The sequence below is a fragment of the Ochotona princeps genome, chromosome 8, assembly GCF_030435755.1.
Source record: "Ochotona princeps isolate mOchPri1 chromosome 8, mOchPri1.hap1, whole genome shotgun sequence".
NCBI lineage: Eukaryota > Metazoa > Chordata > Mammalia > Lagomorpha > Ochotonidae > Ochotona > Ochotona princeps.
This window is the reverse complement of record NC_080839.1, coordinates 41663867-41735955: the sequence shown is the minus strand read 5'-3', so window position 1 is coordinate 41735955 and position 72089 is coordinate 41663867.

The following is a 72089-nucleotide window of genomic DNA, read 5'->3' as shown; positions in this document are numbered from 1 at the left end:
TGGCAAAGTGTGTTAACCAAGTGCCTAGAACACTAGCATTTCACATGAGACCTAGCTGCTCCACTTCCAATCCAGCTCCAGCTGATGCACCTCAGGAAGCAGTAGAAGGCTATCCAAAGGCATGGGCTGCTATACCCATAACAAAGACCTGATGACGCCCTGGGTTCCTGGTTTTGGCCTGGCCCATCTCTGGCTATTGCTGTTATTTGGGGAGTGAAGCAGAAAACGGAAGCTCTTTCCCTTTCTGTCTCTTCCTCTCCTTCTCTGTAACTCTGCATCTGAAGTAAATAAGTAACAAATCATACATAAAAAAAAAAAAAAGAAAAAAAGCAGAAGAATCAGGTCCAGCTGTGGGTGGGAAGTCCAGTGAAAAACCAGGAGGGAGCAAGCTGAGAGAAGCCGGAAGTGCATGTTGGGTCTCCCTGAAGAGAAAGAGAGGAAGGAGCATTTGGCACAAGAGCACCCATTGCCTTTGTCTGCCTCAGCATGTTTCTTTTGCCTGATCCTGCTGCACATTTGAATGTTTTATTTCTTCGGCCCTCGGCGTATTACCAAACAGTTATTATCTGAGCTTCTAACAAACAATTATTACAGCTCCTAATTTATATTTCAATCATTTTAAGTACTGATCTTATGATCACATCCAGGCTCTGATCACATTAGTGTCTATTAACTATGCAGCAACCAATAAAATCTGCATGAGAGACTTGTTCCATATATACTCCCTCAGTGCAATTTATTAAAATAATGTAGACTATTAACGTTTAAACTAAATGTAATATATATATTTAATATAAAATTTCTCATTACTGTGATTAATAAAATTTTTAGTGTAAGCTGATATTCAGTTAAAGAAAATGAACACGTTAAGCCAGCTGTAGTATTTTGGTTACATCAATTTAATTAAATACGACTTTTACATTATGTAGGATTACAGACATACCGCTGATAATTCTAACATATTTAGTGATTCAGGAAGGAGAACCCTACTATCAAAGTTACAATTAAATAGTCAAAGGTCTTCCGGATCAAACATACCAGCTTCTCTCACCAAAGCTTAGTTTTCTAGTTGGTCTCTCAGGAGTTACACAAGTTAAAAAGTCATACACTAACATTGTCCTGTTTTTCTTCTTAAGGAAATTTCACTATTTAAGCTTTTTTTTCTCTTGAATTGCACAAGGGGATGGCTTTGCATAATTTGATGGCAGTGTATCTGTTAGTGTGTGTGTGTGTGTGTGTGTGTGTGTGTGTGTGTGTGTGTATACCAGTTAGGTAAGGTGGAGTCAGGGACAGAGGAAGAGAAAGTGAGAGAAAAAAATTCAACGCTGATTCTTTGTGTTATCTCCATTCATAGAGAAAAGATTCCCAAAATGAGATCTGGATAAATGCGCTGCTCAAAGTCTGCGTTCTTCCTACCAGCTTTTCCATGTGGATCTGGACTAACATAAATGTCCCGATACTTCCTAAAGTAGAGATGTCTAGTAAATAACTAGTCCAGCCCAGTTTTCCCAGCAGTCAAATGGGCATGGTGGGAGTAGGGGACTTGTGAGGCTTAAGCAAGATAGGCAGAAACAGCCCAGCCTTCCGTCGGAAGCCTCAGAGCTGAGAGCATTTACTGCGGCCTTTGAAGGTATCATGATTTACTACTTCTGCTCTCAGGCGGTTGCACATGGCCTGTGTGGCTACACTATTTCCTACATCTCAGAAGTCCTCCCTTAGCTCACCTTGTTGCACTTTTCTGCTTGCTTTGTCTTCCATGTGCTATTTTATTGATGCCTAAGCTGTCCCCAAACCCTTCAAGACTGAAGGGCAGAAGAGGAGAGTGAGTAGAACACGTCCAGCATGTGTCCCGCATGTCTGTGTTTAGAGCCCACTGCTCACTGGTTGCACAGTGACAAGCACTTGATCTTTCAGTTAAGTCTTTATCTGTGGCCAAACATTAAGTTAACTTAAGGAGTTATTGTAAATGTTAAATGATTATTGTAGGTAAAGTGCTAAGAACAGTGTCTGGTCCATATGAAAATCTTGATAATAACATTATTAATAACCAAAGAGAGAGGGAGCAAAAGCACTTCTCTTTTAGGGGTCGCATCACTCATTAGTAGAGTTCAGGACCTGGGAGACCCAGAAACATGTATAAAGCTGCAAGAGCACCAAATACTGAGAGGATTCAATTCCGAGAAGGAGAGAGGACTTTTTCCTACTACTGTCCTTCCACAATGAGGCAGAAAAGTGACACAATGAAAGATATGAAATCTCTGTCCAAAAAAAGTTGCTTTATTTTACATTTCTATTTGCAAGGCACTGCTTTACTTCCTTAATGCCTGCTGTAGTCAGAGCTGGCGAAGGCCAGAGACAGAAGCCTGGAGTTTAATCCAGATCTCCCACAAGGGAAATAAAACCCAAATCCTTGGAGCACCACCTGCTGCTTCCTGGAATACACATTAGTGGGAAGCTAGATTGGAACTGAGCTACTTCCATCCAGGCAATCCAACAAGGGACGTGGTGTTCCAAGCAGCAGCCTAAGTGCGGCACTAAAGGCTCACCCCTCTGTCCATTTTTTGACACAAACTTATTAAACATGTTCTCCTAAGTCAACAAGGTGTGCCAAGAAAAGTCATTGATACCCCTTCTTGGGTTCTGCGACCTTGTCTTTAACATTCTGCTTAGGAAAAACAGAGGCTATAAGTTTAGCCAACAAGACATTCATCCAGACAACAAGATCAAAGTGAAAACCCTCTAAATCTCCAGTCTCTGATAGGTGCCATGATCCCTGGCATTTGACACTAAGGTTTCACACTCCAGAACAAGCAGCTTTGCCTCTGTTCCTTAGAAAAGTCCAGGATGCACTGAAAACGGAACATCGACTTTGGGGCCTAGGATCAGTACACTGTAATTCTTAAACTGAGAGTGCCAGAACCATGTCTAAATTATCACCCAATCTTCTTAATAAATGTAGACAGAGAAATCTCAGGAAAGGTGCTGGCTAATGGGGTGGAACAGATATTCCCAGACCAAATTCATCCCAATCAGGGGGACATATTTGGAAAGGACAGTCAGGTAATAATGGGAAGCAATTATTAAATGCAGTGCAGCGAACTTCTGGGGACAGGAAAGAGCCTGTGGCTGCCATCCCATGTCTTTCTCTGAGAGTCTTTGATCACAGCACCCCTCCCCTTCATTCAGCAATGATTTGGATTGAAGGCATCATTGTTCAGGTAGAGCTCTCCCGACTACAGACTCTTCTTTTCTCTCTTTCTATAACAAACCAGTTAATGGGGCTTGTATCATCACCTTCATCTATTCCCTCCCCCCCATCCTGCGACCCCTATTCTATTTCAAAGTCATGCTAGGAACTTCTAGAGAAGCTTACTTCTTTTGTGAATGAACTCACCGATTTTAGTATCAGTCCTCTCTTGGCAATTCCTTTGTAAGACCCTGTTTGGGGCCCAAGAGCACAGACACTGGGTCCAGACTAAATAGTTTGAATTCTAGACCCAACACTCAACAGCTCAGCAAGATGACTGAAGCTTTCTGTCAGCTTCCTCAGTAGGAAAGGGAGAACAGTGTAAAGTGAAGGGGGAAGAAGTATGTTAATCATATGAACTCACAAAAGGGGAGTTGGATTAATTGAATGCCTTGAATATAGTAAGTATGGTATAAAATTTAGCAATCATTTCATCATCCTCATCAACACCATTTTATTATTGTTCTAGGAGATCAAATTTGCATGTTTAACTCCTTAACTCCATTCTCACAAGTTGTTTTAAGACATCACTCTCTTCTACTTTATTTCCTGAGTGCTATGCTTTTGAATACATCTTATACAAAACATGGCTATTTGTGAGGTTTTTACGTGATTTTCACTTATGCAATTTTGTCTTTCAAAATATGCTCATTTTCTTTTGCCCTCTTTCCCAACATATTTTTTGGATTATCCCTTTGCAAAGCTTTGCTGCAAAATCTATTTCATGTCCAGTAAATTTTTCTTACCACAATGCATTAGCACTTAAAAAATATTCTATCTATCTATCTATCTATCTATCCATCTATCTATCATCTATCTTTGGCAGAGAGAAAGGGAGTGATAGAAAGACACAGAGAGACTTGATCTCACATGGTTGAGGTGGATCTGCATAGCTGAAGCAGACTGTGAAAGTCTTGAGAGACATGCCAAAGAATTTTGACATAGTCCCAAGATCTAGATCGGCAGAGTCATAAAGAGGGCAGTGGCTCAGAGAGATTAACCTAAATTAATAAGGAAAAATACAGGAAGGAAAGTGGATTAGGAATGGAGAGCAGTAATAAAGGCTAGTGCCACTGGAAAGAAAAGGGCGTCTTTCGGGGTGAACACAGAAGTCATCTGGGTACTGATGACAGTGAGCCTTTTGCAATTGGAATGTCTCCCACTCCACCTTACCTATTCGTTTGGGAAATGATGAAGACGGGACTTTGCAAACAGCCACCTCTTCATCGGCTGTGTTCTGGCCATATTATCCTGGTGGTGATTGAAAGAGATGAAGGACCTGAAGAGGAAGAAGGGGGAGGATTCCACCTGTTTGCTGGCTTATCCCACACTCCCAGAAACAGCCCTTAACTTTGCAAGTAGCAGATATTTCCAGTTTCTCTTTATTATCCACAGTGCTAAAACTGATCTCAGAGAGCACTCCCATTAAGACGCCAGAAGAATGCTTTCTGAAGCTCAGCATCCCCGCCCTAGAAGGGCTTGTCTATGTTTCCAGGTTCTGATAATCACAACCTCTTCCTCTTGAGTCCCAGCCCCAAGGCAGAGGCTTCCTGCAGCTACTATCTTTGTCACCTCAGTGCCCCTCCATCCCATTTTCAATATCCCTAATACTGTTTCCCCTAAGCCTTACGTTGTCTCTGTTAACAAAATTAATGTGGTTTCTTTTCTGCTAACTGGACCCTGGAGGCAAAATGGAGAGGAAACGGATAAGTTCAAACTTATATTTTTAAATCACGCTAGGATCCTGGGAATATCTAAGAAGAAGTTAATAACTCAGGACTGGATCTTTATGGGAGTACCTCAGTGTAGAAGTCAGGCACAGAGAGATGAGTAAAGCTGATGTTCACGCATGTAAAGGAAGAATCCAAGGCCAACCTAGAGAGCACATCATACATGGTAGGGACGGAACGTCATGGTGATGAATAATAATGACAAATTCTAAATACCAGGAAAGCGTCAGCTATGGAAATTGACAAAAAGAATAGAATTGGGGGCCACTGAAAACAAAATTTTAATTCAGTAGGGGGTAGGAAATTAGGATTTTAAGAGATGAAAGTGCTGCATAGAAAACCAGATGGGGAGTTTAGTAAATCAGAAGCCAGTACAGTAAGGGATCTGTGCTTGTAAGACTTAAGACAAAGGCCGATGAATCTGTAGCTCTAGGAAGACAGAGAACCTCCAGGGTCACAAGATTTTCAGAAATTACTCTAGGGTGTCAAAGAGCAGTTTTGTCGGCAGAACCCCAGTCCAAACCTCAGCACATATATGGTCCAAACAGTTACCTGGTACCAGCCAAGAAGAAAATCTTCCCCCTGATGGAGTGCAACTTGCCAAATGGTATATGAGCTAGGACGCTTCCCTTGCTTCTTTCTCCTTCTCAAGCTGTTTCTAACCATCTCTCCTTTCACAGAACTGTTTACAATAATCTTCACATCTCTTAAACCAAAGCAAGTGACTTGAGAAACCCATAGAACATTACCTAAAGACTTCACCCGACGCTGGACCTTCCTAGTTATATATCACATCGGTAACAAATCTAACTTAACTTCCTAGCAAATTCTCTAAATCCAACACTTGTGAGAGAAATCATGCTAGAGAAAGAAAATTAGGTCTGGCCTTTCTATTTTGACAGTTAGCACCATTTCTGTTCCATAATCTTTTTACCTTCATCCAAAGTATATTTCTGAGTTTGTATTTTTTAAAGCTTATTTCTTAATTTTGGAACTGAGCAGTGGAGCAGTGGAGCTGGAATCTGAACCCAGGCACTGCAACATGGGAGGCATGTATCTCTAGAGGCTTCCAATGGCATAAAATTGTTTTTGTTTTTTTTTTTTTTGCAATTTTTAAGGATTTATTTTTGGTATTTGAAAGGTCGAGTTTCTGACAGACCCGAGTGAGAGAAAAAGACAGAGAAGCACACACACGCACACACATACTGCAAACATAGGGGGTGAGATGGAAGAGAGCTCTTCCATCTGCTAGTTCATTCCCCAAATGGTTGCCAGAGCCAGGGATGGGCCAGGCAGAAGCGAGGAGCTTCATCCAGCTCTCCCACATGGGGGCTAAGGTTCTTGAGTCAATTTTCCTTTACTTTCCTAAGCACATCATTGGAGTACAACAACCTGGAATCTACTCAAACCAGTGCTCATATGGCATGCCAATTTCATGGGTGGTAGCTCGACTAGCCGTGCCACAAGGCTCACCCGGACATCCATTTTTTGAGTATATAATAAATTTTTCAGGTTGACAGACTTTGTTGCATGTGTCTGGTTGTTCTGTCAAACTGAATGCCATGAAAAGCTCTGAACATAACCCAACAAGACTTAAAAGATGCTACTACACACCTCTGAGGAGCATCATCTTGAAATTTCCAGAAACCAATCCAATCTAAGCCTTCACCAAATTACAGAAAAATCATGCAAATAATCTAATATCATTACCTTAGCTCCCAGGAACTTCCTCTTTGCAAAATCCATTCAGGCCCAAACAGGATTTTGGGTCTACAAGACGGACCTGGTATCTACTGCCTAGTAGATACTACACAATTGTGTTTCACTAATCAAAGAGCCCGGTGTTGTCCATATTGTAGATGAAAAAACTAACTTTGTCTGAGTCACTCTGTGAGGCTGAATTTTGAAAAGCTGTTCCTCATAGTTCTGTCCTGAGTTTAAAATATGGCACACCTGGACAATCTGGTTCTCTCCGGGGAACATACTAACTTTGGATTTTTTTATATGCATCTGAAGTCCACCATATGGAACAACTGTGTCACTACAATAGGCATTAAAAAGATTTGTTCACTTAGCAAGATGTAGACAGTTAAAAATACTTGGCACTTATATAGTGCCTTTCACCTGTCCATCTCAAAGTAAGCAATTTGTAAACATGTGTGGTTACAGACTCTTCATCAGCCAAAGGCATGTGAACTTTTCCCTCCCTCAGAAAACAGTTCCTGCAGGCCAAGCCATTAAGTTCCTATCAAGATAAGAGATAGCACAAAATCAAAAAGTAAGAACAAATCACAGCAAGCCAAGAATGTTAAAATACACATTATCTCTTAAAGACACTACATATTATTTCAAATAGTGGCTCCAACTCAGGGAAAGGAAATGGAGAGGTACTTTTTCTATGGCAAGTGTTCACTTCTCTTTATCCAGCCTTAGTTCCACAGGAATAGAATTTTTAAAATCATTATAATACCATTACTTCAATGTGAATAAAATTGATCCAAACCCCACATCAACTTCCACTTTAATAATTCAATCTTCTGGCAGTCAGAATTAATACGACTCCTATGTGATTTGGTTAAGTTTCACAATTACTTTCTCATTTACATGCCAGCTCTTTACACCTATTCTTTAATAGATTGGAACTCAGATGTGTAGAGGAGTAACTCATGGTGCCTGCGAAACTACTAGCATTCTTTATAACTTAATATATGTATATAATTTATTTATAGTTACTTTTCCCCTCCAGCCCAGTCTGTCTGATGACACACCTATCATCCTGTTTGGTGCCACCTTTTCCTCATGATTTCTTTACTTGTGTAACAAAAGAAAAGACTTCTAGGGAATAAATATTATATGTATACCAAAGAAAAATGCTGAGCTTCAGATCATTTTCTATCAAACAGCAAGTTTATATAGATAATAAAACATAAATATAGATTAAAATATACCCCACATAAAGGACATTATTTCGCAAGTTTGTGAGACTGGGTAGGACAAAGCTCATAGTATAAAATTCAGCTACTGGGAGACATAAACTGGGACAATAATGTAAGTAGAGGCATATCTCCAGGCAAACATTACGTATTATATGAGTGAACAAAATAAAGCAACCAATTACAGACTATATCAGCAAATGGGGGGAGGGAGATGCCTGACACTATAGTCCACATGAAATATGAAGAGTACTGTTTATTAGCAATTCCCAACTGATCTAATGTATACATATCAATTTTTATTGAGTTTATCACTCACTTAGTTTTCAGAAGATCTAGAAAAAGTACTGAACGCTCAAATGAATACAGGGATTGCACAGCATCAATGAGTGAAGGAAGCAGACGTAAAACTGGGAGGGTTGTACAGAAACAGGGGTTTACCATGACTTACATATAGTCATTATTTTTTCTATAAGCACATCAAAATGTATGCTTACATATTTACAGTTTTAGATGTAAACACATGGCCATTTAAGGCATATCCACATACATACATGGTATATTTCCTAACATTTGAAATAAGTACAGAGGGATCATATTAAACTGAAAGATACATAGACACCCTTGGAAAGAAAGACATTGGTTTCTAGCTGCAGGTAAAATTTTCATGAAAGAATTTAAGCACAATAGATAGACTTCTGACATCTCAATAGGAACTACAAATTTGAATTTCTCCTGCTGGGAAATCTGCTTCTTTTTAAATATTGAACCCAAAGGGTGGATAGATAGATAGATAGATAGATAGATAGATAGATATCAACTAACAGCACTTTAGCTAGTCCAATCATGATCTCTAGTGTTCAATAAAGCTTATTTTTCCTGCCTGGGAATAAAATGGGGGAATACCGTAGACTACCCCCAGAAATAAATATTTAAAACATAAATTAAGTTCACAGTGCATGCGAGCTTGAAAAATCATGTTTGGAAATGGAATTTGTCCTCAACACAAAGAGAAAAGCTCGTACAAATCAATAAGAAAAATGATCACACAAAAACTTGTGTATAAAAATATAAGTAAATTATACAAGCAAGCAAATGTTAGAAGGAGGAAAAAGGCACAGAACTTAAAACAGAAAAGCATGTTTAATCTTGATGTCATGCAATTTAGACTAAACATTCCTTAAAAATTAGAAATATGATTTAATATAAAACCATGAATCATGCATGATATGTAATTAAAACCCTATCTCCATGCTTTAGTTAAAACAGACTGTGTGAACAATTTCATTTTTAGAGATGGTCCCAAACTCTGTTCTTCCTTTGGAGGGGATGGAATGTTAAAATGAAAGGGGTAAAAATTACACAAGAATCATGAGAACAAGATTCTACTCCCAGAACTGACTTCAGTGACATTTGCTATGTCAAAAATGCAGCCTGATATTGGTTTTCCTTCAGAGATGGAACAATCCCACATCGTGTGTGTTATGCTTGGGTTTTTTGTTTGTTTTGTTTTGGTCCTCCCAGTAGCATGAAAAGCACTCGACTGTTGATTGCACAGTGACGTGCTCAGGACCCTGGGAGTTTGTTTTCAGCTACCTGCTCAGAATTTCACCGTGTCTCTTTTCCTTCTGTGCCATCTGGGTACAGTAATCAGGATGAAGCTGGCTACTACTTGGGAGGTGGCAGGCATAGCTCTCCTGGCCTTGGATTCTCCAAAGGTGTATGGCATTCATTTCATGCATCCTTCTGCTCTGCATGTACCCTCTGGCATTAGCAAGTGAGTGGGTAGAAATGAAGACTAATGCTCGGAGCCCATGGTGCGTAGGAGCAGCTGGCAAAGGCAAATGAAAAGCAGCAGCCAAGTAAGTAGAAGCTATGTCAAAATAAGGTGGGGTCATAAGATCCAAGAAAAGATATGATTATCCATTGATACGGTCAAACAAGATAACTTGTAAAAAGTGTCTATTGGGTAGCTGTTATGATGACTCAGCTAATCCTTCGCCTGCAAGCACCAGCATCCCATATGGGCACCAGTTTGTGTCCCGGCTGCTCCGCTTCCCATCCATTCCCTGCTTGTGACCTGGGAAAGCAGTTGAGGATGGCCCAAGTCTTAGGACCTGCACCTGCATGGGAGATCCCCAGGGGACTCCTGGATCCTGGCTTTGGATCAACTCAGCTTTACTCACTGTGACCATTTGGGAAGGGAACTAGCCCCTGGAAGATCTTTTTCCTCTATCTCTCCTTCTTTCTGTAAAATCTGGCTTTTCAATAAAAATTACTAAATCTTTTTTTTTAAGAAGTGACCATTGCATTTAGCTCTAAGGAGTTAAAAGAGCAGCTTCTATAGTAGAAAGACAAACTAGGATGAAGTTGATTGAAGAAGAAATGAGAAGAATCAGACAAACACAGTAGATGAATCATTCATGTCTAACCCAGCTCTGGCCAGAAACTCCACTACAATATTGAAAAAGATACTATGGAAATGTTAGGATATAAACTTTGAAATAAATTCTTCTAAGTAACTTAACTTCTAGGATCTTATATTACAGATAAATCTGCACATATAAGAACTTAATATATCTCCAAACTGTTCATTTCCAACAAAGCCAATTATTAAATAAAATAAGGCATCTATTCCCAAGATATACCACACATAAACAGAGCGTCTCTATGAATCAACTAAGAAATATCTTTAGAAAAAAAGTAGGAGGCAAAATTTTTAGTGTAAGAAAAGGAGAGAGATTCAGGGACCTCTACATATTTTTCTGAGCATTTATTTAAAATTTTTTCAAGTTAAGAGAAAAAGATTAAACAAGGATAGAAAAGAGAGTAAATAAAAGTGAGTTTCTAATTTTAAATAAGCTTGGATTGTTTAGATCTGGATATACTATGGTCTATTTTAGATTCATGTAATTCTATTATTTCTTCAAAGACAAATTTAAAAGATATAAACAATTGAGGGGGGCTATAGACCTGGAAGAAGCATCAGTTTTACTGTTACAAAAATCCAAGAAATCCAGGCAAAGTGTAAAGTGACAAGTTTTCTTGCATCTGTCATAGTGCTATGGCCACAGACATGAACAACCTGAAATACATGGAGGAAACAAGTGGCTGGAGGGAGCAATAAAACAGTGAACAACTACCTCACTGTGTCAGACACAGCCAGACATGAGTAAGAAGGAGTCAGCTGCAGATGCTGACAAATTAGTGGAGAATGTGTGTAGGTTGGAAAGAGAGGATAGAGACACTTGAGGCTTAGCAGAAGCAAAAGCTGCCCATTTCAAGACATAAAAACTGTTTACTTCAGTCTCTGGTATTATATACATGATGTTCATTTTATCACAGCAATAATACCACCCTGCAAAATTAGACTTGAAAATAAAATAATGAAAAAAGAACCAACTGACAGGAGGTAGTACAAGCAACAGAATCATACTCAGATATGAAAAAGATGTTGGCAATTTCCAAGAGAGACTTTAAAACAGTGGTGGATATTTGATCCAGAGGTGAATCTACCACTTGGGATACCTGTGTTCTTATGACTGCCCTGCTTAGGTCGGGATTCTAGTTTCGTGATGATGAGCACTCTAGGACACTACTGGGGTGATATCTGAAGTAGCTAGGTCCCTCCTCCAAGGGAGAGAACCCAAGTGAGTTCCTGACTTCTTGCTCCACCTCGGTCCTGCCCCAACTACCTCAGCAATTTGGGGAATGAAGCAAGGGATGGGAGCTCTGTTTCTGTCTGTCTGATTCTATCTCCTTTGTCTCTTAATTTTTTAAAAAAGAAAAAATATTTAAATGAACCATAAGAATCAATAATTCTGAAGTTGGGTCAACAGAAGTGATCAAAAACTAAAACACAAAAATTAGAAATAAACTAAATAAATACAAAATCCAATAGCTGTGAGGCAGAATCCAGCAAGTCAACACACACGTAATTTGGACCTCAGAGTAGTGGAAGACCTTATAATCTCTATAGAGGACTGGAGAAGAAGCAAAAATATCTTCTCAACACTATGGTTCAACATGATCCTGGAAGTGTAAGCCCAAGTACTAAGGCAAGAAAATAAATTTGAAATCTAGATTAGAAGGAAATAAATAAAAATATATGTGGTAAATCCACCAGTAGCTATTAAAATCTCCTAGTAATACCTACTGAATTTTGCATATCTATAAAATGTAAACCTATACCTCTATAGGTTTACTTCTATATATACCTCTATATCTTAGCAATGAACAAGTGAAATACAGGTTCTAGAAACAGTGCCCATATTATCCTGGGCTCTCTAGAGGCAAAACCAATGGGATACAGATGTTAACATCTGAAGAGGGCTTATTAGAGTAACTGGCTCACTTAATTACAACAACCGAGAAGTCCCACAAGAAATCATCTACAGGCTGGAGACCCTGGGATGCCTGTCCAAATTCTAAGGACCTCCAGAACAGGGAAACTGGGGGGCAATTCTCACTTCAAAGCTAAGAGCCTGAGTTCCAGTGAGGGACCACTGCTCTCAGTGCTGGAATCCAGAGAACAATCAAGTCTTTCAAAAGACCAATGCACCTGTTTCTGTCCTCGCTAGACCCCCAGCCAATGTGTGATGTCCACCCACAATGGGGCAGAACCTTCCCACTCAGCACATGTGGATCCATACATTATTCCCATTTGGAAACACCTTTACAGACACACAATAATACTTTTGTTGATTACTATGTAGTCCTTAATCCAGTCAAATTGATTTCATAAAATTAACTACCACAGCAGTTACCATAACAGAACACACACACAAAAAAAATCTTAGTAAAATTCTAATAAAATGTATTCAAAATCTGCTCAAATAAAACAAAAAATGATAAAAATGATCCAAAGAAGATCTAAAAATGAAAAGACATGTGACTCAATTGGAAGATTCGGTGGTGTTGAGGCCTGAGTTCAAAAGTTGACTTAGAGGTGCAATACTGTGTAGACGTTGCTCATAAATTCTCCAGGCAATACCAAAGCGTGGAAATATTTACCTCTTCACAACAATAAAGCTCTGGAAAAGCATCTAAGTACATTCCATACTTGTTAGGTTTACTGCTGTTTAGCTTGACTACAGTTTCTGAAGTTATTATTCACTAGGCTCTTATCAGGCTCCCCAAGTTTATTAATGGGATCATCAGGCAGGAATGTCCCACCTGCCAGTTTCAATGGTTTCTAGGAGGCTTGAACTCTCTGTGTTGGTGATTGAGGAACTGTCTTCACCTATTCTGGGGAAGCTTATGTTCAAGTACTTTTATATTATTTAACTTTGAAAAAAAAAACAAATGAAGAGTAACATATAAATGCCAAATTCTAGAATTAAGCTACCAAGTAGCTCACTGGGAAGAAAAATAGAACTAAGAATAGAGCATGTTTGTAAACAGAACATTTGAGTACAATTATAGCAGAGGTTTTGTGGAAAATATTTTTGTGTGTATATTATCAAATGTTAAAAACACCACATCTTGGAGTTACACTCATTCTTCCAAAATTCTAACCACACAAATCTCCTAAGACTTGCCAAGAAATCCCACCTCTCCAAATGGCTATGGGAGAAATAACATGAACCATTGGACCTATCTAATTGTGCCCTGGCACCCTCACTTTCCTGTGAGTCTGTAGCACTATTTGCGATGGGAGGATAATGCCAAAGTACTAAATTTTGCATCCCCTCCTTCATTCTACTTTCTGTGTTTTCATGAAAAATTTAAAATTGTCTGGCATGGGAAATACCATTCTTTTAATCCTCCTGTGTATACAAAACTCTTTTTCTTTCCCTTTTCTCCCAAATCCTCATGTAAGATTAATACACTCAGGAACATCTCCATGTTTATCCTGTAGCATTACATGACACCCAGCCCTGCCCACTCAGCACACCGCCTTATCTCCAGGGGCGCTTGGGTCAACCTCAGAGGCAGAAGAGTGCTCCATACGTGGCAGCGGCTGACTGATGTCATGATCAACAATGTTGTCAAGATGCCTTAGAGAGTCATCAGTAAACTTCTTAAATCAGCAAACAAGTTTCTGTGTAGTATCTTATAAAGATATTTGGCTTTCAAAGAAAGTCAGAAATAAAAGGAACCCCAAAAAGGAAATAAAAGAACCCCCATTCACAGCTTCAGGCATACAGTACTTCTAATTTAGTTTCAATGCATTCCACAGGCAAGGAAGACTTTTTTGACAGAATACAATTTGCAAGTTATATGAATTAGATTATGTGTGTATCTTGGTTAATTTGTAAATGACCTACATATTGCATATGCATTGCCCTAAAACCAGGAGACACTGCCATGAAGAGTCAGAGAAGGATCACTAAAAATGTGCTATGCAAGACCTAAACGGGCAGGTATTCTGTGACTGAATAGTAAATGAAAAACTAACAACCATTAAGAGAGGGCACTTTTCTGTATTGATGATTTTGTTTTCTTGAACTATAATATTGGTAGCTGTCATTTTAGTATTTGTCTTTTATTTCCTTGGTGTTACCAGCTTTTTATTTTCTCACAAGCAACAACAAAATCATCTCTCCAGGTACCACCCAATTATTAAAAAATGGTCCTATTATTACGTGCAAAGATATATTTCTTTTATGCTGCTCTGTTCTGTTCTGCGTGCTCCTTCCCAATCTACACTGCTTTGCTTAAAGCTAACCTAGCTCATGTTCTATTTCTCTGCAAGCAACACTCTTGTCCAGATTCTATCTGAGTGACTGCTCTTCCCGGGTACAGTTATAGCTATTGGAGACAAGGGTAGCTCAGTGGATGGGGACACAGAGATTCTTGTCCAGCTCTCCTACATCACTTGCCCACAATGAAAGGAGAATATTTTGTTATTGTTCTTGTTCCCTTCCCTCTAGCCTTCTCATAATTTTTGGAAAACACTACTTGGCTATGCCTTAAAGAGTTCAGGCACAAGTTACAGATGCCCATGGAATTTCTGCCCTCTGCCTTCGTTTGAGCTACTTAGGCTTCTGCCTTCACACAGGCCTTGTCCCTTCATCTGACATCCCTCAGTGGTGATCTGAGCTGTGTTCTTTCAAAGCACCTTCCCATGAACAGAGATCAGAAATTCCTCTGAATTACAAATGGCCTTCTGTCTCTTTCCTTTTCATCACAGACTCCGGCCATGGAGTCTCCTATTTCCCAGCACATGGGAAGTTCTACCCAACCTACTACCTGTGGAAAGTAACACCACAAGAGACTTTACCTGACAGATCTTAAATATATGTATATTAAGCATATTCAAAACGTGAGGAGTGGCTGATGCTGTAGCCTAGCCTTTGCTTGCAGCTCTGGCATTACATACAGATACCAGTTCAAGTCCCAGCTACCCCACTTTTGATCCAGCTCCCTGCTGATGTGCCTGGAAAAGCAGTGGAAGATCTTGGTCCCTTGCCAGCCCTGTAAGAGACCTAGAAGAAGCTCCTGGCTTCTGACTGGCCCAGCTGTGGTCATTTGGAAAGTGAACCAGTGAACAGCCTTTCAAATAAGTAAAATAATTCCTTTCTAAAAAATAAACAAAAACAAAAATACAAATGTAATTTCAAAAAAAGATAACAAAAGGCACATTTCTCCCACTAAGCACAACTAAAATCCTTAGATGTTAGATATAAAACAGGTGTAAGAAAATTATGAAGATGGAGAAGCCAGTGCAAGCTAGCTGGGTTGCTCAGAACTCAAGAACAGAAGATAATGTTTCACTGGCTTGGTATTTTGAACCAAATGCTGAAGAAGTTAAGAATATGGAATGGTGACTTTGAAAAAAAAGACATTACATGTATTTACCCACCCTGTGACACATCAGGTTCACTCTGTATTTAGGCAACAGAAATTATGCCCCTTGTTCACAAAGACTTATAAAAGAATGTTCATAATATTCTATTCATAACAAACCAAAACTTGAAACTACTCATCTGTTCATCAATAAAAGGAGTAGCAAATAAACTGGTGGTCACAAAATGGAATAATATTCAATAAAAATGTGTGGCTTTTCAACATAGAAAAATCTTTAACATTTGCTACTTATGAGATACTGTATACAAGTGTAGAACAAATCAATGATACTGTGTATATGAAATCATAGAAAACATAGAAAATCCCATATTGGAAAAAAGAACTATTATTGTCTCAATGAAACGGGAAAGAAATTGACTGAATATGAAAACAATAAATTTTTCTGATATGATCGAAATTGTCTAAAATTTAGTAGTGAATTATGTCATGAAAATGTGAATATTTCCTAAATTTCAGAAACTACAGCCTTAATTATTCATTCCATTGCATGTACATTTCATACTGGAAGTAAAGAAATATTTAATTATACTTTAGAGTAATCATTCTGAAATACTGAGTGGAAAGCACTATAATTTCTGTAATTTATTTTGAAATGCAGCAAAATGTGGTAAACAAATGAATAAGTAAAAATACAATAAACAAGCCCTATGGAAATTATAATGATAGAACCTAGGTGATGAATATATAGGTAGGCCCCCAAATCAACTAAGTTTCTTTACAGTTAAAGTGTTTCATATTCAAATGTTAAATAAACCCCCACATTGTCTTAAAATTTCTTATTCTGCTAGGATATTTCTTTATTCCATTATTTATCTATGTTTAGCCAATACTAACTTCCTTAGGTGTTCTGGCTTTATATTGAGTTTTTGTCCTTCTAGCTTATATGGACTATTTTGGCCCTTTGCTTTCTATAAATAAAATATATATAAATAAAAATCTATATATAAATTTTATTTTTCAGAATGATTGCATGATAGATCAGGGTGGGATTGATCGGGATTTACCGAAAATTGAGTATACTCATGGCTTCCAAATTTGCTATTTCTTCTTACTGTTTCTGGGGTAAGGAGAGAGACAAAGCGGGAAGTCATTCATGACTCTCCACATGTTCCAGTCCCCAGGGATGAGAAACCACCACCTCATATCAACCCAGAGTCCCCATGTGTACATATTCCGAGAGTTCTGTCCAAGTGCTTTGGCTAGTTCTGAAATGCTGCCGATTTCACTGATCCAAGGATGATGTCACCCTCCCAATGTCCATTGGCTCCATTCACCGAGATTTTTTGCTGTCCTTGTTTGGGGTAGTTGTCCAGTTAATTCTCTTCTTCCTCTGCTGCAACACCAAATGAGCTGCCATATTCTCCTTTTACAACAGGGCCTGTGTCCGCTACTCTGCCTTTTTCATTAAGTAGGACATGTTCTTGCAGGTAAGTCCTTTGCATTCTATAAATCTTAAGATCAGCTTGTGAGTTTTCATATTTACTCTCAGGTTATGGCTAGAATTGAACTGCATCTGTAGGTCGGTTTGTGGGAAATTAACATCATTATTAAATTTTTCTTTTATGACTATTAAGTTTCTTTATTTCCTCTCAGTCATGTTATCAAGTTTTGAGTATACAAATCTTGAACCTTGGGCCTGACTCAATGATTCAGTGACTGAATCCTCCCCTTGCAAGTGCCAGGATCCCATATAGTTCATGTCCCAGCTGCTCCACTTTCCTTCCAGCTCCCTACCTGGGAGAGCAGTAGAGGATAGCCCAAAAGGTCTCCCTACACCTGTGTGGGAGATGTGGAAGAAGCTCCTGGCTCCTGGCTTCGGATCAGCTCAGCTTGAACTATCATGGCCACTTGGGGAATGAACTAGTGGATAGAAGATCTTTCTATCTCTCCTTCTTTCTGTAAGTCTGCCTTTTCAATACAAATCTTTTTTAAAAACTTGAAAATCTTTTTGACATGTTTTTCCTAAACATTTGGAACTTTTTTACTCAATTGAGATGTTACTTTTTAATGGATGGAAGCATGTAAAAGTACAATGAAAGGAGCCAGCAAATCTGGCTTGCTCTCTCTAGGACAAGAGCAAGAAATCAGTCTCCAAAAATCAGAAATGTACACAAAGAAAAAACAATCCATACACTTCAATTTTTGCCCTAAAATAATCTTCTCTTTTAATTTCATTTTTTTGGCATACTTTTTAAAGTATCCTTGCACAATAAGAGCCCAGAACATCTTTGAACATAAGAAAGAAAGACGTGATTAAAAAATGTGATAAGTATATCAAAGGGACACAAGAGCCAACTAACAGTTTCCAAAAACTCTTTCTGGATTATAATCTAAAATATAGAATGATAACTAAATTACAGAACATCCATAAGTCTATACTTATGTCAATGATTGGATTAATGAATTGATGGGAGACAAGTCTCTCATACAAAAAAGTTCAAAATAATTTATTTAAGCAACAGTATAAAAAAATTGCTACTCAGCAAAAGTGAGTGTCAGTCATTCAGTGCAGACTAAGAACTCAATAAGAAGCGACAGTGAGTGAATGAAAAGACCTGGCAAATGCTGCTTCCTGGTATATGTGTGTTTTATTGTGTAAGTCCTCATCTGCCCTAGCTATTCCCTAATAAAACTACCCATCAATTTCATTGGTAGACAAATTCAGTCCATCTGTAAGTACAGCATGTTCCACATCACAATTCTAACACAGACAACTTTAAATGAGACAAAACAAACATAAAATTAGCACTAGTGGGAACCCTCGGCACTCAATTTGTTGGATTTAACACCTTTTTATTTTATACATCCTTCCACATAAACAGTTTTATATTAGCCCCTGATATGGTGCCTTCCAATAATTCAACACTGAGCTGTTGAAAAGCACTAATTAGCAGCTTCAGTATAGAAAGGAACATACGTAGGAGAAAAAAACTAGTAAACTCAGAATACCCTTTGGGCCCTACCATTTGTGTGTAAAATAACTCAATAAAAAATTGTACTATATTGTTAATCACAAGACCTTCCAGGAATATAATCAATCACAGAAGAAACATAAACTGTACCTCCATAAACAAAGGAAGAAAAATGATAACTCTCATTTAAGCTGAACATGGGAATCATCACAACGAGCAGATGCATTTATAAAACTAAGCACATTTCATAATAACGATAAAAATATTACAACTGTATATACATCCGATTGACATATATGCCTGGCATTCAACTTTAACACAACAGGCAACACATTTGTTAAATTAACACTTCATTTATTTTGATCATTTCCAACAATACCAAGATCATATATACATATATATTAATTTTAACAAGAAGTAAAGTAAATGATTAGCAAGTACTTTGGGATTCTGAAACTATAGAAGTATATTTAATGTCCAAAGGGTTCCAGGCACACATTCCTCTATAAGCTGGAATGTCTACATAGCCTAATTATTTCTTTTTAGAAAACATTTAACATAGTTTGCTATTTATAACTTAAGGGAATGTTTTCCTTTTTTCCATCTTTCCACATACCTTTATCAAATAGTTCTAGTTGATATTTCTACTGCATGTAAATAATTATATCCTCGAGTGCTTTAAAATTACACTAATTTCTACACCATTAAGGATGGAAAATGTTTCTAATTTTTGATGCATTAGAAGTGGGAGATATTAATTTCTAGATGAAATTATGCATAAGCAGGGGGAAATGTCTGAAGGGAGATAATATTTAACCATAAAATGTTAAGTATCTCAGGATTTATAAATGATTAAAAGCAAATAGGAAAACACAGTTGTATTGTTCTTGAATTGTGGGACTCTCCCATCCATGAAACTTTCCAGTGCTTGCGCCAAAAAGCATCTTTTTATTTTAAAATTGTTTAGTGGGCTGATAAATGCCATGAACAGTAGCAAAGCCTCAAAACCAAAGAAATTAAACACTTCAGTAAATATGTTTACACTATGTCATATAAATGGATTATAAGTAGTAGAGCAATCCTTTTTGCTTTTAATGTTAATGCTTTGTCATTTGCACAACCTGCTACTAAGCAATAAAATTTCCAAAGCAAGTTTTGAAAACTTGAAGGGAATTAACTCATGGCGAGTTGTTGATGTGATTTTCTGCTGTAGTTATACTCATACACTACTTTATTATTTAGGGTCATATCTTTTAAAAATTACACCGGAAAGGTGAAATTGTCCCCTTTAAGCAGGGATTTTTACACAATGGGTAATTTCAATTTGTTCCAGCCTTGTTTCACTATTCGAAACAGATTCAGTGATAGAACTCACATGTGCGCTATGAATATATTTTAATGAATTTTCTGCAAAGAAATAAAGCAGGTTGCACTTGGGTTTGCTTCTGCACTCAGCTTTGCACTCAAACATGTTTTATGTTGCAGGGTGATGAGCAGCACCCGGCCCTTAGAGTGCCTATACTCCAGCGTTTCACTCAATGCATTGAGCATATTCCACTTTGGGGCCTGCTATGGCTCTTTTATGTAGGCTAGGAGTGTGTCTTTCAGTGGTACATCATCTGTTTTCAGAGAACTTGGAATTTCCTGTCACCATTTAGTAACACTGTCTCATAGTAACACGTATTTACTAAGAAGAAATTGAGGTTTAGACCTAGGACTGTAGCCTAGCCTCGCCTTGCATGCACCAGGATCACATATGGGGGCCAGTTCATGTCTTGGCTGCTCTACTTCCCATCCAGATCCCTGATTGTGGCCTTAGAAAGCATTCAAGGACGGCCCAAAGCCTTGGGACCCTGCATCCATGTGGGAGACCAGGAAGAAGCTCCTAGCTCCTGCCTTCAGATTGGCTCAACTTGCCATTGCAGCCACTTGGGGAGTGAAGAGTGAACCATCGGATGGAAGATCTTCCTCTCTGTCTCTCCTTCTCTCTGCAAATTTGACTTTCCAATAATTCTTTTAAAAGAAGAAGAAGAAAAATAGGAAGAGGAGGAGGAGGAAGAAGAAACTGAGGTTATACAGTAAGGGTTCAAGACTGTGATAAAGACATGTTGTTTTTGGTAAGTCTACCATGTTCATGATATGATATTGCGTTCCTTTTGAGGATTCTTATCACAAAGCATCACAAACCGGGTGGCTTGACACAAAGGTGTGTCTCATCACAGCTCCAGAAGATGAATGGCAAATCAAGGTACTCATGGGGACTTAAAAAGTGCAAGACGGAAGTCATTCTGGTCCCTTTCTAGCTTCTGCTAGTAGTCATCAGCCACTGACACTCCTTGGCCTGCTCCTACAGTCGCACACTGTTCCCTGTGCAACTCCTCATTGTCATCTCACGAGGAAAATGGGCACATGGAAAAAGAAAAAGGCCAACTCTACCCCAGTATGACCTCATCTTAACTAATTGCAATTGCAGTGACCCCTATTTCCAAATGTCACATTCTGGGGAACTGGGGGTTACAATAGCGGCATATCTTTTTGGGGGGATATAATTCACCCCTGATCAACCATTAATGAATACCAGATGTAAGTGTAACTTGGTATGTGCATGCCTAAACTGCTAGGAAAATTTTATGAGTTACCTCTTCCCTTTCTGAAGGTGGCCCATGGCCCAGAGCCGACCTTCTGGTCACCTTTCTCCTTTGGACAATAAAGGATTAAAATAGAGAGGCTATGGTTGCTAAGACTCATTCATGAGCCACCATGTATCTAGAAACACAATATTTAATGAATGACACTTTGGAGGAATTAAGGAGTTCTGACAGGCGGAAAAAACAGAGAAAAAAATCTCTTCTCTCTGGACACTGCTACCAACTCTTTTTTTTCCTAGAAAGTTCTTTTGGAACAACAGTTACTCCCTCTGTCCAGTGGGAGTGACCCCATCGTCCATCACTTCTCTCCAGTAGTGATCACTAATCCCCTGGTCACCATCATCCTCCTGAATCTCCAGTGACAAAACCACCACGTACAAAAAGCTGTGTTTTTTTTTTTTTTTTAAGAAAAGTCTCAGAACCAATGTGGGGGGGTGAATTTGCACCACCTTCCACCTCAGCCTTTGTTTGCAAATCTTTTCTGCAGAGTATTAAATGTGATTGGCTTTTTTCCCTTTTTTCTTTTCTTTCCTTTTTTTTTTTTTTTTTGTTTTGTTTTTTCTTTTGTGGAGGGAAGAAGTCAATGAGATTTTTGAAAGGGCTGCAGACAGAAAGGTCACTTTTAAACAAGTGACATGGAAGGCAAGATAAATTTCCATTTTTTTTTCAGGCCTTATGAAAAACAAGGCCAGCTTTGTGTGGGATTCACCGGGAAGTCATTGAAGATGAGCCCTCGTGGCCCACTGGTCCTGATGGAGTGAAAAGCAGAGCGACAAGTGCTACAGAGCTACAGAGAGTTTATATGTACCCATAGGTTGATCATTTCCAACTGCCCACAAAGGCCTTTCATTTCCATTTGGAAGGAGGATATGATAGCCTAGTCAGGCCAGCCCTTTCAGTCACCAAGCAAAACGCCAACTCTTGACATTTGCCTAATTATCTTTTCTTATCATTAGTCATTCCTTGAAGCTTTTCCTTCATTCAGATGCCAGGTATTTCCAAAATTAATCATGTCATTGAATGCGGCATCTTTTCATGTAAATGGACTTTATTATCTAGATCAGAAAGCTCTCCCTTTGAGCAGGGAAAGACCATTTGTAGGGAAAGTGTCTGAAACTTGACATGCCGCCATCCCAAGAAAGATTCTTGGTGTTGACCTCCCAGCAAGCACCAGGCATCCGTCACTTTGTGTGTGTGTGTGTGTGTGTGTGTGTGTGTGTGTGTGTGAGTGAGAGAGAGAGAGAGAGAGAAAGAGAGAAAGAAAGAGAGAAAGAGAGAGAAAGAGCGTACAGTGAATGCGTTGGACTGGCTGCATGCTAATTTGCCCCATTGTTTTGGGGTGGCTGCCTTTGTAGTATTTAGGAACAAAGCCTTTTTTGCATAAGGCTCTATGTACAATTACTTTATGTTCACTTCCAGGGCCATCATCCTATCTTTATTACAACTATATTAGGGGATGCCTGAAGTTCTTTGTCTGCTTGTAAGGCTGCAAATTATAGACAGGGTTTAACACGTTAGCCAGTACACTCTCCTTTCATTTGAAGGCATTTTAAAAACTTTGGGAGGATCCTGGACTAGATCAACATATGGTCCCACTCAGCCTCTCTCTAAATTTAGGGAAGCGAAGAGAGAGATGACTGAGAAGCAGATGAAGTGTTGTCAAAAGAACTTAGTAAGTTTGCAAACATTGACTTCACAAATCAAGAATAGAAAGTGAGAAACTTCCCTTTGAAGAGATAACACCAAAACTTAACATAACCTAAAGGGGGTTGTATATCTGGGTTCACAGCATTGGCTGGGATGCATCATCTAATTAGCAAGTACAAGTTTCTGATGGTGAACCAACCTCTCTAACACCTGTCCCCTGCGTATGTAGCGACACACAAGGAGAGTTTGCTCTGTAGCTCAAACTACCTTTCCGTTAATGCTGTGTTTTTTAATGGTGGGATAATTTTCCTTTGGGAAGAATACAGAGAGTAATAATAATTACTTACAACACTCTTTTCTAAGTGGAAATAGAATTAATGTTGTGACAGAAACTGACAAAGCTCAGGAAATTAAAAGTTAAGGCTAAAATTCCTGTGTAAGATTTCTTCTCCTTTTTTGGTCATTATAAAACAAATTTGGTAAGGAAACTTGCTGGGGGAAAGATCTAATTGTGGAGTTAATCAAGAAACAGAGAAACTATTTTTTTTAAAATACTCTTCACTCTCCCCAAGTCCAACTAAGATCTAATTTTACCTGCACCCTATCTCCTCTTACTTATCTCATTCTTCTTAACCCAAAAACTTAATTAAACAAAAGGAAAGAGAAACCCTGCTCTTTAGCAAGTGGACTGATTTTCTGTGTTTAAAACAAGTTGATGTAAATGCAAAAAAGTTGAGCATATCTCGGTCAGAATTGGGAGAGAGCACCGATTAGCTGGAATTTACAAATACAAGTTTTTGGATGCTCTGTTAATGTCCAAAGTTCTGTAAGGAAAACAAACATAAAAATCAACTTCTGAGAGACTGCATTTAAGAAAGAGCTCAACCTCTTCATTCTTTGTCATGTTTGAAGGTTGGCCAAAAGGGAGAACCGGGAGTGTAAACGCAAGGAATGAAGCTCTAGGCTCTAAGCCAGAAACTCAGAACATTCATCTTTCCCCACTGCTAGGAAGAATGTTTCTGGAAAAGAGGTTCCGTTGGGGGCTTGCCCTTCTCAGGGCTTTCCTGAACTCCAAAATGACAGCAAACGCCGCCCTTCTGTGTGTGTCTGCCTTTGGTCTTGTGAACATTGGGCTCTTATCGCTCAGGGTAAGGGGTATAAATGGCATATGCAGGTGTGCTGCCCTCACCCGAAGCCACAGGACCTCTTGCCTCCGTGCCTGCTTGTGTTTTGCACAGCTCTTGGCAAATAACTTGCCAGGAAGTTGTGATATTCCATAAAGAATCATGAACAGCAAAAGCCAGATTACCAGGGGTGGATGGATGTCTGGCCTGAAATCAGATAATGCTTGGAACACTCATATCCCAAATCAAAGTACCTGAGTTCAAATCCCAGCTCCAGGGTTGACTCCTGTTTCTTGCTGAGGTATATTGTGGGAGATTGCAGTGTCTGGATCAAGTCACAGGGAAGACCTGCATTGAATTCAGAGCCCTGAGCTTTGCCTGGCTGAGCCCATGTCACTGCAGGTATTTGGGAAGTAAGCCATTGGATGTGAACACTCTCTCTCTCTTTATCTCTTCATGTGTGTGTGTGTGTGTGCGCGCTTTTATCTCTGCCTCTCAAATTTTAAAAATTAGGTTACAAATTTTCAAAGGCAATTCTTTTAAATACAATTCCAATTCATAAAAAAAACTCAGAAGAGTTTATAGGTGGTCAGACAGATAGCTTTCTCTGACATGTAAATCTATTTCTGTGAAATATGAAAAGACTATGTGGCATAGACACATAATCTTTGCTTGCACTGTTGTGTTGGGCTCAAAATCAACTAAGATACTTCAGCTGTGAAGTTGGAAAGTGATCATCGGTGGAAAATCATGCAAGATGTCCATGAAAGACCATCCTTACCCACTGATCAATGGCTTTTATCTATTTCTTAGTACAATACAAACTTAACACTTTATTGCTGAGCTTCTGACCATACAGGCATAAATGGCAGCTGGACATGAGTCTTGTCTCGATCCCTAGACAATGGAGGTTAGCTGGTCTGTTTTTTCTTTTTCACTCTTGTTTGCTAGGCTCAAACCAAAGTGAACTGCATATATGATGCTTCTATGAACTGTAATCGCCTATGAAGTTTAGGAATCGGCAGTGTCCTAGATGAAGAGACGTAGGATGGTCTATGATGGAAGATGAACTAAAGAAAATAACTAAATATAATTTCTAAGGCTGTACTGTCTTCTAGAAAATCGAAACAGCAGGGAGAAAAGCAGGGCTCTGCTCTGAGTCAGTTGGGGAAATCATTAGGATTCCAAAGACGTTCTGATTTGAAGTCTTCTTCATGGACTGAGGTGTTTGGGATAGTGGGGGACAGTGAATTGCTTTGTTGTTATTGTTGTTGTTGGAGTAGAGTACCTGTAGACACCAAGAATCTCTCCCCCCTTCTCTCTCTGCTACTGTAGAAAAGTAGATATTTTTCTTGCAAAATGAACCCAAGGTATTAGAAATTGTTCTTGCAGATACTGTCCACTATTTGCTAAAGCTTGAGGGTTGCTTTTTTTTCTGCCACAGACTGTGACTTCACATAATGCAATGTAATTAATAATTTTTAAAAAAGGGAGGATGGGCCGAAATAAAAAAAAAACAATAAATTCTAATGAGGATGGGGGGAGGGACTCTAATCCACCATGGTGAGAATTTAAACTAGTGTAACCATTATGGAAAACAGTACAGAATTCTCAGATACTTGAAAATAGATTTTCCACATGACCCAGCCATCCCATTCCTGGGAATTTATCCAAACAAAATGAAACGAGCATATGAGAGAATGATCAATATTCCCATGTTTATAACAGCTCAATTCACAACTAAAAAATGGGATGAACCCAGACACCCACCAACAAATGAGTGAGTAAAGAAAATGTGGTTCATAAATTCTATGGAATACTACTCAACCATAAAAAAACTGTCTTTTGCAACTAAACGAATGTACCATTTTGCTTAGATAAGAAAATCAGATCCATGGACAAATTTATGCTTTCTCTTATCTGGGATAACTAATTCACAGAGTACAAAAAATGTAATCTGTAAGTGCAAGAGTGACATTGCGGGATTTAATTATTGTCTATAGCTTTTGCTTACATTCCCCAGGAACAGTGGGGTTTTGCTCTTTTCTGTTCTTTGTTATCATTATTTCATTCTTGCATGTGTTGATATTGTTACCTAGTGGTGTGTTAAGCATGTGGGGAAATATATATATAAAATGAACAAAACTAATTTTAAAAAAGGTAGGGGAAGGTGATTGAATCTCAAAGTCTTTCCACTAATTGCCATGCAGAACTTTGTTATTCAGGCCCAGCGCAATAGTGTAGTGGTTAAAGTCCTCGCCTTGCACACTCCGGGATGCCATGTGGGCACCCGGTCTAATCCCAGTGGTCCCGCTTCCCATCCAGCTCCCTGCTTGTGGCCTGGGAAAGCAGTCAAGGACGGCCCAAAGCCTTGGGACCCTGCACCCATGTGGGAGACCAGGAAGAGCTCTGGCTCCTGGCTTCGGATTGACTCAGCTCCAGCCATTGCTGCCGCTTGAGGAGTGAATCATCAGATGAAAGATCTTCCTCTCTGTCTCTCCTCTTCTCTGTATATCTGCCTTTCCAATAAAAAAATCTTAAAAAAAGATTTTAATTAAAAAAAATGCTATTCAGAGCTAAACACCTATTCTGTTGATTTTGATACCTATTTTATTACTGTGCATTTCCCTCTTTTGTTGAAAGACTTTATTTATTTGAAATCCAGAGTTAGAGAGAGTGAAAGAGAGAGAGAGAGAGAGAGAGAGAGAGAGAGAAATCTTCCATCCACTCATTAACCCCTTAAATAGCTACAACAGTTGGGACTGGGCCGAGTCGAAGGCAGGAGCCTGCTACTCCATCTCATCCATTTCGTACATGGGCAGCAAGGGACCCTAGTACCCCGACTATTTGCTGTTGCCTTTCAGGTGCACAAGCAGGGAGCTGGATTGGAAGCAGAACAGTTTAAACTTGAACCAATGCTCCAATAAGGGATGCCAGTATCATAAGCAGTAGCCTAACTGTGCCACGCTACTTGTCACTTCCAACTCTTTATTAAAATAAAAAAAAAGACAAGCTTTGATTTTTTTAGGAAGGTAACAGTCTTCCTATAGTATCTGATAACAAGCTGCCAGAATCCTGCTGGAAAGAATTTCTGGGATGGTTCCTGGATGGAAGGAAACAGCATCATCTTGCTTTCCAGCCACCTTAAATCAGTAATTTTGTAGTTGACCTTTCCACCTTAATTTCAAATGAATGATAATCAACATGGGATCAGGCATCAGTTATTTTGCTTGTGTCCTAAATTGAAATATTCAAACGAACCTCAAAAACCATTTCATCTTTTCTTCTCTCCAAATCTATCCTGCTTTCAATTCTGATGGCTGTGAGAGTAAATTAAGTAGTTGTCCACCACTGATGAAGTGCCTAATTGATTACGTCACGACACCTGCATAGTGAAAATGGGTCTGTTTCTCAAATCTCTCAGATCAGGGAGAGTGGGAACCTGCATCATTCTCTGGCTTAATGGTCCACATTTTTTGCCACTGATTTCTTTAAGAAGTTTGAAGGACTGTCCTGGAATTGAATTATTAGTACGTTTGAACTCAGTGGTAGTCTGCCTTGGTTCACATAGTAACATATGTCACCCAATATCTATGTTAATCCTTTTTTACTTTTTGTTAAGCATGGTTTTGATTTTATATTGCATTACACTGAATACCAGAAATTATAAATCTCTATTTTGAATAGTAGTTGGTGGTGGTGGTGTTCTCTAACACATGCTTCAGGGTTAATTCAAGATGCTTATTTCATAGAACATTCACTGTCTAATACATACGTAGCACTATGCCAGGGAATTTAGAGAAGTGCTGACCTTGAAGAATATGTGTACCAGAGACAAGTATACAGTAACACACACATAGGCACACACAAACACACACACAGGCACACACAAACACACACACTCAATAGATTGCATCAGGGCAGACATTCGGCACAGTTGCTTGCGCCACATCAGGGAACCCTTACTTTCCACAACACAATATGCAGTTTCAGTCCAGCCCGTCTGATTCTGACTCCAGCTTCCTGCTAGTGCATACCTGGGACACAGTAGGGGGACAGTTCAAATAGTGGGGTCTCTGCCATCTGTATGGGAAACCCAGATGGGGTTCCTGGCTCCTGGCTTTAGACTGGCTATTGTGGACATTTGGGAAGTGAACTACTGGCTGCATGTTCTGGAAACTGTATGTGTACAAATGAACTTGCTGTCCATAATATCAGTTGCAGGCTGCATAGTGTAGCATGACACCCACAGTGAATCAGCCATGGCCCTGAAGACAGCCAATGTCAAGCCACAGATCTTCCTGCTGGAGTGGCAGGAGCCCTGATGTTGTTCCCCAGGAGCCACCACTCTTGGAATGAAAGAACGAAGCCACGTGGAGCAGACCGGGTCCAAGCTGAACATGGTTTTCCAAGAATACACTGACATTTCCAGAACATCAGAAGGGGCAAGATTCAAGTTTAAAAAAAGAACTTATTTAGTTCAGAATTTGTAGGTTTTCATATCTTTGCTCTGTTGTATGTTGTATGTAGATTCAAGTTAAGTAGCTTGAATCCAAAAAAAAATGATGAAAATGAAATCCAAAAAAAATGAATCCAAAAAAAGCAAAACTAGTGTGAACATTATTTATCAATGTACACACAAATACAAAAATCCTCAAAACTATTGCCTAGATTGAGGAGTGAAAATTTATAAGAGAAGCAGACATAATAGGAGAAAATGTTTATTTGTTTGTTTGCCTTTATAAAGCGCTTTTGGGAAAAACATCTGAATACATATATCAGTTATCTGGCTTGTCCCAGTTACACTGATGCTAGAGATGTCCTTTGTTAGAAATTAATGTGTGTAATAAAGTTTTACATTTTTCATATGTTTTGAAGTATATGAGCTATATTTCTCTTGACTGCATAATTACTTTTTGTACACAAGAAAAATGAGGTGCTTAGCCCTAAGTAAATAACCTCAAAACAAACCAAGAATAATAGTTACATTCTTTTCATCTTCTAGGCTATATACCATAAATATTTTCAGAAACTTTTAAAGTTACATTATTGTGAGTTTTAAGCAAAAAAAAAAAAAGAAGAAGAAGAAGAAAAAACCCTCAGAACTAAGGTCAAGCAAAAATATATCCCACCCCCCTATGGACTCTCAGTTCTGTATTGTTGGGAATACAGACTAATTACAGCTGCCATGTTTCTTCTCAGTTTGTATTCATTTCAAAAGTGGTTTCTTTTCATAAGAGTAAATATTTAGGGAAATAAGATGTAGATTTAAGGCATTTTAAGTAGTTTCTTTTTCTGGAATGGTGATTTTAATAATGTCTCCATTCGTGCTGAGGAGACTGCTCTCATCACAGTGGCTGCCTCCACGGCACTCTGGGTGCGCTGTGCCTGTAACTTTCAGCATCAGGCTGCTGCTAAACTGCAACTCTTTTTTTTCTTTTCTTTTTTTTTTTTAAGTAAACTAGCTCTGTCATTCACACCTTGAAGAACCAATTTGGGTTCTTAAAAATATTTATGTGGAGACTGTAAAATCTCAAATCGCTGTCGGGGAACACCATGTTACACATGCTAACAGACATTTAAAAAAAACCCCAAGCCGGCTAGTAGCTGGCTCCACTATAATTACCAGCTTGCCTGTTTTTATTCTGCAGTAACACTGATTATGAACTTGATCTTTTCCAAAAGAACTTATTGCTGAATTTGATTAAAAAAAAAAAGAAAGTTCTAGATTCTGAAAACATTTAGTAAGACAGGAAACTATGGATATCTTAACTTACTCGTGATAGGCTCTAGATAAAGCACTAATGTCATATTTTGCCCCCATGTCTAACAAAAGTGACCATGAATCAGGTTTTGCCTTAAAATGCTTCAAAATACTAAAACCATTTTATCCCTCTATCTTTATTTTTATATATAATTCTGTGGGTATATGTATAAATTAAACAAAGCAACAGAGGTCATAATCTCTATTGTAATTATAGCTACCTCTACAAATTAAGTTTAATCGTGATTTTATTTTTCTTTTTACTTTCTTGTGAGTTGAATTTTTTCTGTAATAAGCAGTTGTGATTTTTACAATACAGACACTAACTTTTTTAAAGGTTGCGTGTAACTTCCAAATGTGTGAAATTCAAGAGAATTTTTAAGCTTTTGCTGAAAAGAAACTATTATCCTTCAGTTAGAAGTGGTTTCTACGTGGGGAACGGTGGAAGTAATTTAATCGAATTGCAAATGGCGAAAGAACAGATGAAAACTCAGTCAAAGTTTGGGACAAGGAGAAGTAGTACAAGTATTCACAAAAAGGTTGTTCTAAAGAAAGCAGAACACATGCGAGTGAAGAGACTGGTGTGAGGAATGACACGAAGATACTTCATTAGTTCAGAAAACACGTTTGCTCATGCATTTATGAATTTGCTTGCAAAATTTGCCTGTAGCGAATTATAGTGCAAGACCAGTGGCAAGTGCAACAGAAGTAGAGACTAACAAGAGAGATTATTTCAAGTTTCCAAGCACTCTGGGCCATAATGGACAAACAAAGTCTTTATGACTGTCTTGAATGAGAGAGAGGAAGAGTGAGAGAGAGGGTGAAAGGGGGGGGGGGGAGAGTGAGACAGAGGAAGAGAGAGAAACTTGGTCTTTTTCATTTGTTAGTTGCCATGCTCATCAACACAAAAATACAGTATCCCTCGGTGGGTTACAGATGTCCAACAGGTGTGTTTCACTCTATCTACCTTTGCTAAACTTCATCACTGGGAATAACTCAAATTTTTTTTTTCTATGAGATGTCATACAACTCTCCTGTCTGCGTCTCACACATTCTTTGTTAAATATGGGTTTAAAGCCATCTGTGACTTCTCATTACCTCTGGAATACATCCCCAAGTTCCTCCCTACCTATCCACTATCTCCCAAGCCCTCACTTATGCCCAACACAAGATTTTTCCATTCAAGTCATCTTTTCCCCTGCGTTTAGTGCCACCCTATCTAGATCTCCAAATACCCTACATACATTTTTAGCTTTTCAAATGCCCTCATCTTGCCAGAGGCACTTCGTCTAGATCCATCTCATCTATCCTTAAGGACTCCATTAGAAACCCATCCTATTCCATAGTATATAATGAAACTCCTCCCCCAAACCTCTGTAGCCTGTTAATTGAATTCTGTCTATGAAGTTCACTATACTCAGACTTGCAAGGCAGACTTGTGTCTAGAGCTGGATCTGATCTCTCGGGAGACACACATGCTCAGGACAAAGAGAGAGCAGGGCGTGTGGATGTTCTCCAAAGCTTCACCACATGAATAGTTTGGAGGGCTTCGTGCTGCTCTCTCATCCTCATGTCCTGCAGAATATTGTTTCAACAGTATGACCTAAACACTCCCATCTGGCTGACCTGTCCTTTCAGACTGTAGCTCTGCAAGCCTGGAGCTTTTCAAGGAAATGAAGCTCAGATTCTCTGCAGAAAAGCTCTCTGCTTCTTCTCTCCCGTTCCCATCGTCTGTTCCCTTGCCATGTCCTTCGACTCGTTTCCAATTGAGTTTTGGATCCATTTCCCTGGATGATTTCCATACTGTCTTATAGCAATTAAGAAGTAAATAAAACAAACGTTGTCATTCCTCCTCATAATAAAGACACTCTACTTTGTTTTCTTTCAGTATAAAAAAAAAAACCAAGTTTCACACTTAGGTTTGTTTAGCTGGAGAGAATCCAAAGACAGAGCTGTAAGACAGAGGAGAGTTGTAAATGATGACTTGTCTGTTTACAGATGAGTAATTGGACCTGCTGCACTGGAGCTGTGGGATGGTGACTTGCAGGTCTGATATTTATTTACATAATTCACTGAATGTAACAGATTTGAAATATAACTTATAAATATTTAGAAAATATTGTTTCCAAGTATCTGCAGCTTCTTTACAGTGTATCAAGCCGTTTATTTTGAAACACCATCTCTTATTGAGAGGTGAGGTATATGGCTGAGCAGAGTTGCATGCATGCAGAGTAAACCATAATTAATATTGCAGAGGAGAAAGAAAAGGAGTCAGCTGTTGGATGGGGACAGTCTGCCCTCCCAGGAGAGGCTTTTCATGCAGATGAGGTTATTGCTGCTAGAAATGCATGTCAACTCTGTGTAGCTGGTTGCCTCGATTTTATAATGTTTAAGAAAGGCCCTTGTTCAACTGGGCTTGTAGGTCCTCTAGACTAAAACAAAAAAGCTTCACCATGGATTTAGAAAGAAGCCACACACTGCTCCCTTGTCTAGATCCATGTTCATGAAGTCAGACTTGGTCATACTGTCTTATTATTATTATTGGAAAGTCAGATATACGAAGAGAAGGAGAGACAGAGAGGAAGATCTTCTGTCCATTGATTCACCCGCCAACTGGCTGCGACAGCCAGTGCTGTACCAATCTGAAGCCAGGAACCCGGAGCCTTTTCCAGGTTTCCCATGTGCGTGCAGAGTTCCAAGGCTTTAGGTTATCCTTGACTGTTTTCCCAGACCACAAACAGAAAGCTGGATGGGAAGCAAGGCTGCCGGGATTAGAACAGGTGCCCATATGGCATCCCGGAGTGTGCAAGGTTAGAACCCCAGCCGCTAGGCTACCATGCTGGGCCCAATCATACTGTCTTTTGAGAGGTAGCGATTATCTGTACTTCTCTTGAACCTGAGCTGCCAGTGTGACATCCACTGGTCAATAGATTGCAACACAGGTTCATTGTACTGATTCTAAGTATGTGCCTCAAAGGGTTTTCCACCTTCTGTTCTTGCTCACGAAACCCTAGACATATGCCATGTAGATAGCCTGGTCCAGCCTGCCAGGTAATGAGGGACAGAGTTTAGTCACCCTCATCACCACAGGTGACAAGCAGCCAACCCAACTCTCACAGCTGATGCAGACATGGCCACAGATGCTTGAGGGAGTCCAGCCAAGACCTGAGCAATCACCCCGCTGAACGTTCAGCCCAAATTTCAGAGCCACAAAAATCATAAGCGATGTAAGTAAGTGCCGCTTTGAGCCACTAAGCTGTGGCTAGTTATTCCAGTAGCTGAAGCCACCTGTCACAGGCTGACGACGACTGGAAGGATGCAGTCACCCAAGATGGCACTTGTAGGTCATGATCGATGATCCACATTCCAGTCATGTGATCACTGAGCAATCCACATGAAAATCCACATACATAGTGCTTACTGTCAGATGACAATTTTAGCTTAGAACTGTTAAGTCGGGCTTTGTGTGACACAGCCCATGAAACCACTACTTGGGGCATGCATACCCCAATTCAAAGTACCAGTAAGAGCAGATGATGGCCGTTACTCCAATCCTTGCGCTGCTGCCACAAACATGGGATATCCAAATGGAATCCCTGGCTCTAGGCTTTTGCCTGGGATAGTACCAGCTGTTGTGACCACTTGGGGAGCGAACCAGTGAATGGAAGATCTCTTTCTCTCAGGTCCCATCTCTGTGTCTCCTGTCTATCTGTGTGCGCATGTACATGTCACTCTGCCTTTCAAATAAATGAATCTTATAACCTAATTAATCAATAAACATTAATGTGATTCCCCTACAGGATTTCCTTTGTGTCTCCTTGAAAAGGCTTTATAATCTCATCAAGTACTCAAACCTAGGTCATATCAAATTTTTGCATTTTAATGATTAATCAATCATAATAGTTGTTTGAAAATATTGCAGGTAGATGGAAAATTTTTCTACCACTGATTTTGCTAGAGGCAGGTAAAATAGCATTTCCATAATTATACAAATATATTCTTCATATGAGATAGGAGTTACTTCTGCTGAAATCTTACTCTAATCATTAAGATGTGCTTAATTAACTCTTTCTTCCTCTAGCCTCTCAGAATTATCTTTAAAATTAGGGCTATTGTTTTCTTCCTGTTATAATTTCTGCTTATTTGTTCACTTTAATAAAAGGTATAAGCAAGTAGTTTGAGATATTTTATAATTATATTGTGTTATCTATGATGGAAAATAAGTCAAATGAGACATAAAGACAAAAACTTCACAACTCACATTTTTTTCTGTTAGTAAACAACAATATTAAATCTTCAATTTGCAGAATTTTAAAGGTATCTAGTACATGCCCCAGAAAAGAACAAGTAACTGACTATTAGATGGCTAAGCATACTCATTTAGCATTGCACTTGAACTAAACCCAAATGTCAATGAACTACACTAAATAAATTTGCACTAAATAGGAATGATTTAAGTTGCATAAATGGTTTAATAAAAAGTAAGTGGTGGAGATATATTTCCAGTGGAACACAGAGCAATGTAGCAAAGACTGCAAGAATTTCACAAAAGCATATTTTTATCTTCTGTCTGAGCACAAAGCTAGCTAGCTGCATTTCTTAACCTACCTTTCATGTATGTGTGGTCCTGTGATTGAATTTCAGCCAATAGACTATGAAGAGAAAGATCCAAGAGTCATGGCAAAGCTTGATGCATGCAATCATTTATGCTCTTTCCTTTCTTTTAGCCAAAAATCAGTACCTAGGGTAATCCTGTATTCCATACAGAACCCAGATAGCCTCCATCAATTGGGTCCCTGAAAAACTGCAGAGACCAGAGCTTATACGTACCTATAAAATTAGGAGTCATGGAATACTTGTGCTCTAAGTTATTGCGTTTAGTTTGGAGGCTATTGCTTTTGCAACGACTACCTTAATTAATGCAAGCAGCACCCACAATTCTGTCATACTCCTCACATCAAAAAGCAGTACAGAACATTTCTTGGGTGATGGTAAAGCAGACAGCTACTGAAAGGAGATAATGCCAACAACATTTTATCAATATATAAACATCTTCTCGCTGCACACAGGTCATGCCTTCTGTATCATTTTGATTCCTAATAGATAAAAATGGTGTTCACTTGTTAGTAGACAGTCAGAGAATATGAAAGCATGAAGGAAATTAAGGAATGAAATAAGGCCCAGTGTTACAAGATTTCAGCGATGTTAGGAGATATTTTGGTAAACATTCATTCATGACATGGCTTCGTGAATTTATGTATGACTGACTTCTCTCTTGTTGGGTTCTTGTCAGGTTGGCCTATATTTCTCCAAGCTGGGAATTTTGAGCTGAGTATATAAAAGTAACTAGTGCCTTGGTAACTAAATGAGTGGCACACAACTGGGAAGAGTTGCACGGACCTAGCAGTGTCTCCTAGGATTCAGACCTCTTAGGCTTCTGAGATCCTCCAGCCAAAGCACCTTTAAAAATCATATAGACAATGGGGTTCCAAGTGAGGGTGCCATTATTATTATCTGGTATCCCAAATGAGAAAAATTAGACCCTTGGAGGTTCAGTGGCACAGGAACTCCTCCAAACCAGGACAGAACTGAGGTTTTCTGGCTTGCCATTCAGGTTCTGCATTACTGATGCCACATATGGTCTATGCTTAGCCTTACGCATGCTTGACATTATCTATATTGAATCCTTGTAATAAAAAATATATTTTATTCTGATTTTTTGGTTAGTCAGCTCTAAAAAAAAAAATGTGTTTTCGAGATATGATCATTTCTTGACTCTATCAACTCTGTAGTAGACTCTTAAATCAACTCCATTTCTTGTTTTTTCTTGTGATGTGCACAGATGGTGTGATAACCACAGTCATCTCAAAGTTGTCTGTGACAGGCTTCCCCCCGTCATTCTTGCTCACTTAGAGCTTCCTTCATCTTTGTCCCGGAATAGACCATTTTACAAGTTTTTCTTTGCAAAACTTCACCAGATTATTAATACCAACCCAACCTCCAGAGATCCCAAGACACAAATTTGCTAAAATTATTGGGTATATGTGGTATTATACCAAAAAGCAACAAATGTACAAGTAAGACAGAAACAAAAGACATAAACAGCTACTGACTCTTTCATTCAGATGCTGTGGAGGGGTCTCATAGACTTAGACCTCCAAATATAAATATTTAAAAACAGAAAAAGCCAAGAAAAAAGTGGCTCTGAACATGATCAGGGAACAAAGACTGTAGCAAAAACTTCAGCTATGACATGGCTCTGAATTTATGAAAGGGCTTTTCTCTTGGGCCATTTGTTCACTGGACAATTTTTGGTCAAGTTGTTGAAGTATAGTAGGCCAGCAAATGCAAGACAGTTACACAGAAGGAGTGTATAATATTGCCCTTGATAAACTCACTGCTTTGCAGAGAAGTACTTAGATTTGCCCCCAAATTAGTCCATTATAAACACATGCACCTGCCCACACACTCAAGGGCTCAGTTCGCCTTAAAATACTTGATGCCGTAAGTAGAGTGACATTTTTCCCTGTTTTGCACTGGTCAGTTCTAGCTTATGCCTGGTTTTCTGGAACAAATATTTATACTATCTTACTTTACAATGATTTTTTTTTCACTTGGACAATAAGGTATCTAGCTTCTTACTTCCATGTTCTGATAAAGGAAACATCCATTGGTCTTAGGAGCCAGGAGGAGCCTATGACCTCCATGTAGCAGGTAAGATACATGAAAGGTTTCCAATAAAGGAACATGGAAACCAAAAGGAAGAAACTAAAAACAGAAGTATTAGCTGATCATTGTGACATAGTGGACAAGGCCCAGTGATTACATCAGGGTCTACTCTTGGTGTTTACATTTTGTGGATTGGATACATGAATAAGGACATGTATCCAGCATTTAGTATTCTGCTGATGGGTTAAGTTGCCCTAAATGTCCTCTGAGTTCTGCTTGTTCATATATGTGATAGGCTACATTAGGATCTGATCAAATAGTTTCACCAGGAGGCAGGCATGGTTGGGAGAGAGGGGTGCTCCGGGTATTTCATGAAGATTATTTCCCCTCCTCCTCCAGGAATCCCCAGTGGGAGCTTTTAGTCTTTACTTCAAAAACTGATAGGTATCCTAGAGGTAAAATTCGCCTAAGTATGAGAGTACTCCCCAAACCTTCAGCAACACATTAGTTACAGTTCAGGCTCTCCCTATAACCCATGAGTTACTTATCTCTGTATTCATCTACCTGTCCAATTATGGAAAAAGAAAGTCTCACTCTGGTGGATGTGAGGAGAGTTGTTAATCATTCATTTTTTCAATTATTTACTTATTGTTATAATGAAATGATAACCTTCAAGATCCTTACATGATGAACCAAAGGACTTCCTCTTTATTAAGATAGACATTATGGTTGAGAGGGTAAAAATGCCCGACTCTCAGATACGATGTCTTTGAAAACCTAAGTTCAAAACTTGGTGTCTTCTCTCACTTATTACTGATCTAGGGAAAATCTCTTCTGTTTGCTTGTACTGAACTTCCTCATCTATCAAAAATGACCATGGATACCTAGTTTCGAGTTCCAACACATACAAGTCCAGGATCTCGTGAACCCTAAGTCTTCAATAAATAATTTCCATCCTCTTCCCCAGATCAGTTTCCACAATAAATCACCTAATCTTACTGGGGTTATTCCTTCATCTTTCAGAGGGGTTAATGTTGCCTAACCTCACAACCTCATAGGACTGTTTTGATAAAGAATCAGTGCATATTATGGCATTTAAAAAATGATATTCTAAACAAAAGCAAGGCAAGATTATTACCCCCATAGTAATAATTATTATTATCACTACAAATATTCAGAATTGCACCTGACTCACCTGTCTTTATGAAGTTTAACAGCAGATCATAAAAGCCTTAAACAACAATAAAGTACCAGCAATTTTCTAGCCTAACTGATCATTTACTTGCTTTAATATTTTTGTCTGCAATAATCAAAGCTTTTTTGCCTCCATGAATTGATTAGATTTATTAGAAATGTTCTTTTGATTATCCCTCCTGCATTTCATAAGCCTGTGCGACAATGAACTACAAACAAAAAGGTCTATGTAGTGCCTAGCCTTCCACTTCAACGTAAAGTCAAGTAGACTTTCATTCACAAACACTAGTACATTATTTCTCTGTTCACATAATTTCATGTGTTTAACCACGTAAGGCATCAGTAACTCCTTAACAATGAGAGCACCACAGTTAGCATTCTGGGTCCTGTACAACACAGAGGCAGGGGAAAAAAAAATCAGGAGTTAGTGGGTGCTTGTCTTCTCCAACAGCATCTTGTGGTTATTCCCTCCAAGGCTTCTCATTTTCCATAATATTCAATTCAATTCTTAACAATTTTAGTTATTTATTTATTTCACATTTCAGAAGGGAGAGAGATTCTTGCATCCATTGGTTGACTCTCCAAGGATGCAATAACCAGAGCTGAGCTACACCAAAGCTAGCAAACAGGAATTCCACCTGGGTCTCCCACAGTGGTGAAAAGGACCGAGCATTAGAGTTATCATCTGCTGATCAGCCAACTATTTTCAATATTGCAAAAACTAAAAAAAAATAGTAAAGAAAAAATTACCTGTGTTTCAATAATCAATAATACAATACAACCTCCAAGAACTCATTCTCTTGGGAGTGGCAAATTAGTTCTCAGCCCAAGAGACTAACCCTAAAAGGAGCTGTTATACAGTCAGCAAATATATTCCCTTTACCTGCATCTCTTTCTATTACTTCAAATCATAGGACTGCATTGTCAACTGATAGTAAGCATCATGTGAAATTACCTGCCATTACACTATTGTCATTAGTTCATCTTTATTTGAAAAAGAAAAGTCATTGTTGCCTAATCTATTGAGTCAGCTGTTTTCTTTACAGAGTTGTTCCTTACTGTTCTCAAAATAATTCTATGTCCTGTAATGCCTCACTATGAGGTTTCTCTTCCTCTTTCTAGAGTTTGCCTTTCACTGTAGCTACCCAGTGGCGTAAATCAATACAATGCGCGCCATAAACACCACAAGTGCTAACCCTGCCAATTGGCTCTGTTTAATTGGTTTCAGCTAAAAACCTGTAAATTTATTTGAAGTGAAAAGGCAGACAAATCAAAGGTATGGTGACTGACCTGGAAGGCCTTGCTGAGCCAGGGGTTGTGAGTTCCAACACAGTATTTTCATCTTTGTCTTGGGCCTTTTTCCTTTCTTTCCTGTTTCTGTTTTCCTTCACCAGTATTACACTTCAAGTTCGCCACTTTCACAATGAGGAGAAGAAACAGGCAAATATTGGAGAGGATAAATGATGCATCTTAACAATTGTACTAATGCAAGATGCAACTTGAACAAATAGCCCCACAATTAGTATTGTATTGACACTTTTTCATGCTTACCTGTTTTTTTCACAGGCAAGCCCAAGCCCTGATTCACTCTCCCTTGGATGTCCCCCTGCAAATTGCAGATTTTCTGCACATTTTTATCAGCATATCGAGCTTTGTTTTGTTTCCAAGTGCATTTACTTTGTGATTTGCATGGCTGCAGGGAGACCCTGCGGTTCAGATAGCATTCCTGTGTTTATCCATAGTGACAATAGTGCCTCTGGACTGCTTGGTTCCCCAGAGCCTATCACTTAGCTGAGACTAACTACTGGGGACAAGGGAAAAGACATTTCACCTGAGGAAGTTCAGTTCAGTGGCCTGCAGGAAAGACTCCTTCTCTAGACTGGTCCTGAGTGGACCACACGACAGATTTTCCCCTTTGCCTTAGGTGCACACACTGTTCAGGCAAAATGATTTACTAATTCATGATCAGAGCCACCAAGCATGGAACCCTTTTTTGGAAGGTTACAAATCTTGTCAAACATTCAATGATATTTGAAAAGGAGAAGTTATTTGTTCAAGCCATGATAATTTGAAATGTGTTTTAAAGCAACCACAAGAAATCCCCTGGGTGGAAACACACCAAGAGTGACACTCACAGAAGGATTTGTCAAATCATAAGACACATGTGCACACGTGTACATGCGGACACACACATACCATATTGCAAGAAAGGGGTTTTTGTTGAGTATGTGTTCAAGAGCAAGCTGCATCTCCCAGTCAGGCCCACCTCTGAGGCAGTTGTCACACCTAAATCAGTACATCAAGAACAAAGCCATTTCACCAAACTCTTCAACTCACTTTTATTTAAACAGAGGTCACAGTCAAATTTTGGAAAAGTTTACATGCTAAGCAGCCCCAAACTCTATTCATAAATCTTGCATCTAATTCCATGAGTACAAATTCAGTCACTTGCGTTTTCATCCAGGTCTTGTTTAGCATTCACTTACAACTAGTGAGGTTTCAAGAGTCACTGCGAAGTTCAATTTCTAACCATACCCTCAGGATGAGGCTGATGATTCAAGTGTGGTCTGTTCCATCTAGGATACAGATATATCCAGAAGGAAGTGACTACACAAGTGTTTTTAAACCTAAGCAACTATCTAGGCTTCCTTTGATCATGGACCCAAGTTGGGATGCATAAAACATCTTGCAGCCAGTGCCAGCCAATGTAAAGCAGTGGTTAAGCATCAAGTCAGGCACTACTGATTGTGGTGGAAATCACCAGTAATTTCTCTCCCTAAATTTTTACACCCTGTGACAGTATGCTACCTCTCTCTCCTGAACTCTCCCCTTAGAAAACAGGAAAACAACCATATTTGTTGTAGGCATTGAGGTTCCTCATTTCTGGATACTTTCAAAAAGCTGTTTTCAAGCTGACGATTTACAAAACGGCCCATAATACTCGCATGTTATTTGCTATTGTTTCTTCCCATCTACAGAGCTGCTTCTGTGTAGGTGGGAGTGGAGGCAGGTGGGGAAGTAGCTGGATATATGACACTGAGCAATAAACGAATGAAAAGTTGGACGTTTTCTTTTATAGTCTGTCTCACAAATTTACCAGGAATTTTAAAAACTACTGTTTCGATGAGTTAAGCTATTTGAAACACACAGCAAGAGGACATTTGGGATTCCCCACAGATGAGCTCATCTGGATTCTCGGAGGACTACAAATCTTTTTGCACTTGTTCATCAACACGCAGAAACAGTTAGGTTCCTAACCCAGAATTTCCTTCCTTTCTATTCCCTTAACTCCATGAAATCTGGTAAAACAATTGCCTGGGCTTTGGCAAAGGCAGTGTTGACAATCTCTGTCTAATTGTAGGCTGCTTAGAAAAAGATGTGTTGCAAATGGAATTCTTCTGATCTACAACTCAACTTTGTTTCTCTCCCTGGCTTATTTCATGTTTAATCTTTAAAGTAAAAGAAAATCTCTATAGGAAAAGGAAAATATCCTCTTAATACAAGTGTATAAATTGCTTAACCTTTCCATGACAATAATTTTTTTCATTTAGCTAAATACCTTAAATATTAATGCTCATCGGAAGAGACTAAATGCAAAATTGCAGCTAGTGGAGTGACTCTGCCAAGCTTTAACTATCATTAAAGTTTCAGTATACCAGAGTAATTATGATGTCGAATTAATCTACTTTATGATGGTATGATCTAGGGTATACGGTCAGAATGTAGTGATTATGGAGGATGTATTTATGATGTCTTTTCCTGCAATCAGATCTCATTAATGTTCACTTGTGCCTTTCTTACATATGCCCTGAATCGAAACATGTCCATAATGACAGAATCACAGACCATTTCAAGAAGCTTGAAGACCTCTAGAATCACCTTTTGATTTCCAAACATGAAGGTACTTTAACCAAGAGGCCACTTCAGACTCCTGGTCAGTGCTCTTCTTCCTCTAACCATGTGACCTGTTTGGAGGAAACTGATCTCTCCACGTTTTTCATGATTTCATCACTCAGTTTCTATTTATTCCATAGGTTGTTCTAAAGACAGCATACAAGCACCTTCTCTATTTTGTGTGAGTAGCAATACTGAGTCAAATGCCTCCACTATAGCTCAGGACATTACAGATACCTTCAAACCTCTGGGGTCTGTGCCTCTACAATTCAAACGGACGTGAGAGGTTTCCTTATGTCTCCAAGCAGTACTTGGAGACATGGGAAGACAAATAAAAGAAAAGGTATGATGTCGCAGTATTATTGCAGACACCTGCCCTTCCTTCATCTTCTTTTTTAAAGTACAACCAAAAGGATATTTTCGGTTTTTAATAAGAAGAGCGTAGCGAAAGTGTGGCTGGATAGCATTCCCCAGTGGCTTCCAAAATAAATGCATCAACATTCTTATTTAGCACCACCTGCAAGAAAAGCCTGTGGTCAGCACTCAGGCTCAATAATGTAAAAATGGAAATTATTAGTTAGGAAATAGGTTTCAGGACCAGGCCTACAGAGAGTAACCATAAACAACAGAAAAATTCCTTTTGGAGATGGAGCTTTCAGAACACCTTACAAGTGTGCTATATTTGGAATTCATGCATTAACTTTACTGCCCTTCGAGTCCCACTCGTTGTTCTAACTCAAATAGCTCTCAAATACAAAATCAACTTCGTGAATTATGGAAATGTATTCTTTTTCAGCTTTTCCAAACCAAGATCTCTCAAGAGAATTAAGTTTCATAGAAAATTGTTTGAGTGACTATTTTTTCCATTCTCCTGTAGAGGTACTTACTGTTTCTATATACAGAGAGAATAAGTTGATTTATTGCACACAATGGATGCTTTATGGCACTAGGATTTAATCTTGAGAAGGATTGCTGGGTGTTTCAAAGAGCATAGAAATGTAAACTATTTGAGTAATGTCGCAAGGCCATGTTTGTCTCCAGATATGACTAACACTACTGAAACAACTAACACTACTAAGAAGAGCTACAGAGAGTTTCAATATGCCAATCATCTTCAAGTGAAAACAATCTACGTGTAAAGGGAAAGCAAGCATTATTATTATTCCGTGGGACCACTGAGGTGATAGAGAAGTTAACTGTCCAAGACCAAATCTGAATCCTGTACCTGCCTGATTCCTGATCTGCAGAAGTCAGAGAAATTTATTTCCTGAGGAAGAAATGAAGGAGTTATACAGGTAAGGAGCTCACAGAACTGAGGGCCTCGAACCAGCTGCTGTAATTGAATAGGAGGGGTGAGGAAGTTGATCAACGATACAATCAAAAAGCTTAGGGCACAAGAAACATGCCAGGAAGAGGAATGGGACCTCAGAGCCAGAAATCAGTGGGATTCAGACCAGACACTGGAGTGTAGTCAGCAAAGTACCACATTTCAAAGATTTAAGGAAACAGCCCACGTGAACATCAAAAGAGAACTTTTCAAAACTGTTGGCAGATCACATTGCTTCCCTTCAAGTACAAAAATTTGAACACATGACGACAATCAAAACATGACACCTCCAAATTATACTACCAGGGTACAATGATTATTTGAAATTGTTTGTGGAAAGCAGGCAGATCTCCTTTTCTACCTAAACACAGGGCATAAACTTCCCATGAGCAAAGAATTCTGTCTAGGCCAAGAGAAGGACAACGGTGTAATCACTAAAGACAGGGCGTCAGTGCTGAGGTGAATCCGCACAAAACTACTAAAATAACTTTACTGCCCATCACTTTCCCTTCTCAAGTTTCAAATGAATTCCCCCACAATTTATTACTCCTATCTTAAATCCCCATCTTCTTGCTACTTTGTCAAAATGTATCAATTCTTGTTAAAAGTGATTTATAAGAAGGTCCATCTACTTTTTGGATATTCATTTCTTTTTTTGAAGATTGATTTATTTTTATTTTTATTGGGAAGGCAGATCAGATTTACAGATAAGGAGAGACAGAAAGATCTTCCAACTACTGATTCACTCCCCAAATTTCTACCACAGCTGGAGCTGAGGCAATCCGAAGCCAAGAGCCAGGAGCTTCTTTTGTGTCTCCCACATGGATGCAGGTTCCTAAAACTTTGGTCTGTCCTCTACTGCTTTCCCAGGCCACAAACAGGGAGCTGGAAGGGAAACAGGAGCAGCTAGAATATGAACCATATGGGATCCTGGCACTAACAAGTGGAGGATTTAGCTACTGAGCAATCACTTCAGGCCCTGTAAGATATTTACATGAGGTACAGTTTGTAAATCTTTCTCTATTTTTTAAAAAAAAGGATTCATTTATCTTTATATGGAAAGTCAGATATACAGAGGAGAAGAAACAGAGAGGAAGATCTTCCATTGGCTGATTCACTCTCCAACTGGCCACAATGGCTAGAGCTGAGCTGATCTGAAGCCAGGAGCCAGCAGCTTCTTTCATGTCTTCCACATGGGTGCAGGGTCCCAAGGCCTTGGGCTATCCTCAACTGCTCTCCCAGGCCACAAGCAAGAAGCTGAAAGGGAAGTGGGGCTGCAGGGACACAAACCAGCACCCATCACTCCAGGTCCTGGATCTTCATTTCTTACATATGAAGACTTCCGTGAGCATGTAAAACACTTCCATGGTGTACAGTTTGTCCTTGTCGGTTTAATTCGCAGTCTCAGCCTCAGAACCTGAGTGGAGAGGAAATGTCTCTCTTGCCCTGCATGGCCTTGCCTTCTTCTGCTTCACTCCTTACCTCAGCCTCCTTCGGATACCAAAGACATATCACCCCAATACGACTCTTGAAACACTATGATGGGATAGAAGGAAGGAGAAATGGAAGGGATTATTGACATAAGAAAAATTGGAAGCAGTTGAATGTTGACTTAGAATTGACTGCCTGGAATTGAAAGCAATGTTGAAGATAAAAGTTCAAGGTGACAAACCCATTCGTTCCCTCCGTGTCTGGCTGAATTTCCTGTCTTGCTTTGTCCCTGACAGATAGATCACGTTTCAAATTGTTCGTAATTTTCAAAATCTTAACAAAAGCTAGTTTCTAAAGGGAATAAAGCATTTGGATATTGTTAAACTCAACATCCAATGTTTGAGCAGATGGGAGGGAAAGGAACTTGGGGAGAGGAGAGAGGAGACCCCAGCACCAACTAAACTGTATCAAAAAACAATTAAAACAATTTTTTTAAACATCAAATGTTGAGATGGAAACATTCATGTGAAATGCTTTCTCTTCCCCAAAGTTATTTGGATGATAGACTAATTGATTTGGTGCTGGGAGAGTCACGTAGCACCAGTCTACAGTTTTTCTTCCAATATCGGACACACTAGTGTTGGCTATCACAGGCACAACTATTTTCTTGGATATTTTACTGGCTCTAAGACTTCATAGCTTAAAAAATGCATCGTTTGTTTACTACTAACCGCCCCCCACAATTTTATTTAACCTATAATTAATCTTTAATTGTAAGAGACTCTGATTTCCGAGATGCTAGGATGTCTGTAGGGAACATGTGTCCCCGGTACTCATTTGGAAGGCCCAGATTGATGCCATGGTTTCTGGCTTCAGCTAGACTCAGCTCTGGCTATTCCGGGCATTTGGGGGAATGAATTAGTAGATGAAAGATCTCTCTGTGTCTGTCTCTCAATCTTTCAAATAAGATGAAAACAAATAAACGAATTTTAATGTGTGTGCATGGTGGGGAGGGGGTTACAGAAACAAAACAGGACAACGTCTGGCCCTTTGCTGTTGTCCTGGTCGTCCCTGTGCCCCTGAGGGCATTGTGGAACTCCAATGGCAAATCTTGCGTCTGCCCTGGTGAAAGCCCTAAGGCCGTTGCTGCTTCTGCTTCAAAACTTCTCAGACTGGTGAGGGTCCAGAGCTGTGGTTGACCACCCTGGCGTCTTTCTCCAGAAATGCTAGCATAAGTCCAAGCCCAAAGTGCTCAAGCAGGACTTTGCTGCCACTGACAAAGTGCTTTGCAGTCCACCCCAGAGCCACCAAGCACATGCCCCAGTCAGGAGGTTGGTAGGGCAGGTGTGGATTGCTAGTCACACTTGACAGAAGAGCAGAGAGGCGGCCTCTTGAGTGATGTCACTTGCCCAGGTTCATGCAATGAGCCAATAAAGTGTTGCTGTTAGGAAAGCCCACAATTCTGACAGCAGAAATGATGTGTTTTTTTTTTTCTCTGTGGCATTTCCCAATACCTGGATGGAAAGAACAAGTCTGGAGGTCTCATTTGCTGCTTTCCATCCCCCTGGAGATGCGGGAACACTCTGAGCATCTGAGATGAGTCCTCCACACCTGAGCCCTGCGGGATGCCCAGTGTCACACATCGCAGGGGCTGGGTATCGGGTCCTGGCTCCCCACTAATCTTGCATCCCTGTACAGTGTAGCCTCTTCATGCCCTGAACGAGAAGACAAAGGACTCACAGTCCTAGGGAAATTTGTTAGGGGACTGATTCAGTGGCATAGCAAGCTAATCCTCTGCCTCTGGCTCCAGGATCCTATATGGGAGCCAGTTTTAGTCCCAGATGCTCCACATCCAATACTTCTCCCATGTTTATGGCCTAGGAAAACAGTGAAGGAAGCCCCAAGTGCTTAGAATCCTGAACCCACATGGGAGACTTGGGAGAAACTCCGGGCTCCCAGCTTCAGACCAGCTCAGCTCTAGTTGTTGCTGCCATTTGGGGAGTGAGCCATGAGTAGAAGATATCTCTCTCTCTCTCTCTCTCTCTCTCGCTTTCTCTCTCTCTCTCTCTCTCTCTCTCTCTCTCATCCCGAATTTCAATTAAAATAAACAAATTAAAAACATTGTCAGGGCCAGCATTGTAGTATAAAGGGTTAAGCCTCTGTCTGTGGCACTGGCATCTCATGACTGCTGGTGCGAGTTTCAGCTGCTCCACTTCTGATGCTGCTAATGACCCAAATCTTTAGATGTCTGCACCTGCCTGGGAGACCTGAAGAAGCTCCTGGCTTCTGGCTTTGAACAGGGTCAGCTCAAGCAGTTGCAATCATTTGGAAAAAGAACCAACCGATAGAAGACTTTGCTCACTCCATCTTTATAGCTTAGCCTTTCAAATTAATAAATACACTTAAAAAAAGATTTGTATCTCCTTCCTGAATATTTTCTGAGAACATATATCCTGAATTTAAAGAAAACTAATCTCAAATCTTTGAGTGCCTGCTTTCTCCTTATGGAAGTACAGCAGTGATGGAAACACCATAAAAAGAGTATGATTTCATGACCTCAATATGCTTTTCTCCATTGAAGGGAAAAAAATGAAAGCACACTATCTTTTCAATGTTTTTTCCTTACCATAAAAGGGGAGCTCTGCCAGCAGATATCATAGCATTCAGCTTACAAAGACTCAGAGAAGAGAAAGAGTTTGAGGAAATAATTCTCAGTTCAAGTCCTCCCCCCCCCCAATATTTTTTCCAGAAAAAATGAGAGAAAAAAATACAGTTTCATAAAAGGAGTATCCAGCAGGATTGTGGACAACCTAGGTGCCCCATCACAAGGACACACTCTCTTTCCCGTTAAGTAATAAAATATGCTGTGGAGTCTCACAACTCCTCAGACCCTGGGGACATTAAGCTAGGCTCATCAAGCACCATCCATGTGGAAAGATATGAATATATTTTTACCTGGCACACACTGCTTTCCTCTGTAGCTGCCTCAGACGCCTTGCTTCTGTATGGACTCTTACGCCTTCCCAAACCAGACAAGTCAGCAGATGGAAGAGGAATGGGGTTAGAGAAAGAGTTGTACTGAACACCAGAAAGAGATGTGGCAAACCTTGCAGGTGTAACAGGATGTGGGATTCTGAGCAACACAGCTTCTGATAATTTGCTTTTCACTTTGTCTTGTTTTTGTATGTAGGGTGAACTTTCAAGAAACTTCAATTATTTCAAGCTAAGTTTGCAGTCACTTTCAGTTCTATTAGTTGGAAATATTCCAGTATTTTGTCTCCTTTACAGCTTCATTTTTCTTCTATTTCGGTCCAAAGTGGAAGCATCAAAACCTTATGTTTATGAAAGACCAATTGAGGTTTACAAGTTGAAGCCAAGTAAAGATACAAATCACAAATTCCATTGCAATGCCCGCTAATTGTCAGATTTTTGTGGAGGGCTCTAATTAAATCCCATAGGAAAAGAGCACGGGTAATGGAAAGGAGAAATCAGTCATTTAAACAACTCAGGCTAAGGGCTTAAAATAGATGCAGGATACCCTGAAAGCACTGGGTTTTTTTTTTTTTCAGGCAAAGATAAGAAGAATCAAGAATAGAGAAATGTTGGGCTTGATAATATTCTAAGCATTTGAAAGGTGGCATCTATAAAAACTTTATGAGATGCGCTAAATTTATTCCAGAGAAAATGTTCATCGACTGACTGCCTATTAGATTGTCTTTATTGTCTTCCTTTCTTTATAGAGCTGTCACGAGGCGATGCCTCATGCTCAGCCAATCATGGACGATTCTTCTCAAAGACACCCCAGAGAGGAAAGAGATTGGGATGTCCCCCGAAGCCGTGCAGGTGCAGATCCCTTCTCCAGTTCCACTGGTAACGACTGCCCCCAAATAGTGTCTCCAGACCAATTTACCCCAAACATAAAATGCCCTTCTCAAAAAGAAGAGGCACTGTGGGATAACAGGCTTAGCCTCTACATGCAGTGCCAGCATTCTATGGGGACACCCATTTCAATTCTGGCTGCTCCACTTCCAACACACCTCCCTGTTAATGGCATGGGAAAACATCAGAGGATGTCCCAACGCTTTGGGCCTCTACACCCATACAGGAGACCTAAAAGAAACTCCTGGCTCTCAGCTTCAGAGCAGCCCATCTCCAGCTGTTGCAGCAATTTCAGGAGGAAACAAAATGGAAAATCTCTCTGTATCTCTCCGACTTTCAAGTAAAATAAATAAATCTTTGGGGTGGGGACAGGAATGATATTCATCTTTTAACCGGTCTACTACTCTGTCATATTTCTGGATTGGTCAGGATGTGACAAGCATGGAAATAAAGTTGGCTCAAAGATCCCAGCTCTAAGCAACTATCTAGGTTGTCTTGTACCTAGACAAGTGCTACACTTGTGGGAGAAAGGCAGCCAATAACTGGCGGGCGTTCCAAGGCTGGTTAGTGACAAATTTGTGTTAACTATAATAGTGTGCCAGCATAGCTGTCTTTTTCTTATTAATATATGTGGAAAAGGTGGGGAACACCAGTCTGGCACTCACAACCCCAGCCTCCAGGCAAGTTATAGACTGCCAGAAGAAAGGAGTTTGGGGGCATATTGGAGTGGGAGCAGCTGAAGTCATATTTCACAGGGGATGAATGACTTCTGGGGCTTCCATGCCTTGGGCCACTGCACTCCCAATAAATGACAGAGCTGAGCTGGAATGATATAGAGGTGGAAAATTGGAGGGCATGTCTGGTTGGCCAATGCACCTGCCCACATAGAATACCTGGACTGGGCTGGAGGGTTAGGCTAAGTAACATTGTCCACTTCTCACTGGCACATACAGAAGTTGGGACTTGTGGGGAATGCTTGGATGGACTAGGCCACAGTACCTGCCATGAGTATCGGAGTAGGGGCTGAGCCATGTCAGGCTGGGCCACAGATCTCACCAGAACATGAAAGAACCAGATCTGGGGGGCAGATTCTGTAAGGAACTTGTAGGCTCTCCTCTGTGGGACTGTAGCACCTACCAGTGCCTGCAGACAGCTGGGAGTAGAGACAGGTTGATCCAGGATGGACCATGGAACTCACCAGACATTTACAGGAGCCAGGATTGGGAGGAGGTTGGGCTGTCACAGGTTGCAGTACATACCAGTACATACAAAAGCCAGGACTGAGAGAAGGCCATGCAAAGCGGGACAGCAATATTCAGTGTGTGTGACAACCAGAGCTGGTTGTGGGTCTGGTAGGGAAACTTGGGGAAATCCCTAGGCTGCAAGAGCTGGAACTGGGAATGGATTGGGTTGAGCAAGGCTATAGCACCCATTGGCATGTGTGTGGGCTGGGTCTGGGGATGAGCCATGCTGGGCTAGGTCCTAGCACCCACTGATACTCACGAGAGCCAGAATGGGTGTGAACATGCTGGGCCAGGCCTTCTCTCTGAGAACTGAGAGGCCTTCTCCTTCCCTGCTTCTGGAAAGCTTTCCCGTCTTTGAACTCTATCAGGACCTTCTTCCCTGTTTCTCCTTCTACAGACATTTCTCCACACATTTGCCTCTGCTCCTTTCTTCTGCCTGTTGCTTCACCCAGGACATTCATAGACTTGTCACGTTTTACAAGTCCATTCATTTGTTTACGCTGCACATCCATTCATGGCTGCCTCCTCCATACCAGGCTTCCACGCTGTCCATAGGATAGTGATTCCACATCTATAATTTCATTTCCCACATCAATCTCTTTCACTTATTTTTGCCACAGATAATTTTCACAAATAACCTGGGTTCCATTTCACCCTGGGTTTTTAAATGCTGACAACCCTTGAAATAAAATATCAACAAATTCTTTCCTAAGGGAATGAATTAATGAGAGAAGATGTGAAAGAGAAGTATAGGTTCTCTATTGTTCGGTCATTCACCTGTCACAAGTTATATGGTAACCATTGTTCTTCCAATGTCAGGCATCAGAAGAAAGAAAGTAGCCCTGTCTCTAAATTTTCTCCATTTTCTGTGTTTGAACACCTCGTGAGTCTTCCATGCTTGGTACTGAATTTACCAAGAAAGAGTATAGGTAGTCATTCAAGAGCCTGGAGAATGGAAATTTTTGTTTATACCTGGACCAACAGCAAATCACGGTATCTTTTTTCTAATGTTTTGCCAGAAATTGTTATTTGTTGATTTCTGTATGCAGGTCATTCTCACCACAGTGAAATGGAACATCAATGTGGTTTTCATTTGCATTTCCCTAATAGCTGGGGAGCCTGAGCCATTTGAATTTATTTTTCTTCTTTTGAAAAATGTCTGCTCATGTCATCTGCCCATTTCTTAATAGGGTTGTTTGCTTTACTATTGCTGAATTTCAGAAGCTCTTTGTAGATCTTCAGTATTAGTCCCCTATCTATTGTGCAGTGGGCGAAAATTTTCTCCCATTCTGCTGGTTGCCTGTTCACTTTGTTGACTGTTTACTTTGCTATACAGAAGCTTCCTTGTTTGATGCAATCGCATCTGTTTATTTTGGCTTGAACTACTTGTCTTTTCTAAGAAATCTGCATTCACTTGTGTCTTGTAAACTGGTCCCTATGTTGTCCACTAGTAATTTGATGGTTTCTGGGTACAGATTTAAGTCCTTGGAGAAGAGAAATTCTTACCACATGCACAACTTAAAATTGACTTTATGTGCAACAGGAATACTAGAGTAGGAAGCACTGACATGAGAAAAGCAGTTCATTCCCTAGTGTTGTTCACTCCTCTCCAGGATCAAATATCCACTACCAAACAAGTTGTGCATTTGCAGAGGACCTATACTTAGCTGCCTAGGATTTGGCTTAAAAAAATAGTGCAGGGTGTACTGTCATCATGTTACCACCTTGTTCCAGAATCTAAAATGATTGTTTTTACACTAATAATGTACAACAGGTATGTTTGGTTTGTCCTTTCCAATTTGATTTTAGGTGTATCATATGACACATCCTATGGCCCATGAAATGTGAGAAAAATTCAAATGTAGCAACTTCAGACAGAAGATGTAAATACTTTCCCACAGTCCATTATGTTCTCTAATTTGTTTCTATCACATCCATGGGTAACGTTAGTCATGAGCAGCGTGGGGCCTAGGTGAGACTGAGTAACATGATACCCTCAGCTCCTCTGCAAAGAATAAGAAGCATGAACAAACCAGACTTTATTGTTACTATCATTTAACATCATGTCAGCAATCTACTGAACAGTACCCTCCTAGCAAATCTTCCACCCTGAATCCAACCTAATTAGTCCTCTAGTAGGTTTTGTATCCTTACGTCTCAACATGCTCCAACATGAAGCAGTCTGGCAAACAGAGTGTACTCATTTTACAAACTACCATAAATTTAGCTGCTTACCACAATACCATTTATTATCTTACCTTCCATGGGTCAGAAATGCAGGCATGCCCTGGCTGAGTGCTCGACTCGAGGACTCCGCTCTTCAGTTAGGGTGTCAGTGAAGGCACTGGTTTATCTGAACACTTAGACCCACACTCACACTGCTTCCAGGCAGACAAAATTCTGTATGGTGCTCTGTGTGTGTCTGTACAACTGAAGCTGCCAGTTCCTGAAGTTCACTCTTGTCTCCCACAGAATTCACAAAATGACTGTGTCATTCCTCTCACTTCTAAAGTCTCAGCTACTCGTGTCAGATCCACCCCAAACAATCTGCCTTTTGATTAACTCCAAGTCAGCTGATTAAAGATCCTAAGCATAAACCTCCCCTCACCTTTGTATATAATGTAATGCAGTCATAGAAGTGTCATTCCATCATATCACAAGTTTGGCTGCACTCAAGGGAGGAATTATACAAGGGTGAGCACCACTGTAGGTCATCTTGGAACCCTGGCTTCTTATAGGTAGATTCCTTGCCTTCTTGTGTCCATATACTAACTCCAATTCCTCTTAGGAGTTACTGAAGAAGCGTCAATGTCTTTTCTGAACTTTGTAATAAGGATAGTCTGTAGTTCTTTTCTTTCTGTAGGCCTCAAAGAGCCCCTTTCTTCCCTAAGGCCTTGTCTAGAACTGCCCCACCCAACCATAGTTAGAAAATACTCCGAACTTTCCAGGACTCTCTGCTCTTACCATCCTAATCACCATGCAACACACACATAACAGAAGATCAACTATTATGGACTCAACTATCTCTAACACATCTGCCACACAATCACCAAGACTTGTAAAAGTTAAAAGCAATGTATTCAAAAGTCCACCTATGAAACTGCCAAATGCAGATTTTCAAAAGAAATAAATAAGAACAGAGCTTCCTAAGTCTACAAAAGTCTTTCCCACAAGGAGAACACAGAAAAAGTAAGAAAACTGAACTTTGCGATAGTGTTTTGGTTAACAGTGACTCAGCAGCTTCAGCCTTCCCAGCTTTGTGATGGGGGAAGGATGCTTCTACTAACCCCAAACTAGTGGAAGGGCAACAGAGGGAAGTCTGGAACTCCTGTTGTGGGTTTCTATAGCTAGCTAGGAACACAGTAGCCACAATCAAACCCATGGCCAAGGAAGCCAAAGTAGCTGCTGAGTAGATCCGCCTACCTTCTAATGATTGCTCAAATAGGATCAACCCTAGGAGCAACTGGCAGATTTGTCTCGAGAGAATCAGATTGAGATCACCATTCATAAGAATCGTGTCCTAGAGAGTGCTTGACATGATATCAAGGAAAAGGAACCACTTCAGTAGGAGGTAGGAGGAACTAGAGATACAGGTGGTTATCAGGAGGGCAGGTCAAGAGATGTGCAGAGCAAGTGCCCAGCTGGAGCGTCCCGAGGTGATTTCTTCTACACAACCTTGGACCCACAGGAGTGTCGCCTTTAATGTTCCGCAACAATTTTCCATTCAGAGAAATCCAAGTCAGCTTACGACATTACCCACCGTAAGCACACTTTCCTAGTTCTCTTATTTCTCTCAACAACCCTAAAAAGGCCTGAAGGAGAAAGAGTGGGCATCCCAGGAAGAACAAGACATTAGTGAGCAGGAGGGCAGGTTGGAGACGGGAGGTGATGACTTACCCTTGCATGAAGTTGGAAATAGTGGTTCGAACTGACCCTCCTCACTTCCAAATTGAGACTGCTTTTCTTCTTTTCCTTAAGAAAGAAAAGAAAAGGAAAAAAACCCACAATATTCCAAATGTTTAGCCCATGATAAGGAAAATGCATTTTTTTCTTATTGTGCAGATTTAATAGGACTAGCCACACAAAAGAAATTGATTTTAGAATCCCATCCCATGAGTCCTTCTAGTAATAGTGATTATCTAGCACACTGTCTCATCAAGTGGTTCTGTGTGTTTTAGGAAGTGGCTACCAGTAAATACCAAATTAGTCTTAAAGAAACATTTGTTTTCTAATTTTGAAGTTCAAAATCATGAATTATATCAGTCATGAATTTCATCTGCAACCAATATTTTGTGTTTTCTGATTGAAGCAGAACATATTCCAGATACTCCAGACACATACAGAGGGAGAGAGACAGAGAGACTGAGTCATCTTGAATCTTCCTGAAAGCAGGTAGCACAGTTTCCGCAACACCATACGCAATTCTTTGACTGCTCAAGAAGATGATCCTTAGATTTGAAAGTCAAAGATGCACTGTGTCTTCTCTCATTACTCACTTCAGATATGGGGTCTAAAAAAAATTCCTGGGGGAGACAGATTAAAGGAGATGTTGAAGTGAAAGCAAACTATGGTATGCAAATATGTTATGACTCAGGTTGTGAGAGACAAATGTGATTGAGGCAGCACAAAGTTTTTCCAAAGTGTGGAGAGTGACCAATAGGCATCTCCAATACCTACTGAGTGTGGTACAGGGAACATGTCAACCTCCAAGTCCTGCACTTACAATTGATTTGATTGGGGAACAAGTTAAGGCTCCATCAGCACTAACAAATAAATAATTTGAAGGTAAAAGTCAGTATGGGTTTCAGAAAATTGTTAAAAAAGGACACACAGAAAGTCAAGTCAGTGAGCACGTGTGTATATATATATATATATATATATATATATATATATATATATATATATTACATACATATTCTCATAATTATAAACTCATTTTTATTATTACCCCATCTCTAAGAAAACAGAAGACAAAGCAACAGTGAAATTAAGCATTGTTTGTAAATTGTCAATTTATATTTCCAATTAGAAATACAATCAACATCTCTGCTCTACTTTTATGTATTATGTACACTTACTTGGTATTTGTTGCCATTAAATTGCAACCACTTAAGCTCAGTGTAATCTACTGACCTGGCCATGCTGTATCATAAGAAAACCCAAATGGTTATTTTAAGAAATAACATTCTACCAAGACACTTTCCGGTGTCAAGGAACCAAACAAAGCTGTGCACCCTGGGCGACTCTTCCCAGGGTCCAACTGAAATTGGTGAAGTTTTCTGGGTGACTCTAACAGGTTTACTCTCTGGGGTGAATCCACACCCAACATATCAGTCACATCCAGTTACGCTGGCGAATCAGGACCAAAGAGAAAAATAGAAAGTAATCCCAGAGCAATTGGGAGACACACCAAGGAAGACCTAAGAAGCAGATTCATTTGGTGTATTCTCAGCAAAAATTTCTGGATGTGTAGCTGGTAAAATGATAGATTGCAGTGTTATGCAAGAAGGTTGAGTCTAAGATGCCAAAGAGATGGAGGGCTGCATTATGAATATTAATACGTCTGTTAACAAGGCCTAAATGTGCTTCCTTGTATTGAAACCTCTGAGGAACTCCTGTTTCAAAATGGACTTGAACAGGCTCCCTGCTGAATCATAATTATCTGAAAGCTGGTAAATTGCCCTCTTCTGGGAAAAGAAGTGAACTTCAAAGTGGACATTCCCCATGAGTAAGAATTTAAAGATTTAAAAATAATGCTAAAACTAAATGAAAAATATTTAAGGAGACTTGATCCAGAAAGAAAACATATCTGTATAATTTGACATTTACTAAAACAGAATTAAAATTTTGGTCATGGATTGAAGAGAGAAAGAAAAAGAACTTACAATGTCAGACATATACCCATATGTGAGTTCATTGAGCACGGACACATGCTGCATTTGCATGTTTTGGATTTTCAGAGTGGGGAAGATAAATGGACAGAAGCCTGACTATATAAACATAAGGTGGGGAAAACAGGTAGTAGACATCTAGTTAAGTCAATGGAACTTGAAGTTGACCTCGTATTGTATTTGTTAGTCAACTATCTGCTGAGCACCTGCCTCCCCATAATGCACCTGTTACATTGGGGACCTGAGCACATGGGAGATAAAAGGAGACGGAAGGTGGGAAGGTACTCTCTTTTCCATCTTAGACCTCAGTTAGAGATACTATATCCAATCTCCTAGGAAACTTTTCAAGAATCTGTCTGCTTCCAACACAGACCCTGATTAGAAGTAGCACTTTCATTTTCACTCTTTCCACTGTGGAAGGCACCTAGGCAAAGAGCTCTGTAGTCTGGGCTCCTTCTCACCTTAGATGGTTCTTAGTTGGACCTCTTCCACTGAGGTACCATTTCCAGGATTTTTGTCTTCTCTCCCTAGTTTGTGGACAACTTGTTCTGCTTAGCTGGATTTGCTTGTGTGGAGTGGACAACACTTGCACATGAGCATGTTTATTCCCTCACTGCCAAAAATTACACTCTGTTCCTGTTTGCCCATAATGCCCATCTCTGATTGGTAATTCTATCTCTGTACATAACAGGAATCTGGTTTAAAAGTTGAATAAATTCATTGCCCACATCAAAGGCAATATGCCAAGTGGCATACCTTTCCACATTTAAGTCTCTCCTAACTACTAGAATGTGCATTCTCTCTCATTATCACTATTTTTCAGATGAGGAAACCAAGACTCAGGGAGGATTTAAAGCGCACCCAAAATCAGGGAATATCCATTGGTAGGAACAAGACCAAGATGCATTTTAACCCAATTCCAAAATCCATACTTTTGCTCACAAAACACTCTTTGAGTTGTTGGGAACTTGGGTCACAGGGGGACTTGAATAGTCACAGACTAGAAGAAAGATTGATATGGAAAAGGGAAAGTTAGTCCATGAGTCCTCAAATGTGCCATAAACATCATGCCTCCCTGACAGTGCAAGTTGATTCCTCCGCTGGAAACCTAGGCCAGCTTGCCTCCTCTCAACTCATAACTTCACCTTCAAGTGGGCAAGCCATTATCCTGAACCCTACAGCAGTTGCCTCCTATGGATACTTCCCATCTTAATACATGGGACGTCTGTTGCACAACGCTATGTTGTAAACTGTGCTTTATGTCTTCACCATTTGATTAAGAACCAATTTAATATTTTTGAATTGCTCTTAATAACATGGTACTATCATAGAACAAACATCTGTAAAATAAATCTATTTAAAAACGACCATGGGGTTGTCACAAGCAAAACCCACATTCACGTTATAAAAGCTAATTTGTGCAAACAATAATGGCAGCTGGGGTCAGACTATGAGGTTGTCCTAATTAATTTTATGCTTTTAAACCAGAATATCTGAAAACAGATGATTTCTAAGGGGCAGAAATGTATTTGGCTTGTGGTTCTGGAAGTCTAAGAGTTTGTCACTGGTATTTGGTGAGAGCCTTCAGTGCATCAGCCCATGCTCACACAAATTATGGGAGACGTATTAAAACTTTAACAGAGGTAATTTACATTATGAACAAAGGGGGAACTATGTAGGCAATAAGAAATAATACCCTCTTCAGAACACAGAGGGACCTATTCTTAACATGGCCACCAAAGCAATACCTAGGAACTGCAGTAAATCGCATCACTGCCTGTGGGAACTCACCAGTGACATCAATGCCTCTTGTCAGTCCTGACTAATGCCATTTGATTTTTCACTGCCCAAAATGTTCCTCTTTGGCACTTACTATCACCTCCTCTGACATGCTTTTCATGACCATCTTGACTACTAAGTCTCACTGCCAGGTATTGCCATCACATTACACAGGCTCATTTTCACATTTCTGAATCTTTCATCTAGAACTAAACTCTCTTAATGGCTCTGTGAGGTAGACCTTCAGCACAGAGGTTAACAAGGCTCTTGATGTGTTCATATCCAACATCAGTGTGACTGGTTTTGAGTACAAATTATGCTTCCAAGTCCAACTTTCTGCTAATGTGCAGCCTGGCATATAGCAAGAGATGGCTCAACCACTGATGTCCCTGCCACACATGTGGGACACTCACATTGAGTTCCCAGTTTCTCACTCCTGCCTGGCGCAGCTTGGTTGTTATGAGTATTTGAGGCATGAACTGACAGGTTAAAGGTTGATCTATTGATCTATCATTTCCTATCTGTCTGCCTTTCTGTCTGCCTATCTGTCCTTCCATCTGTTCATCCATCCCTCCACTTACCAATCTATTCATGATCTGGATAACTTTATCTCTTTGTTTTCAAACAAAATGAAAATAATCTACTGTTTTAAAAAATAAAAAAACTTTCTTCTTTATCTTGTTATACCTGATAACTCAAACATACAGCATACAGAAATTGGTAAATAAAAGTTTGCTGAATAAGTGAGAGGAAACCTGACCCTGTTTTCTGTTTTCTCTGTGATGTGGGCAAATGATTTCACCCTGCAGATCCACCCTATGGGGTGGTCACAGGATTGACAGGATATGAAATATTGAAGTGTATACACAGTTCTTGCATGTTGCACAGGTCAAGAATTCAATGACTTTCTGTTCCCCTCTCCTATCTACAGAGTGTGTATCCATGTGTTACTATCTTAATTATTTATCCTACTGCCTGCTTCTGCTACCAGACATCATTGCTCCTGCTTTCCTTTATAAGATCCTCCACCAAGGTTCTTTTTATATTGCCTTAAAATGCCACTTGGAAAATGGGTGCTCCTGGGATGGGGTCATGTGCTCACAAAAGCAGATTTTGCTAGTCAAAAGCGTCCAAAGAAGATGGAAAGCCATTTCTAAATGTCTTTAGAAGTCTGCAGTTTAACTCACAATATCTTAACAGATTAAGTTCATGCAAATAGCAGATGTATTTTGTCGCAGCAAAATTAAAGTTATTCATGTGTAGTCACACTGGGAATATTTGCATGATATTTTGCTAATTGCTCCAAAATCTGACTTGTAGTGAATAAACAAATGGGAAAAAAAAATAAACCATCCAAAATTATCCCCGGGCCTCTCTGGTTTCTTTTCTTAGCTTCCAACATCTTTCTTCAACCATTCAATCTTTTTTCTTGGAAAGCCCAGGGGCATTTCCCAGTCTCCCAAGCACTTTTTGGACTCATTATCTCTACAGAGACATTCGTGGTTTTTGTCCAGCAAAGAGATGTCTTCCAAAAGCACTTGATGCATTTTTTTCTCCCTTTTAGTCCCTGTACCCTCCTTAGATTTCAAATCTGCCTGCTTAGGTTTTATAACAAAAGGATCATGTGAACAGATTATACTACTTGAAAAAACAATTTCAACTTGTGATGTTTTCTGAACTATTCCAGATAACTTTAGGTTAAGAAAGACTAGATATATCATTGCTGAATGCTGCCTTGACAAAACACCCATACTGAGTGGCTTAAAACAAGGGAAACTTGTTGTCTCTCAGTGGTGAAATCTAGGTCTGAGATCAAGATGACTCTGAACGTTAATCTACCCCAGGCCTCTTCCTCTCTTCTGGAAGAGACTGGCAATCTCCATATTCCTTATCCGGTACGTGAATCACTCCAGTCTCTTCTCCCTTGCCCACATAATGTCTTCTTTTCGCTGTGTGTCTTTACATGACTTTTGTCTTGTAAGGAAACCCCATCACAATGGCTTCGTGGCCCACCCTACTCCAGTGTGGCCTCATCTTAACTAATTACATCTGCAGTGACCTTAGTGCCAAATAATGTCCCATTGTTAGATACTGAGATGAGCTCTTCAACATTTTTGTTTGGAGAAGACATAGTTTAGTCCTTAGCATTGGATGTTCCCAAATGCTAAGGAACATATATATCCAGTAATTCAAATATCTGTGCACATACTTCAATATGCCTAGTGGGGTTCTGAGAGCTATGAGTATGTTGCATATATGTAATATATTAGTCTTTGATGTTATATAAAGCCAACAGAAAACTGAGATAAAAACAAGAAAAAAATAAATGTTAATACTGAATTCCCTCGTCTGCAGGGATGGTCTTTGTCCTCCCCTTTTCCAAAGGACATGATCCATAAAACTGTGAAAGAGCTGACTCTAACTCTAACACAGGGCATGGAGAGGATGGGAGGAATCATGAAAGAAAGAAAAGCAAGATGACTGAACTTGAATGATCTGGTCTGGAACAAAATTAAAGAGTTTGTGGTTAAATGTAGATTCTAAGTTTAACTTCATTATAATTAAAATAACCCACCATCTAATTGGACGTGGGAATGTTGTTCTGAAAGAGTCAACATATTCACCCCATTCTATCCAAATCAGGGAAGAGTAAGCAAGAAATTCTTACTCCCTCTCTCCCCAGGGCAGCAGCTCTTTGCTCCTTGTCTGTTGTAATTCTTGTCCTTCAGGAAGTGATTTCACACAAGTATTCTTTAAATACCTTAAGCGATGGGGATCGAACTAGGAAAGCAAAAGAATGTTATGCATAGCTCCAAGAATGTTGAGGGGGGGGGGAATACTTTCACTCAAAATCTCAGTTTCTGCATTCATAAAGTGGGTCATAACATTTGTCCCATCTAACCAAGGTTCCTGGAAGGCCAAGCATGGGTCCAGGCCAACGCACTCTGCAGACCATCAAGCACTGTATAAAATACACACTGTGGTCTCCTTCATAGAACTCAATTAATGCACTGAATCAGAAAGTTACTAATCAGGACCCAGGTCAAATCACACAACCCATACCAATCATGGCTGTGTCAGATGGTTTTGTAAGACTCAAAAGCAGAATGCATGCAAAGAAACACTGTAATCCGTAAAGAACAGGCTTTAATATGCAATTCTCAGGTTTTGCTATTAGTGAATTGATAGTGTATAAAAAGCTTTTTAATTCTTTAATCCATGAAATGAAATTAGAAGTTTGTCTTCAGCTTTGAGAAATCAGAGGAGGAGCATTCCTGTCCCTTGACTGATGGGCATGTTGAACAAGAAACAAACTACAGTAAGCTCAGTGTCTGAAAGTCCTGTCTGCTCGGTGAGATGAGCCCACGCTTAAATCCAAACATCCAAATAAAACCTATGGCCTCAAACCTGTATGTCACCAAGATCTAATGTAACTTTAGAGATAAATCTATCTCATACTCATTTTTCTTCATCTAAGAGTTCTACCTGTGCCTCTTACATGCACTTGCTCTTTCTGCTTCTAGTTGTGTTAAGATCTTGGAACAAAGAAGCTCTTAAACAGGCTGTCTCTGAATAGACAGCCTCTGTTAAATGCCCAGATTTGGCCATTCCTCTGTAAGGACCAGTGTGCTCCTGAGTTATGTCCCCACATCAACACCATCAAACTGTCACGAAGCCCCATGGATAGGGTTCCTCTACCAAGAACAAGTTGCTAGGAGCTCTGCTTCCCCATGAAGAGCAGCCAGGATCCATGGCTTCTCCTACCTTGAAGGTGTACAACATTTGCTCTGTCTGCAAGCCCTGGTTGCTCTCCTGTCTGACTTTTGCAAACTGACACCCAGCTTTCTCCAGCGCCTTCTTGATTCCTCTTCTCTTTACCCCAATCCACTTTCAAACTTTCTCCAACACTCTAGTTCCTCTGGAACACCCTCTTATCCTTCCTCCTCAACTTCTAGAATTCCATCTCAAATGCCTGCCTCCCAATTAAAAAAAAAAGAAATTTACATTTTCCCATCCACCTTTCTGACATTAACCAAAGAACTATTAGGAAGACTTCATGTGCAGATAGAAGCAAAAGCCTCTATCTCCAATCCGATGGCTTTTACTTTCCCTTGTGCTTTGCGTACCACACTTACCTTCAATGTGTATCTGAATTAACTACTGTTGCCTGTTCCAGTGTTAATTTAATATCTACTCTGCTGCTTATGAGACTCTCAACATACTCACCTATACAAACTTGTCCCTCTGAGAAGGAATGCTGAGGGTGACAAATAGTTCTTCCCCAGTTTCATTTCAGAGTACCAGAAGGCCTGATAGTCAGAACTGGAATCTTGACTTTGAGGCTGGCAGCTCTGTGTTTGAAAATAAGCTATCTCTTTCTTGGAGGTTCTGGTTCCCCCTTGACAGAATAAAGGCAATGCCCACCACAAAGGATTTTTGTAAAGATTGAATTCAGTTTTATCACATCAAGTTCCAGAAACACTGAGGATCACCAGTTAAGGCAACACTCTCATTCTGCAGACTGCTGAATGCAGGCGGATCTACATATGACGAGCTTCTATGGTGACAAAGATAAGACAGTGGGAGCTTCAGAAAGAGGTACACAATGCTGGCTACACAATCATTTATTCGGAGAAGCTTTAAATCTTCCAATGCCCAAGGTGTATCCCAGACCAGCCAAACTGGCCTCTCACACAAGATTCAAATATACAAGATGGGCATCCCCTGGCTTGTTGACCTCAAGGACAATAGCATGGATTAAGAGAAAAGAGGACAGGTCTCTAAAAGGGCTTAATTTGATATAATTCTCTTCTTTATAAATAACATTGCTACACAGGTAGGAAATGCCTAGATGGAATATGTTCAGTCACTATGTTTTCTTGAATAAAGATGTCCATGATAAAGGAAACAGTGGTTCTCAAGACAACACTGAAAGAAAGAGTGTGAGTATGGATTTGCCCGCTTCTAACTCTTTCCTCCCAAACACACAACCTGGAAATCTAGAATGTGGAATGTGTGGGTGTTATTTTTCTACTGGCAAAGTCCCCAAAAACAAATGTTTCTACAAAATCAAATATACAAAGTTTAATGGGATATTTCAGAAGCCAAATTGTCAAAACCAACCCAAGCACAATTCAGGTTTTCTCTCTTAAAAAATAGCACTTTTAAACAGTGCTATTGCATGAAGCATAAATTGTGTTCCTGTAAATGACAGTAACCTTTTTAGCAATATCCCGTAGGCCTCACTTCAGACTATTTGCTCAAGTGTGGTACATTTTAAGCCCTGTTACTTATCTCCCTCTTAGGTACACTTAACTGAGGATGTAGTACTGTGTACCCCTAGAAAAATACATTCCTTTATCAGTCAATATTGCTATGTGAGTCTGTGGGAAATTAATTTATTTAGAACCCACTGGCCTAATTTAGAATTTCTTGTGTTGTTGCATTTAAGGAAAGATAGACAACTGTCACAAATACATGTAGATTCACTCCTGTCTCTATTTATGACAAATAAGTTTTCCTGACTTTAGAGTCAGTCATGCGATTTGCTGTCCCAATGGGGTATTAGCAGAAAGCATAAAAGCAAAGGCTTGAAAAGTGTCCAACAGACATGCATTCCCTCTTGTGCTTCTGGAATCAGTATAAGAACTTTGAGCCAGAATGAATGGACAGACACATCTACAACAGACATGCTCTTGTTTATCCAGACATGTGTGACTTGAAGTAGAATTATACAGCCAAGCCCAGCCTGAATCAGCCAGCTTACAAAATGAACAAATTTTAAGTTATGTCGCTACGTGTTTGGTATGGTTTGTTACACAGCAACAGCAAATTGACACGCACTACAAGACTTGGTGATGAATAAACAAAATCTATGCAGCAAAGCCGGCCTGGAGATCCACTTCTTGTTTGATTTTGATTCATAGCTCTTGCCTATATTCCTACTGAACTATAGTCTTTTTTACTTTTTATTCATTGAACTCTTCGTTTAGTGGAGCATTCAGCCCTTGATTACAATGTAAATCAAAAATGTTATCTTACAAATTTTAAATTTTAAAAATAAATAATGAATTTTTGAAATGAGTTGCTAAAGACTAATTTTATATTACAAAATAATCATGCTGGGACTGGCTCTATGGCATTGAGGCAAAGCTGCCAGCTGCAATCCTGGCATCCCCAATGGGTGCTAGTTCATGTCCTGACTGCTCCACTTTCAATCCATCTTTCTGACAATGGCCTGAGAAAAGTAGCAGAAGATGGTCCGAGTGTTTAGGCCCCAGACACGCGTATGGGGGACTCAAATGAAGCTTCTCACTCTTGTTTCAAACTGGCCCAATCCTGGTCATTGCTCTATCTGGAAGTACACCAAAAGATGGAATGCTTCACTCTGTCTCCTGCCCTCATTCTGTAACTATGACTTTCTGATAAATTTTTTTTTAAAAAAATTGCTGTTACATCCATCATTAATAGGTCTATTACTAATACATCAAAGTAAAGCAAGTTATTTGTGAATAGCTATCTTAAATGGTGTAAAAGTCAATCTTCAAAACTGAAGACTATAGCTGTTTATAGGTTTACTGTAAAATATGTACCTAGCCTTGTCTTTGTTGTAAATAAGAATCATTGTTGCTATGATTTGCTGAACACTTAGTATATATAATTTATCAGAGCCATCGCAAAATCCCGTCCTAAGTACACTACACCATAGTTGTGTACTAAAATAGGGTCGTTGTAACTATTCATGCCCATTTTAGAGATGAGAACATTAAGCCTCGAAATGTTTAAGTAACTTGCCCATGGACACTAAAATAGGACGCAGCGAAGCTATGATCTGTCCCACATTTGTCTGGCTCAACAGCTGGACTTTCACTACTACCTCACAGAATTAGAAAGGCAAATGTATTAAAAAGAATTGTACAATAAGAATAAAGTCATTGACATGTTTCTCTTTCAGGAAAGGATAAATTACAATATGTCTTTGACCAAAAAGTGGCTAATTTTGGTTTTCCTCTTCTACTGACCATCTTGAGTTCATGTCTCAAATATAAATATCCAATGCAATTAAATAAATATTCCTTTGGCCCTAACAGGATTAGATGTTATGCTGAGGCCCAGAATCGCAGCTAACTGTAAGCCATGGTTCCTTCTTTTCAGGAGCTTTCAGCCTAGTAAATAATTGATGTTGAAAAGATCCTAACCAAAAATCCCAGTGTGAACGCTATCACATTCTAAACACAGGGTGAACAGATGTTCTGACTAATGATTGCTGGGGTGGGAAGACGGTGAGGGCTGGGGAGTTAGTTACATTTACTCACTGAGAATGCTCATTCCTTTCTGAAGGCAGCCAGCAGCCAAGAAAAAAAGACAAATTCTAAATTAAAGGGGAGATGAAGCTGTGCAAGACTGCTGATTAGAGTGGGAGCTAAAAGATAACAGCTACACAAAAACGCTGAGCTCCAGTCCATCTTGACGGAGGCAGAGGAGCACACCCAGTCTGGTAGCTCGGAGGGGAGCATGGTTGTCCAGCAAGCAATAAATTAAGGAGACGGAAACAGCCCTGGTGCTGACAAGCATCGGAAGGCTTTCCCCTATATTAAAGGATTAGTGTGTTATTAAATCTGGATAATTGGCTGAAGCAAAAACCAGAATTGTTATACAGTGTTATAGGATGCTACTATCCAATCCAACCAGGTAGAATTTTCAACTCCCTCAAGATTTTAACAATGCAACAGATCCAAGCATGAAACTCTCTTCCACCAGATAACTTAACATTTTGCAGCCACCGGGCCTCTCTGGAGTACACCTCTGCTTCTCCACACCACTTAAAGAAAAAGAAAAAGGAAGTTTGTTAAAACCATTCAAATGAAATCCTAAATGTCAAAAGGTGGTTAATCATGGAGAGAAAGCATCTAATACACCATCCTTTTCTGTCACCAGTTCAAAATAAACTGTTCCACTTCTCATTATTTCATGAACAATTTCCATCAAACTATATACCGAGGTAATCCCACACAGAAATGTATGTGGGAAAAATAAAATGTATCCTAAAATTAATTTTATGCATAATTCTAATTCCAAATATGATGAAATTCCAGCAATATCACTGGCTACTTTATGCAAATTGTTTAAATGGTGTAATCATCAGCTTTCTTGATTATAAAATAGGAATAAAATGCCCAATGAAGATTTCTGGTGGGGGTCAAAAAATGCAACACAAAAGGCACCTTCCTAAGACACGCAGAGAAAAGAATCAATAAATGACAGCTATTGTTATCATTCCATTCTTCATATTTAAAATTCTGTTATTGCTTTTATTATTTAACTCTATTGATCATATGTGGTGATCAGATACCACTTTCTAAACATAAAAGTCAGAGTAAAATAACCTTAACTACATAGCATCTTGCTGTGAGTCAGCCCTCTGCTTGGTTTCAAAGTGATGCTACCCTATCTCCATTGCTATGTATGTAAGTAACAAATTTCACAATCTCAGCCCCTTCTATGTCCTAGGGCTTGGGGTGCCATGCTGGGCCCTAGACATTCTCTTCATTGTCTGCTTAAATCGAATATCAATTCCAAACCCTTGGGAAGATATAAAATATGACACCTGTCAGTGTCGGAAACCAAAGAAACTTTAGCAAAAGCTATTCCCTTGAGTTATAAGAGAGGCCCCAAACTTCGTGTGAATGGAAAGCTAGTTCTTCTCACGAAGGTTCACAACTGCGCAGGATGAGTGCATGAATGTGCTCAGGGCTCAAAGCTGAGCCTGGTATTGAGGCATACAATTCACCTGAACCAATTCAGGTGGTCTCACATTCTAGCCAAATTAACATACTCATTTCATCGACTATCGGTTTAGCCTAGAAAATTGCTGCAAAAGGAATACCTGCATAATTAAAAACAGTAATGTGACATTACTCTCCCATAATGGATTCTGTTCAATTTTCCATCAAGTTCCTGTTTGTATTCATGGATCATGGTGACTCCTTCAATCTTTCTCCCTAAGAAAGAGCACTGGGGCTCAGGTATTAGCTCTGCTGTCTTCCTACCCAGGGTGTACTCCTCGGTTCCTCGGATTCATGTGTGGTCTTGGTAGAACCATCTTTCCAGGTGTCCTGCTCTTCAACAACTGACTCACTCATTTTCCTGTTGACGGACATCTTCATCTTTCCAATCTTTTTGTGTTGCTTACAACTAAAAAATCCCTGACTCATTTAGATGAAAATAGAGAAGATTTCCATTACTAGATACTGCTGTTTACAAATAAAATTTATTGTTCCTTATTGGGGTGTTACAAATCCCTAAAAGCATTGGATGCCATCACAAGGGTAAGCTATGGCACTCTTTTTAGTATGATCCTCTGTTGTTAACTGTTGTTCATTTAACTGCAAAATACTTTGATCAGCTCATTTCCCTTTCTCTTCTAATGAGAAAGTTGAAAGCTTACAAATCTCAAAACAAAAAGCCAGGTGACACAAATCACTAATAAATATTTGCCAAGGTGCTCAAACTCCTTAGAAATCATGATCAAATCAAAATATTTATACACCAGATTGTCATAACTATTATATCTTTTAAGACGAAAATCATAGCATCAAATAGTAAAATATGTGATCAATGGGAATTTTTAAGTACTATATACTGGTGATAGAGAAGCAATTACTGGACTTAAAGTCAGCACAATGGCTCGATTAGCTAACCCCTCCCCTGCAAGTGTCTACAAGTGTTGGCATCTCATATGGTTTGTGTCCTAGCTGCTCCACTTCCCTCCAGCTTCCTGCCTGGGGCCTGGGAAAGCAGTGAAGGATGGTCCAAAGCCATGGGAACCTACATCCACGTGAGAAACCCAGAAGCTCTTGGATCCTGCTTTGTGTCAGCTCTGGCCTGTATAGCCATTTGGGGAGTGAATGAACAGATGGAAGAGCTTTCTCTCTGTCTCTCTTTTCTATAAATCTGCCTTTCTAATAAAAAGAAGTAAATATATGTTTTTTAAAAAGAAAAGGAATTACTTTGAGAGAAGAAAAAATGCAGGCTTGTGCTGTATAGCTGAACATCCCTGCATCCTAGTTCCAACGGTAATGCACCAGAGAAACTTTGCTCATGTGTCCTGGGAGACATGAACCACAACATTTACAGTAGCTTTGTTCACAACCTTAAAACCAGGAAACAACTAAAATACTAATCACAGCAGAATGAACAAAATGTAACATAGTCACACAATGCAGTAAAAATAGATGAAGAACCTTACAAACAATGTGGGTGAGTCTTAAAATTTGAATAGTCTTTAAATTAGTGGGTTGAATCAAAAAACAAAACCCACCTATCTCTTGCCTACAGAAAATACATCTTACCAACAAAGATATACGAAAACTTGAAACTGAAAGGATAGGAAAAGATATTCCAGGCTAATAGAAAGGAAAAATGAACTGGGGTAGCTAGTCTTATATCAGATAATACAGACTTTGATGTGAATATTAAAAGAGATGAAGAAGGGCAACATATAATGATCAAAGGACCCATTCAGCATGAAGAGATCACCATAATAAATGTATACTAGCCAAATACTAGAGCACCTAGCTACATGAGACAAATATTAACAGATTTAGAAGAATAAATAGACTCCAATAAAATAATAGTGAGGGACCTTAATATCAGATTAATATCAATGGACAGATCGACAAGACAGGAGTTCAGCAAAGAAACAACAGAGTTCTCCAGGACACAACAACAAATAGACTTATTGATATCTACAGAACCTTTCTTTCTACAGATGCAGAATATACTTTTCTTCATCAGCACACAGAACTTTCTCCAAGATTGACCACATTATTGGCCACAAAACAAGCCTCCGCAAATTTTTAAAAACCAAAATTATACCATACATCTTCTCAGGCCATGGAATGAAATTGGAGACCAATAAATCAAAATGCCCTAAAACACATACAAATCCCTTGAGACTGAACAATATGTTACTAAATGAACAATGGGTTATAGAGGAAGAGAAATTTTTTAAAATTTGTGAAAAATTAAGGCATCAACACAATCTACCAAAACTTAAGGACACAATCAAGGCAGTGTTAAGAGGAAAGTTCATCTCAATCAACACTTATGTTAAGAAATTAGAAAAGTACCAAGTAAATGAGCTCACTGTACATTTGAAGGAGCTAGAAAAACAATAGCAAAGCAATCCCAAAATTAGAAGGAAAAAGAAACAACCAAAATAAGAGAGAAAATAAACTTAAGTAGAAACCAAAAGAACAATATATGAGATCAATGAATCAAAGACTGGTTCTTTGAGAAAATAAAAAAAAAAGATTCCCCACTAGCCCAGCTAATGAAAAAAAGGAGGGAGAAGATATAAATCAATAGAGTCAGAGATGAAAAAGGGAATATAACAACAGATATCTTGGACATATATGGTATGAAACTATAAGGAATTATTACAAGCAACTACATGTCAACAATTCAGAAGACCTAGAAGAAATGGATAGATTTTTGGACACATACAATCTACCCAAACTGAATTATGAGGCAATTAATAATCTAAATAAACCTATAACAAGGACTGAGAATCAATCAGTAATTAAAGCCCTCTCAACAAAGAAAAGCCATGGATCAGATAGCTTCACTGCAGAATTCTACTAAATGCTTCAAGAAGAACTTATCCCAATCCTCCACAAGTTATTTCAAACAACAGAAAGGGAGGCAATACTTCCAAACTCTTTCCATGGAGCCAATGTTACATTAATACCAAGGCCAGACAGAGACACAACAGAAAAGAACTAAGAACCAATATCCCTGATGAACATAGATGCATGGATCCTCAACAAAACACTAGCCAATAGGATCCATCAGTACATCAGGCAGATCATTCACCTGGACAAGGTGGGATTCATGCCTGGTATGCAGGAATGGTTTAACATTCGCAAATCAATAAATGTGATACACCACATCAACAAATTGAAAAATAAAAGCCATATGATTATCTCATTACATGTAGAGAAGGCATTCGATAAAATATGACATCAATTCATGCTAAAAACCTTAAGATAGGCATAGGAGCATTCTATAACAGAAAGCAATATATGAAAAATCTATCATATGTCTAGCCATCCCAGCCCCCGTCCTAGTTTTCATGCCCTCCCACGGGAATAGTGACCCAAGAAGGGGGAACCCACTTTTTCCCTCCCAGGTCTCTCTGTCCCGGTTTATGCACTCTTTAGGTGGTCCTGTGATTTGACTCGACAGAATTAGTCCCCAGTGCCAGCTAGACAGAGGCACTCAACAACATCTGTGAGGGATGTTGAGTCGATTAGATAGAACTAAGCTTTAATACCCATTGACAAGTACCAGAGCCAAATGGGATGGGGGACAGACTGGTCTTCTGCTACACATACTGGCAAACCAGGGTAGGGGGCAGGCTTGGTGGGGGTTATTGTGGGTCGCCCCGACTAGGCTGCAGCTCCCACTGGTTGATGTAAGGACCGAACCAGACTGGACTGCAACACCCATTGGTTCCAGTGCAACTCGGGACTGAAAACAGAACCAACACAGCAATTGCAACCACCAGCTGATCAGGGTGATGGACTGTGCCGGGCCCTGTGCTTGCTAGAACATACAAGAATCTGGTCTGGGAATACCTCAAAGTATCTTTGGAGATCTCCCCACTTGAACTGCTGGACTCAGAATTCTAACCAAGAAAAGACAGAAGACAGAATAGGACAATCATTCATCTCAGCTACATGTTGGCAGCGAAATATGGGACAAATGGAGACTTCATGATGGACCATATCAATCAGTGGACCACCTCATCGAGCGAAACTGGCAGTGACTCATAACTGGAGAACTATTAACTCCACTTGAGCACATATCTCAGAGCATGCCCCACATTCGGGACTTGGGGTGGGCGGGAAACCGGGTGGGGCTTCTCCCTCATTATCCCCTTTTACCTCAGATACATGATGGAAACAATATGGACATAATAGCATTGCCCACCTCCCTATCCCCCTGAACCTTTTTTTTTTTTCTTTTTTTCTTCTCTTTCTTGATTTTCCTTCAACTATAGTTAACTATGTAAAGATTGTCAACAACAATACAATAAAATGGATAAAAAAAAAAAAAAAAAAAAGAAAAATCTATCATATGAAATGGGGGAAGACTATAAACTTTTCCATTAAGAATTGGAACTAAGGCGTGGTGCTGTGGCCTAGCAGCTAAAGTCCTCGACTGGAACACTCCAGGATCCCATATGGGCGCCGGTTCTAAGCCCGGCAGCCCTGCTTCCCACCCAGCTGCCTGTGGCCTGGGAAAGCCGTTGAGGAAAGACCAAAGCCTTGGAACCCTGTACCCATGTAGGAAACCCAGAAGAACTCCTAGCTCCTGGCTTCGAACTGGCACAGAACCAGCCATTGTGGTCACTTAGGGAGTGAATCATCGGATGGAAGATATTTCTCTCTGTCTCTCCTCCTCTCTATATACATCTGACTTTGCAATAAAAATAAATAAACCTTTAAAAAAAAAAGAACTGGAATTAGACAAGGATGTTCACTTCCACCACTGCTATTCAATATAGTATTGGAATTCCTTGCCAGAGATAATAGGCAAGAAAAATAAACTAAAGAAACTCAAATTGGAACTGAGGAATTGAAATCATCACTGTTCGCAGTGACATGCTTCTCTACATAGGAGGACCAAAAGATTCAATCAGGAGACTATTAGAACTCATAAGAGAATTTGTCAGGATAGCAGTACACAAAATTAAGGAATGTAAACTGGTAGCACTAGTATACACAAATAGCTCCATGACTGAGAAAGAATTTGTAAGCACCATCCCCTTCAAAATAGTGGAGAGGGAGGCCTATCATGGTAGCCTAGCATTCACTGGGATCCCATATGGGCACCAATTTGTGTCCCAGCTGCTCAACTTCCCATCCAGGTCCCTGTCTGTGGCCTTGGAAAGCAGTCGAGGATGGCCCAAAGCCTTGGGACCCTGCACCCGCGTGGGAGACCCAGAAAGAAGTTCCTGGCTCCTGGCTTTGGATTGGCGCAGCACCGGCCATTGCGGCCACTTGGGGAGTAAATCATACGACGGAAGATCTTCCTCTCTCTCTTCTCTCTCTACATCTGCCTTTCCAATAAAATAAATCAATCTTTAAAAAAAATACACTCACTACAACATAACTACAGTATAACTACAAATACATTTAAATAGTAGAATGACAGATTTAGGACTGTTTTTGAGATACTACACTATTATAATAATATGGGAGGATTCAGCAAGAGAAGTAACTTGGGAAGGGAAGAAGGAAAACCCCAGAGCCTAAGGAACTGAATCTTAAAATAATTTAAAAATAGGATAAAAAATCTCCAGGGGAAAAATTGAATATTCAATAAAAATAATAAAATGTTATAAGTATATAATAAAATATAAAATCTCAGGATGTGACAAAGTTACACATGATTTTTGTAAAACTCAAAAGATAAAAGCAAAAACAGAAAGCACATCATGTGGAAAGCTGTATGTATGCATATATTTGTGTGTGTTTCAGTGATTTTTAGTAAAGCAAGCCAATGTAAACCAAAAGTTCATCACTAGAGTGGCATTGGGTTACAGGATTATACAAGCAAAATAAATGATATGTGTGGCTCCAAATGTGGGTACTGAATTCATAGGTGTTCATTTTATTGCTGTACCTCCTTGCTTATATGTATACTACTTATATCTTCTTCACATTGCAGAGAGATCATGAGGAAAAGATTCTAGCTTCATCCCAGCACATGAGCACCAGTAATCATACCGATCTCACAGGGAACACTGTAGGTATCCAGAGTATATTCTGAGTTTCTCTTCACCAACAATCAATAACCTCTCTTCTGTGATTGTTGTATAGAATGCACTGGAACAAACTATAGCTCCCTAAGAACTTACCAGTCCTATAAACTAAGATGAGTAGAATGGGAAGA